Raw genomic sequence first — 72,089 nt, forward strand, 5'->3', positions numbered from 1 at the left:
AGCTGATGCACTGAATATATCTGGGAAGAGCACTGAAAACAATGAGGTGCTAAACAATGGGGTTATGTCTCCATAATCAGGTCCCACAGAACCTAGTTGGCTGTTTACATACTGAATACCCAAAGCAAGGTCAGCTCACAGAAGGCACTGGAAAATCAAGAGCAAAACAGAATATTGCAATAGATCAAATAGAGCTACCTGGACATAATGAACAGAGAAAGCAAAATTTCAGTACAGTAAACAGAACAGTAAAATTTCAGTTACAGACAGCTAATGATTAAATTCAAGATTGTTATTTATATTTATGTAAATGATTTTAAGAGATGTCCTATGCAGTTTTTCAAAGATAAACCAAAAAAAAATCCAGTGCCTACTGAGAGATTGATCAGAGTACTTTTTGTGAGTAACTAGTGGTTAGGTAGACATGACTGTAAGCAATAATCAGAGTTGTAAAAGCAAGATAGAAAACTGTGAGAGCATTGACACAATCTGTTGAGGAACATGAAGCGGAGGAGGAGAGAGTTATTGAGTTAGATATAATAGTGAGAGAGCTGATGCATTCAGTGTGTCCTAAAAATGTGGATGCCCCTGCATGATTTGTGGCCAAGTGCTGTTCAGAGAAGTATGGGATGGAGCTGATAGATTACTTTGCAGCAGGCCAGTCATTGCTGTATTTTAAAAAATGGTATTTATGGAGTCCTCATTGCAGGTGCCTGATCATTCTCTAAGTGAAAGATTTCTTCTCTTCCTTCATAAAATTTAAAACACTCCTTACTCAGGAAGTGTCTGCAGAACAGGTGTTATTTTTTGACTTGTGGAAGACAGAAGGGTGGCTTGCTGGCATAGCACTGTATGTATTTCTGATGCATAAGCAGGTGTATTAACCCATACTTTGTCTGTCCTGTCATTCAGTTTCCACAGCTAAGGCAGAATCTTACCATCGTTCTACAGCTTATGTTTAACCCACTTTCTGAATCCCTTGCTGATGCCCCTTGCTGAGGCAATGCCTCACCTGAGCCTTTCTCAGGCTATACTAAATTCATAAGTCAGAATGACTGTGCTTAGGTTGCTCTGATAACTGCTGAACTTCACGGAAAAACATCCATTAGCTTGAATGACTGCTGTTCTAAGCCTTTAATGAAAATGAAAGCCCACATTAAGAATAGAGGAGGCACGGTCGGCTTGGTATTTTCAGGCTTTCTGTATATTTAGTACTGTGCATCTTACTGCTCAGTACAACAAAGGAGTCTGCTGCTACATTTAGCGAATAACTACTGACCTCATTACATTTTGTACAATTTTTTGTTTCTTTAAGATCCCACAGCACTTAGTGAAATATTGATAAATTGACGTATCTCAGAGTAAACCCTTCCTTCAGAAACATGCTCTGTTGCAGGACAGACTCCATGTCAGTTGGCTGGGCATGGGTGGCCACCGTGCTGCCACCATGCATGGCAGCTGTCTCTGACCACTAATTACTTCTCCTACTCCAGCAACTCTTCAGCCACTCACAGGAATCACACAGCAATAGTTCCATGTAGCAAGTGGGTGGACATTAGTTCCATGTGAAACTGCAAAGGGAACATAAATCTTGTAGGTAGAATGTAATTGCTCAGAGTGGGATCTGGCTTGAGCTTTGTCGGCTAAAAGTTTCGTTTAGAGAAGATACAATTATGATTAAAGAGCGGAACCAATCTGAGCTTTTGTTTCAGATTTCAGATTTCAGATGGTTGGTTCACGAGCTCTGAGCACCATGATAGGGCATTAGTTCATTCGTCTGTCACCTTCATGAGTCCTATTTCATGTCATACTTTCTTGAACATATGCAGAGTTTGAGTATCACCAGAGTGAAAATCATTATTTGCTGTAAAACTATGCACATTTAAAGTGATTAAAACAATCTCTGCACCCAGTTCTACTAAAGTTCATTCTAATCTTCTGTTTTCTGTTACATACCTCCCAGAAAGCAGAAAAATCTTCAGAGAGACTTTAATACCACTAGCTCAGGGTCTTCTGTCAATTTTTAAATTTTCAGATTATTTTGTGTTAGCTTGATGAACAGATAGACGAGAGATGTTTTATGCATTATTTATGCTGTGCATGGATGGCTCAGTAAGATATATTCGTCTCAAAATGACAATAAGAAAAATCTTCTCTTTCAGATATATTAAAAAGTTCTATAGCTCCAGTTCTGAGGACAGGTATCTTGGATTTGTGGCATATTTTCTTCTGATTGCACTGCATTGAGAGTTGGGTTGCTCAGAAAAACAGCACAATGCCATGTGAAAATTGTGTATAAGAATTTTGTATTGAAACTGTGCCCCTATTTTATGAACAATGCTGAAGCCTTTAATTACTCTTACGAAGTTTGTGGTACACCTCCTATACATACTTTCAGGAAGACCACATCTTCTGGTGCTTATTAAAGCACAGACACAGGATCCAGGAAAGCTAGACTTAATTCAAAATGTGTGTGTATACAAAAGGCAACTGCAGCCTTTATGTTTGTGTTTCATAAAGTTGAGTGACTGATTTCACATCCTTGACATTTCTCTGGTATAAAATGTTGCACGTGTTTCTGAAAATGTAGTAAATGCTTTGAAGATTAAAACATAATCTCCTTGCTCCAAAATCTTACTGTTTAATTTAAGGCATGATGAAACACAAGTAACTGATAGTGAAGAGATATTTAGAACCCAGAAGATAGTGTTAGCGCTGGGAATTTGATGATTGCTTGTGTCGGTTAATGATTCCCAGTTGAAGATGGGGAAACTGATGCAAAGAGAGGGAAGGAGCAGACAAAAGCTGAAGTTAACTACAAAATTGCTTTAAACCCCTTGCAGTGTTCTCCGCCCCTTTCTGCTATCCTTGTTTAAAACCTTTCCATTAGCCGATCTAGTACAAGACAGCATTGTTTTTGTTTTTTTTCTGTGTGTAAGACAGCTAATGTTTCTAACAATTAATTATTTTTTACAAGAAATATATTATTTCTCAACAAAGTTGTGTATTAAACAATAGTTTCTTTGTCAGTACAGGTTGTTGGGTTTCTTTCCATCATAGGAGAATCAGTACCTTTAGATCTGGAAAGCTGTGTTGGGAAGGAGGAAAGAGGGAAAACAGGGAGAGTAGGGAGAGTTAAATTGTAGGTGATATGGCAGTGTTCTTTCACATCATCGTTATTTAATTGCTGTGACATTCAGTCCATGGAAAAAAAAATAAAAGATTAGATTGTGTGGGTTTTTACACCTGAAGGCATGAACAGAAATGTTTTTTGCTTTGCTTTGGTTTGGTGATTTATTTACTTTCTTATTTCTGAGCAAGAGAAAGGAGACAGATTGACAGCACCAGGCAAGAACAATGCTTTTCTTAACCAGACAATATATGTAACAGAGGAAGGGATTGTAGAAACATCCTTGAAAAAGGTCAAAAGCACAATGCAGGGAACTTTGTCATGGAATTACAGAGAAATTCACTCCTATGCCTTCCATGTTCCTGATCTCTCTATTTAGATTGCTAACAAGGGTGCTGAATGACTAAGGCTTGCACATTTCTGCCCATCTGTCTGCTAAAACATATTAACTCATGCAGCACAAGTCACCACACACTCAACAGATGGTAACAGCTCCCAATCACTTCTAATTTAACTCAGCTTTGGATTGATAACCGAGAGCTCCCAGGAAACTGAAAGAGAATCTTTTGTTTATTGAACAACTAAAAATACAAAGCCCTTTAATGTTACCAGTCTTCTGAAATGTTAATTATGTCATAGACTGTTTCCACCAAACTTTCCTTTTGTTGTTTGAGAAAATGAATGCACAGAACCAGATTCCACTGCACTGTTTGGGACTTGTAAGTATCGGTGAAATTTTATGGTGAATTCATTTGGGTACTTGGAGGAGTATTCCTGTGTTCCTGGGCATCAGAAGCCTGCTCTGGGCTATTTTCCACTTCCATCAACAATGCCTCCTATTGACCTTCGTAGCCATATGCAGGAGGGTTAGCATGTCCTGATCAGGTTTCTGTGTAAATTATGTACCAACCTCCTCAATATGGCTGAGATGAGAGGTGCCCATGAAGTGAAATCCAAACTTTTGTCTCTCCTCATGCAAAAAATGTCTTCTCAGATATAATTTTGGTGTACACATAAGCACTAAGTACAGTCAGGTACAGCTCTGGACATGGTTGTGCTTTTGGACCTGGTCTTGTGATGCAAGATCCTGGGATGTGTCATAGTGCTAACTGGAAATGAATTTGATATCCTTGGTAGAAATCAAAACACTTAAGTGAAATGACCTATGATTTATCTTGTGGTAAACAAGACAAGAATTAAGCCTCTATGTATAATATCTGTAATACCTATAATGTGTTAAAACTTAAGGATGAGAAAGTAGTGATTAGTGATTCCTTTTTTTTTTTCTTTTTTTCTTCTCTTTATTAAAATAAAAAAAAAGCTTTAATTGCTTAATTTGCAGCCTATTTCATCTCTTCTGTAAAAAGTACCTTATCACAGTGAATCAACTTCATGTTAATTCAAGAATCTTCAATGAAATTCTGCAGTATGTTTTATATAGAATATGAGAAAAAATTTCTCTAGACTTCTCAGGCAGACATATTGTATGAAAATTGTACCCTGTTTCAAAACATTTTTCTCCCTCCAAGAACTTTTACATAATTAAAATGGAAAGTAGAAAGATCATTCAAATGCCTCAAGTAGCCCCAGATATTAAACAGCTTATTATTAGGCTATTTCTATAAAAATATTATCTTTTAAGCATTTTAAGCAATATTATGCATTTGCTTTTTTCAGCCTGTCTTTCAGTGCTCCCATGGAGCCTTTCATGTGTTTTTTGATGCTCCCCTAGTTTTCCCCATGGCTTTTGATTTCTCCCAAACCTCACTGTGTACATTCTGGAGATTCCCAGCACCCTTCAGTTGGGTTTTGGTGCTGCTCCCCAATGCCCTTTTGGTGCACCTGAAGCTCCCAGTTACCTAGGGCATGCAGTACTGCAAACAGAGTAGTTGGGAATCTGGCCGCTCATACTCTAATTTATAAAGTAACCTCAAGACACTTAAATATTCAGGAAGCTTTGCCTCATGGAGTATCACATTCTGTATTTCCATAAGGAACTAAAGTTGCTATTTTTTCCTTCCTGTAACTGTTACAAGTGTCTGGATAATAATAATACTTGCCATCTGCTATAGCATGTGCATGTCAAAAGTAACTTGTTCATAGGTATCTTGCTAGAAAGAAAGGAAGGAGACAGTATTTGTCTGCTATTTTATAAATATATGTGTGCACATGTGTACGTATGAACAGTATTCATGAAAAAAAAAACAATTGATTAAAAAGAAAAAAAAAACTTCCAATTTTATCTTGTATATATGGATGTTTAGTTATAATACCGATGCTCTCTGTTTTCTCACTGCCATTTTCAGATATTCACCATGGGGGATAACAGAATAAATCTGTTGACTTCCTTGATCCACTAACTTCTGCAGGCATGCAAATTGAGGTAAAGCACAGAAAATTATTTCAGGAGAAGTTGTAGGATAAGACCTTAATATGACCTGGACAATTTGAAAGTAATTAACTTTAATCTCTTTTAATTCTTTAATTCTTTAATTCTTTTTTTTTTTTTTTTTTTTTTTTTTTTTTTCAATTGACTTTTTCCTAATCACCATATCTCTGCAGTGATTCTTGGCTTATCAAGCTTTGCTCAACATTTTTGTATTCAAATAGACTGCAATAAGTTAGTCTAAAATAGGAAAACAACAACAACAACAACAACAACAACAACAAAAAACACTCAAAGAATGAACCATAGTTTTTTTCAAGCCTCCTTGCTTCTGTTTGCCATTTGGTAAAGTACAAAATTAATGCACATGCTCAAGATCTGACATGCTTGTATGTCTTTGAATATAACATCATATCCTTGGGCATCTTTCTGTCCCACCCTGATGCGCTGTGGTTAATCAGTCACTCAAAAAATAGCATCCAATTACTTAAGGTGTGAAGTTCTGGGTATATGCTATTGATGTGGGAATGAGTAGCAGACATTTTCTTTTCTGGAAGTTAGGCTACATGATACAGTGGTTTCAAATCACAAGAATCTATAAGAGGAGATGCACTGCTCATCTCTCTGATCTGGATCTTAGCTGGAGCTGTATTTGGAACATCTCTGATTGTAAGAGATGATTCTATGAAAACATTATTATCTTTCATCTCTGATTTTAAGAGATGTTCTGTGAAATACATACATATATATTAATTCCAGCCCTGCTGAGTGTCCCAGCCTCAGGCCAGTGCCTCATCATGTGAGGCACTATATAGATATGCAGTAAAAGTAGCCCTGACCCCATTTCCTAGCAGAGAAGGAGTGCTTGACAGATGACTGCTCTCTTCATCTCAATTCATTTCTACTCCTGGGCCCTAAAGACAGTTACATATCACACAACAGTTCACCATGTTAACACTTCTCTTCCTTCCTGCCCTGGGTCACAGGCAGTTTATTAAAGTGCAATTTGAAGACAGTTTTGTGGGTCAACAATCGGGGGCAATTGCCAGAACTTTAGATTATAAGAAAAGTGCCCTTCTAGAGTACATTGTGTAGTAAATCAAGTAATTTCACATGAATGTGAGAGGAGAGGATGTCCAGACCTTGACTGGATGTAATGTGAACCTTCTATAAAATACTGACCAAAACGTGCTTATTTTTTCCCACTCCTGTGGGAAAAATACTCCTGTATATTTGATATTTTCTTTGACTAGCTTAATCTGTGTTGGGGCAGAGGGAGGGAGTCCTCTATCCCTAAGTGCTTTTGCAATCTCTGCCCAATTAGTTATCATTCTTTCTAGACAAGACTTTACCACACCACCCTGGGAATTGTTGCACATGTGATGGGTTTTTTAATTATTATGAAACAGCCACGAGGAAAGTACTGGCTTTTGGGTCCTGGTTTGACACCTTGGCTACTGCAACATGTTGATCCTCTGAAAAGTATTATCAGTGACAAATGACTGCCAATTATATAGTTGCTGTTCCTATATGCAAAACATAACTTGCACCCAAAATTTAGAATAACCAACCAACCAAATAAATATTAATAAAAAAATATATCTTTATTTGAATTGGGCTGGAAGAACAACTTCCAGCACTGTAGAACTAACTGGATCTGCTTTTCTGAAATAAATCATAAATTCTCAAGTGACTTGAATGCAAATATGTACATTTATCTTGCTTAACTTTAAACCTACTGGCTTGGGGCAAGTGTTTGGGAAGTATGACTGCACAGATTTTGACAACAGTTGTAGCTTGATTTGCATGTACACCACACTAAGAAAGAGAACCTTAGAAATTCAGTTTAATACAATTTATGCCTTACTTTAAATTTCACTCCTTAAAGGAAAAACATGTTTCATAATGGACTGTTTCTAAACAGAACAGGAAAAAAAAAAAAAAAAGAAAAGAAAACATACTTTTTATACTTATTATAAATTGGCCTGCCAAGTGGTGAATCATTTGTAGAGTGGAAGGTTAAACATACAAAATGTAAAATAGCATCTCTAAAATGTTAGGAACAGCAAGATTCAAATACTGACTAATGCTTCTGATTGTAGCTAGAGCTTGAAATGAAAAATGTTAAAGAATTGATGAAACTGTTTGACCCCACCAAGCTTGTAAACAATACACATTTTATGTTTAAATATGTCACCACTTCACCTTATGGTATTAAGAAAGTTTGGCAAGGTGTCTGTAAATGTGAGTGTATTTGGCTTGGCTCTCCCTCCTTAGTAGTCAGTGGCACAATTACTTTCAACTAAGAATGAAGCACAACAGCTGCTAAATTAAATTGTTTATTCATCTCACTTGCACTCCCTGAGCCTCCATGTTAGATAGTCTTTTTTAGAGGAGTACATCTTTACTGCACTGACCGGATAAAGTGGTTCTTACTACAACATTTGTCTGTTGTCTGTAAAGTTACAGCCCTAATATCATCTGGACTAATTCATCAAACCTCTGAGGCTACTATATGAATTTTGTCACTCTTTCTGGCTAGTGTTGAACTACTCAAAGAGATGGTGTTGCAAATTTTCTTTCATGGTGTAGTTAAATATGATGGCTGTGTGTAATGACTGCCTTTTTGCTTAACAAAGCAAGAACTACCAGAACTCTAAGAATGATTTTCTAGAATTTTGCCTGCATTAAGGCTATCTGAGCCTGAACTGCAATAATTTATACTTACTGTGGATCATCATAAAGGGACATTTCCTTATATATATCACATCAGCCTACATGAGCTGGAAGGATTTGAAAAAAGCAACCATGATGGTTCAAAGACATCATTGTGTTATAGGATTGCTAGTGCACAGGAAGTTTGTTAACTGACTTAATCCCTTTTAAAGCTCCCTTACCTTCTACTTTCCTTTCATCTTCTATCTTAGAGAAGTTCCTGGGTTCCTGCCTTAATTTATCTTACATACAAATTTCAATGTATTGGAAGAGAACTTGGGTACTGCTCAAGGCACATACAGCAGTAGTCCAATACAGCTTTTATCAGATGTGCCATGCATTAGCTCTCTTTCAGAGAAGAAACACCCTAGCCATGTTGCAAGATACAGCCATCATAGGAAGAAATATGGCAGTTCTTACCGTCACACAAAGGAGACAAAAAACTACTTTATTTTACAGTGAGAAATACAGACATGGTTGTGTTTTATGACAGTAGAACAAACAGAGCTTCAAAGAGCTTGGAAAAAAGGACTCAAAAAAAGGACTCAAATGATAAATAAACACGGGGCAGGTAGATTGACCTTTCTTGATAGGAAAATGAAAAAACAAAACAAAACAAAACAAAAAAAAGTTCAGGAAATTTTGCAGGAGATGGTTCACTGATCAGCATATAAAAGGGTCATAGCATCATCTGAGAAGGAAGTTTTGCTGGATTTTTGAAAAGGTTTCAGATATAACCTACTAAATGAGGCATATTAGGCACTGCAGGAGCAGTTCGAATTTGCTATGGCCTGTGCAGTTACTTTTTGATGGATAAATAGAGATATGTGGGCCAACATGAGTGTGGGCAGTGGAGATCTGTCTAGAAAAGCAGCTGAGGTTGGTTGGTTGTTTATTTCCAAGACTGACAAACCTATAAATGCACTTGAAAAAGTACTCAAAATGAGAAATATTTGCACACCTGTCTCAGCTGTTTTTGTAAATATTTATTAAACTTACTTTACACAATATAGGGTTAGTGAAATCAAACTGTAAGGTGGAACATGCCTGTCAAGGTCTGTAATGCTGAATCTGAAAAAGACATTGGTGAATTGAAATGACCCCAAGCATTATAAAACATTTCTTTCAAGAACGACAGCTGATTTCAAAACAGTAATGGCTTCGCACGTGGATCCCCAATGTACAAGAGGACTGCCAAAAGAAATGCTATCTAAATTAGAAAATCAGCCAGCAGAAACACCGGTGAGGAGGCAGGACCCTGGCCATATGCCGGACTGGAGCTGAGTCACTTGGGCCTTGCCACAATGTCAGTGATTACAAAGAGCAGAAGTAAGCAGTTCTGTGTCTGATGCATGGCTTAAATTTGGAAATCCAGTCCCCCCGCCTGCCTGCTTGCTCTGTTTCATCTGGAGTATCAAAGAACAGTATTCTGCATGTAATTGCATCTTGTATATGCTTCCCTGTGACTCAGTGTTTGTGGCAGGTCTATTTTCAAGATTTCGGCGTAGTCTTTTGGCACTGCAGGAATGCTGGTCCAATGACAGATTCTCACAGCACATGGCAAAAAGAGTCTCTATTTCCAGAACAAGAAACATGTGTTGGTACAGGAGAAGGTGGCTTTGGGTAACCCTGCAGATTTTGGAATCCAGGCAAAAATAAAATTCACGCTTGTTCTTAACTGTCAATGTTTTGCAACAGTTATGACATTATCTGTTCAGAGAATTCAGGTGACATTCATTTGGAATATGGAATTTGAATTCAATTTTCATTCCCTTGCACAGACTATGTACATTGGAGTTCACTGTTTATTTCATTCCCTCCTCCAGACTGGAGCTATTCAGGAACGTAACACAAAAAATGCTATCTGACACTAATGACCTTACTTGTAGCATGCAAAACAAAAGCAGAACAGTAAAATAAATGAAGGCGATGGGGGTGGCAGTGAGGAAGATGACTATCAGAGATTTGACATAAAGGTGACCTGTTTGCTCCTCTGACTACTGTAGAGCTAATTAAACACAGCATCTCTGGAAATAAAGTGCTGCAGAGAGAGTAAGTAGTCAGTTGCTATCACTGCATATGTCACTTGGGATTATGATTATACCCATTGCTAAAAGGCAGTTGAATAAGCAAATGTTGTTTTGCAGGAAGTAGGAAAAAAATTCCATCTACTGTACTGTACACCCAGACATGAAATGTATAATTCTGGTAATGAGCACTGGAAGTACGAGCTATGTTTTAAGCCATTTGAGTTATATTTTAAGCATCCCTTCCCCCACTCCGGTTAAAGAGAAGGGGAAATGATTTTATGTAACAAATGTTTTTTGTTGGTACAAGTATATCTCAGACTTTATGCCAAAAACTGCCTCAGTTCTATAAAGCTTTTGTGTTTTATTTTTATTATTATTATTTTTTAATGCTATGGTGTCGTTTCAAGATTTTCCCTTAGCGGCAAGGTTACCTTTAGTCCTAGCACCCAGTCTGGAGAATGCCCTATGGAGAATTCCTGCAGGGAATAGATTTGAATCACAGAAGACTTAAATTCATCTTTGCCTTTATATTTATGACATTCACACAATCTTTCCTAGGATCTGAAAAGGCCTGTTTGCTACCCAAACCTTCATATCTGTGAATCACAGCCTATGAAACAATGAGCCATGTTTCAATCTCATCCAAGCTCATATTCAGGGGGCATCTGTGGATTTTGAGGAGGCACTGGGTGTCTCCGAGCTTTCCCAGTCCCTGCTGGGGGACTGCCACTCTGCATGGGCCCAGATAACCAGGTGGCAGCTGTGGCCTTGAACAGCCCCTGCTGGGCCTTTCCCCCTTCCAAAGGGCCCCAGTGCCCCGTGCTTTGCCACATTCCTGCTACAGGATGGGGTTACGAGGCTCCAAGCAGTGCTCAAGAGCTGTACCAGTGGCACAGAGAGAGCTGCCCTGCTGTGCTGTGCCAAAGGGTAAAAGCTGCAGGTTTCTTGCAAAGCATTACAAAGGCCTTCCTCCTTGCTTCCCCATATGGACACAGCAAGATCAGTCCCCTTAATCCCCATGCTTGAGGTGGGGTGAGCAAAGCAGATGGACTAAGCTTGTCCTGCTGCTGTTGCTGATATGGTGGGTCTGTGGTCCGTAGGGTCAGGAGAAGGCAGTGTGACTTTTGAGAAGTCTGGGACAAATTGGCCTGCCACAGTGGACACATCGTGTGTGGGCACAGCTTGCCTTGCTCTGCAAGGAGTGTAATGTTTTATCATGCTTCCCCTGAGCTAGCTCATTGCGGTGAAATTGAAGCCTGTTTCCCTCTTCTAAACTCTCTCTGATTCTTCAACGATTTTCAGCACCCTCCTGGGTCCTCTTCAAATATGTATCTAAATCAAACAATCTCTTACCTCTTTGTTGTTCTATTCCTCTTGCATCAGTTTTGCTCGATGGCTTTCCCCTTTCAGCCCCCCGTGCTGCTGTGCCTTCCTCGTGTGCCTGTTACTGTGGCCAGGGACAGTTCAGAGACCATCGGTGGTACTGCAGTATGTGGGCAGCAGACATGCAGGAAAGAAGATCAAGGGGTTTGCGAGCTGCAGATCTGCTGGATAACTAACTGTATTTCACACGTGAAGCACAAAGACTTAAATTCCCTTTTATCCATTTTCTTGCTCTTGATTCAGGAAATGGAATAGGGAGGAGAAGGCCACTTCTTTCCTCATCTTTGGGACAATTTGTGGTTTTCTCCTTGTCCGGCTAATGTGAGGGTTAGATTTGCTACTTGAAAGGTTACTTCTGGCTTAACTAGAACACTGTGTACTCCTGCCACAGGCACCTTCTGAAGTGGATGTTTAGTAAAGCCTATGCCAGACAAACTCCATATGCTAAGACGTTTTTTCCAAAGGCTATTTTAGCAGCGTATGCTTTCTTTAGCTACTGTAGTGCAATAAAAAGACTAGCTGTGACTCAAGTCTGAGGTCGGCAGTGCCACATCTTCCCGCTTCTGTCAGTGGAGGGAGCTGAAGTATGCACAGGAATTGGGAAGGGAATATATTTTTTCCATTTCTCACAGAAGAGGAGAATCTTGATTTATGCCATTCATCCTTAAATACTGTCCATATGCAGGAAAGCACATTGCTTAATTTTGTGTTGTTCTTTTTGTCATCCAAACTAAAAAATAAAGTAAACAATAAACCTGGAAATTAGGGAATGCTTGTAACTGCTACATTTTCCTGCTTTTTAAGCTGTAAGATAATTCTAAATTGAAATTAGAAAAGTCATTTGAAATCATTTTTTAAAATAAATGGCAATATATAGAGATATATATATGGTAGTGATTTTTTTCATGCAAAACTCTTTTAATTCATAGTAGCATCAGGAAGAAAATACGCTCCTCCTCATTTAAAACTTAGAGTTTTTGGCTGCAGTAAGAATTGAGGTGCTAGGCTCTACACTTTGCTCGTATGCCCTTTCTGCCACATGCACATCAGGCTACTTTATTCTTGGTGCATGGTGTCTGCAAGCAGATGTCTGACCACATGGTGCAGGCAGAAATTTTTGTACTTAGTTTGATGAAGGGTCAGGTCACATATGAAGAAACTACTAGCTGCATTTTGCAAAGAGATGAGAGACTGTTGACAGACCTTCTCTTGGGTAGGGGTACATTTTCTGTGGGTATCCTGTACTAACTAACCTCTTTGGCAGTTAGTGGAATAGATCCACTAGTGAGAGATGGATGGGACTCCGAGTGTCATTGCTTTGACTGCTCAGAGAATTTTGGTCTAAGGTGTTATCTTAATTTTTTTCAGAAGCATTCCTGGACTCCTTTCTCACTGGTTATTCTAATATATCTTTTTAAAACTTTTGCCATTTTACATTAACAGTGGTGTGAATTTATTAATGCTGCCGTATTATATGTAGAAACTCACAAGGTACTTAATTGCTGTTGAATATATTCATATGCAAATACCAAATTTTTGAAGCAGTTGAAGCTCTGCTGAGGAGGTAGATCAGCTTCTATTATACCACACAACAGATTTCTTTTATATTTAGATTTTCTCTCCAAGAAGAGAGCAAAACTTTTTTTTTTTTTTTTCTTCCTACTACATACTAGCTGAAAATTACTTAACTATGAAAATGCGCTACTCTTTTTGGGTTGTCAAAATTAGATATTTTCTAATGAGGAATTAATAGGTCTGTTGTCTATTTTATTAGCAAATGCATACCCAGGGAAGTTGGTTTAAAGGAAAAAAGAAAAAAAAAAAAAGCTTGGGTGTTTTATTTGATGTATATGTGGGTGAAGTAGAAAGAGGTAGAAATTGGTGTTTAACCACTTGGGCTCATTCTTCCAAAGCCTGCTGCCATGGACTGTAGACTGGCAGCTCCTGGTTGATCAAAGGAGCCTTGCCCCCATGTCTCTCACAGTGTCCCTGTGATGCACTGGCAATGCAGTGTTTTGGCCTGCACCACCTTCTCCGTGACACAAACACAGCAGTGCGGCACTGTCTGGACCTGTCCGGGATATCCCTGTGTGTGGCAATCGTGGGCAGAAAGTGGCAGTGCCCTGCTCTGCCCCCAGCTTTTGTCTTGTTGGCATGGCCCTGGGGCTGGAGGTGGTGTCTCTGCTGTTTGTCTCTGCCATGTTGTATGACCAGACATGCTGTCCACCTGTAACTTCCATCATGTGTTTTGGTACATGACAATGTCTCTGTTGTACTGCACAATGATGCAAGCTCAGTGGAGAACTTTTTAAGAGTAATGCATTAATTTTAAGAAAATAAGAAAACAAAACAAAGAAAAAAACTGGCACACTTAAATGGCTGTCTGTCGAGAATGAGGTTGTATTTTTCTTTATTCTAAAAACTTTTGTAAACTGTGGAGGGGGACTTGTGTGTTATTGAAGTTCTCTTTGATGTTTACAGAATAAAAATAAAACAGCAGGAGGCATTGAGTTTGAAAGGTACAACTTCTAGGCTGTCATCAGGCTGGAAGGGTAATTTTAGTTTTATTTCCTTCATTTAACCAGTATTTCTTGGTGACAGACTTGCATTGCTGTGTCTGAGTAGTGCTGGGCTGACCTTTGAGCTGTATCCAGACTAGTGGCAGAATCTGCATGGTTTAACCCTGTTTGTAATTCTGAAGGATCTTTTCTTTTCCATTCTAGATTTTTGCTTTGAGATGCATAGTATGTTGTGGGTTCTTTGCATGTATAGGATTACAATTGCTTTAAAATCTTTTGAGTAATTTGAAAAAAGAAATTATTATTATTTTGTCTAAGGATGGCAAAGAGTTAATATTTCTGTAAGAAAAGGAAATTTCCAAAGTGTCTTTACCGTAAGTGAATGGTAGAGAGATTCATTAATACGGATTGAAAGCCTCCATCTGATATGTAGCAAAAAATCTCATTATGGGTCAGTTTTACAAGCTACTAAAAGTTTGAAAATCAGAATGATTTTAGAAGTAAAGCTATCGGCGTAAGTAGATGTGTCAGCTCTTGCAGGGGATGTGATTGCAGATGTATGTAGGAGGAACACTAAATCCTCGTCCAGAGAGGAATTCTTTTAAGCCTTTCTGCAAACAAGATGAAACAAATAAGGTAATACATTTGTTTCAGCATTCATCACGTTTGGCTTAACTAAAAGCAGTGCTTTAAGACAGTATTATAATACATCCCAGCATTAGATTATATGCCATCAGAAGTAGAAATGGGTGGGAAAATGCCCTTCCCATCCCATGAGATCTGAGCTCTGAAAACTTTTCCTGTTCAGGAGCAGAATTAATTTTTGATTTGTCAAAATGGGAGCGCTTTTTCTTTTGTCTTTTTGTTTATTTCAAATTCCAGTGTCAACATCGAGTGCAGAAACAGCACCACAAAAGCCCTGGTTATGGCTCTTAGAGTTGGGACATTGGGGATTCAGCTATTAAATTCCTGTCTGAGTCCTGCAGAGCCTGGGGGTTTTGGAGTACATCACAAATTCAGGGTGTGAGTCCAACTGCTAGATTGTGAAGGCTCGCTTCAACCATGTGGTTTTTTTGCTTGCTTTTGAAAGACCTCTTTTTCTTTCTGGATACTACTGCTTGTGAGACAAACACACCATCCTGGGGGGCTGTGCTTCATGAAGAACTGTGTGCTCATCTGTAATGGATGTCTGCAACTGCACATTGTACAAAGCTCAACGTGGCATCTTGCTGGGTATCTCCAGTGGCTCACCACATACCCAGCAAGACTTGGAAGCTTTGCTGCAATGGTGTGAATGTCCCTTCTACTTTGGAAGCTTTCATCAAATACAGAAAAGAGAAAAAAAAAAGCATAAATTTGGGGGACAAGGAGAAGAGATTTGTTTACAACCTGAATAATCACAAAGCATCAGAACAGAGAAAACTTTATATTGGAAATACTACGGAGGTTCCATGTTCGAGTAATTCCTGATACTCTTCTTTACATCATACTTTATGGTGTGAATACGTTTTCCATGATGCCCTGTGCCTCCCAAGTAAAGCTGTGAAATAATATGTACAGGGGTTGGAACCTAAGTTACTCTATTACATTATTAGCTCCTGTCTTTGCTCTTTAAGCCAAAAAAACTTTTGTATAAATTGAAGTCTGACTTTGCCATAGTTTGATGCTTTCCATGAGCAGTCAACTTCTTTATTTTGTTTTTCCAAACGAGAACAGTTTAGGTGAAGAATATTGAGTTTTGTTGGCCATCAAACAAGGAAGAGTAGGAGATGTTAGTGTCTCAAGAGAAAAACTCCTATGTTTTAGAAGGAAATGGAAAGAAAGATGTGCTAAAGACACTTCTGATATATTTGAATTTTCTGTGATGAGGAGAAGCTAAACAAAATGGAGCTTTGACATAACTGATATACCAAAGACTTGGAAACAAAAGTACCTAATAAACACTGTTGAAGTAGCAGCTCACTGCTACTCAGGTAAGTGTGTGTATGAGACATAAGCCTAAATGAACCAAAATGGAAACATACTGTAAATTTCTTCCTCTTCATCTTCCTTTGGAGTATCTTTAGATAGTGGAGACATAGCTGGATTCCAAGATTCAATGTCTGTTAATGCCTATGTACAGCAGGGAAAATACACAATTTAGGAAGGGCTAATTAACCAGGCTGGACCTTTTGGGCAATGACAAAATTCTGTTTTGCTGCTGCAGGACACCAGACCCAGTTGTTGCTGTTATTACAGTTTTTGCTCTTGTTTTCTTCATGCTTAGGAGTAAAGATTGTGTACCATTCTAGGAGCAGTCTGAGAATGGGATGTAGGAGCAGGACTGAGCAGCCAGTGAAGCAGTAATGAGAAAAAATCCAGCGTGCAGAAGTACTGCTTCTGTTCATAGAGAGAGGATTATGACAAGTAAGGTGTATGTGCTGCATGACTGAAGATCAATATGAATTCCATCTCCTTACAGATGTATTGATCTTGAGCACATACATCACTCATTGTAATCTCCCTGCTGTAACTGGCAAACAAAACTATTAAAAACTGGGGTGGCAGGATTGTGAGTTTAGAGATTAAAGAAGAAAAATGTTAAGAAGTGCTCAATTCTGATCTTTGGGGTGTGAAAAGGACAAGGTTGTCTGCTATTGTGACCAGGTTGAATATAACAGCTAAGCGACTCATTGATTTCAAGCACCTACCCTGTAAAATATTTTGGTTTATATCATATAATCTTCCTTTCCATTAACCAGAACTGAATCACTTTATAAGCAGCTTGAGTTTAGTGTATCAGTCAAAGATTGATTGTGTCTAGAAACTTAATCGTGTGGAATACTAAGCTGCGATAATTGTCTATGGTTGGGGGGACTCTTTGCAAGTTTTTGAAAGTTGAGAGATAGTAAGGAAAATACTGTAGGCATTGCTATGAATTTCTATGTGTTTTTTTTTTCTCTCTCTCTTTTTCTTTTTTTTTTTTTGGAAAGTGACTTTCAGTAAAGAGCAAAGATTTGAAATTCTTTATAGGACTAGTCTTGCCTCTTCAGAAAGGTTAGTAATAGCAGTAGGAAGAATTGACCATGTATAAATCAGTGAAAATCCAGGAATAAAACCAAATGACATCTCTGGCTTTTGAGTTAATTGTTCTATAGTACAGTTCACGTGGATGAATACAAGCAGTTAAATACCTGTGGTGAAAACACATGAAAAAACATAATCTTTTATAGAATGCAAGATTTATTATAGTTTTAAATCTTTTATTTCTCAGACCAAGCTAACCTTGTCCAAAGAAGTGGCTTCCAAAGAAAAGCTGCAGGCATGTTCACTGACTGTTAGAGTGCACAGGAGGAAAGGATGTGTTGGCCAGGGCACTAATGCAGGACTTGAGTAATATGCTTCTTTATCTGTGTGCACAGTTATTGTTATCCCCATTTCACAGAAGGGAGCCAGATGATGGAATTATGTCAGTGCAGTATTTAATGAGGCGATGAATGCAAGGACTGACATGCGGATGGTACTGGGAAGGGTCAACAGCTTGTTTTGCATAGGAAGCTTAGTGGTATTTCGTATTGATATGGAGGAGACGTATGCATCATTCCTGTTGAGCAGCATGAGCAGTGTCTAGATGCTGTTCACATTTTCTTTCCTCTTAATCCCTCCCCATATTTTCTTAGATGTATATGTACTGGTCTCCAGAGAGAGTGTCTTTCTGTACTGTGTTGACCCCATGTCTTGCTACAAGTGAATTATTCAGTATGTGAACTTTACATTTGGGGAACCAGTCATACAAGGAGGAACTATTGCACTTGAATATTCACCAAACAAATGTGCTGAGAGCACAGCCTCACAGCTCCAAGAACTTTGAAGTTTGTGACTTTGAGTTAGCTGATGCTGGATGATGCTTGTGTAAACAGACGGAGGATAAAACAGGAGCATTGTTTACAAAGATTTAAAATTTAAAGGCTCTGGTTCTGGTGTATGGGGCCTGTCCCAGAGCTTCTCAGCATTTTGTGAAAAATGGAATATTGCTAGTCAAAAATGAGGGCTGGGATGTCACCTGACTGGCGAGGATGGGCAAGTAGGGAAGAGTGATACTGGCTGTGACTGCTGAAGTGTCCCCTGTCACCTTGACTATCTTGAACCCGCAGATGGTCCAGCTTCAGGACTTAAGCAGTGCAGCTAAAACCACAGTCTATGCAGAAGTCCTGAGTTTGGTACAAGGCTTTTCACAGGCTTTGCTGAAATCTCCATGTGAATGATGCACTGCAAAATTCTGTTTAATGATTCTACCGTGGGCAAAAGGAAAGTAGAGAGAATAGAGAAAATAAGGGATGTCAGGAAGTATAACTCACAAGACCTCTGCAGTGTTGTTTTCTGGCTCTTTGGAGATGAAGTCTTTTGTTCATGTCTCAGCATTTATTCCCAAAGCAAGGTGCAGGGAGACTAGTCAAGTAACTTTCCAGTGTCAATGAATTGGTAGTACACGTGTACATTAATTCTTTCAATTAGGAGGTCACTATTATTAGTTATACATATGTATTTAATTTGTCCATGCTCATAGAACATCATTTTCACATCTTTCATTAAGTACCTAGGTTAAGAAGCTTATCAGGAATATCAGAAGTCTGGCATGACCCTTGCTTTGATGACTTGTTAAGGATATCGCTAAAACAGTTTTGAGTGCTTTTCTCTGTGTGTTGCTGAACAAAATAGATGGAAGCTCAAGTGGATGTGTGAAACTTACAAGATTTCTGTGTCAAACCTTCTGCACGATCTGCTCATTCATGTACAATGCACTCGGTGCAAAAAGAATATATTCAAAATGTGATTGACTTTTACGGTGAAAGAATTGCTTGAGAAATGAATTCGACAGCATGTTTGTGAAACATTTTTTTTCATCTGCAGTCATAATTTCAGAAAGGAAGGTCAGTTTTGCTAAACATTCACATCTTGGGCTCGATTTTCTGTAGACATTCATCTATTGTGTTTTTTGTTTTTTTTTTTTTCTCCATAGTAAATTAATAGTTTTGGATTCCAATACTATTGATTACAACTTACACTGGCTTCCAGAATTGTGTTAATAAGCTCTTCACCAGTGCCATGCCTCTGTCCTTTCAAGCTTTCTCTTCTATTAAGAGGTCAGTCCAAGAAGAGCAATGGAGTGTACTAGAGATACTCGTGTAGTTCCTTGCTATTACTTGGGAAATAGGTAGGTGAGCTGGTCTGAAATGATGAGAACTGATGGCAGGTCACCTTCTTGTGGTGTCTGTTGATTGTGTGCTCTCCATCTGTAGCAGATAGGAGGTCGCTTGCATTCAACAAAATGGCATTTCTGAAAGAGCTGTTTCCTGAGTGCCTTGGTGATCACACCCCAGCTGCTCCTGGCCAGCGCAGTACTTCCTTAAGTGTTCAAGGATACTAGGCTGGCACACCAATAAAGATCTAAAATATGAAGTAAATACCCACCTGTGAATCAACGCTACCTTACATGAGAAGAGTGCAGTACAGCTTTTCTGATGGTAGGCAGCACTTCATGTGAAGGCTGTTGGAGCAGGAGGAACAACTGACTGGAATTTACGTATTTTGTGGAGGAAGCTTTCTTCCTTGATGGCAGCCCTGTAATCAGGATGGTGTCATTTATGGGAAAGTAAGAAGCAGCAGGCGTTTCCTAATTGGCTTATAGGTAACTGGAGTAGAAAACAATTAAGCAAGGACAGGTATAATAACAGCCATCCATCAAAACTAATGGTTCTGTAGGCTTGAGAGCTCTGGGTGTCCTCATTAGTCCCTTTACTTAAATTTAAAGGACTACTGAAGAACTCTCTTGAAGCAGAGACTACATTTTAAATATTTCTTAGTAAGATGTCAGTGAACTGCTTGTAATGCACTGCATATCGCCTGGTCAGAGGTTACTTTTAATTTCTAGTGGTCAGAATCAGGCAGAGTGGGAGGTATGAACTGCAATTTGGATTGTTAGCCTGCTGCTGGGAGGTTACACGGACTGCAGTAGAGCTGAAGGAGGTAATCACTTGCAGCAACCCATGAGAGAAGCACGAGGCAACACTGCGCTGTGACATACAGGGAACACACAGGCTTGTGCCTCTTACTGGAGAACTGGAGAGGCAGAGGAGATGGGACTGCTGGGCAGCGTGATGGAAAAGGAGACAGAGGAGAGAACGTGGGAGTGGACAGGGACTTCACCTGGACCAGAGGACAAATTCTACCTCTGCGGCAAATCTGGCTCCTCTGCGTCTCTTACACACAGTCCAAGGACAGAAACCTGACATGTTTGTAAGCAAGCAGAACAATTTCTAGTGCTTGAAGTACCCTTCTTCCACTGGGAAGTTAATTTGTTAAAATGCAACAAAATAAGGTCAATTGTTCAAAAACTGAGCATGGAGACTTGCTTGCAGGATTGCTTTCATATTTGCCAGGAAGATTAAAACAGCTTTCAGAAACAGGCAGAATCGAAGTATATTAACTTAATTGCATGTTATGTAGATTAATAAAGTCTAATGCTTGGAGGTTGTAAGTAAATCTAGTTTATTATGACTGTTAATCAGAATTAAAAAGTTATGAAGGAATTTAAAAGCTCTGAGGAAATTTCAATGCCATAAGGATTCTTCTACTCATACAGCCCTTTGGTATAAACTTACTGCCAATATATCAACTTGTCAAAAAAATGTAAATGAGGACTGTATTGGTATTGCAGTGTACTTTTGATGTTAAATTCATACAGGTTGCTGCTTGAGGACTCTCATTAGGACAGTGACTATGCCAGCAATAAGATGTATCCATAGATATATGAGATTGCTTCAGTGATCCTGAACTCATCCTTGTATGTATCAGAGCACAGGGAACAGTGACCAAAAGATATTTGGGATGTGTTTTGTTTTATTGTTTCTTAATTCACAGCACTTTTTCTCCTAAAGATAGCCCATGGCTTCTTCAGATTTGACATAAGGACAAGTTATGGCCTAATAATTAAATATGGAATTCAGTTATAGGCTGAGAAAATGTTAAAACTTTCCATAGCTATGGGGGAAGACAGTTTTTTTCAAGTCTAGCACATGCAGTATGATTTTTTATGTTGAGAGATTCTGTTCATGTCTAAATCTGCAGGAAAAAGTTTTATTTATCTCTATTTATTTATTTATTTATTTTGAACAGGTCATTAGAAAATCCATCCTGAGGGTTCAGGAGCCAAAAGCAGTTTAGAAGTTCCACTGATAATTGAATGCAGTATAATCTCTTTTTATACTCTTTTTTTTTTTTTTTTTTTTTTTTTAATTGCTTCTGTGCTCTGATAGTTGGTAGTGATCTGTTAGGAATTAAAGGATCAACTAGATTTGTCATTAATTCGCTAACTTTGGTGCAATTCTGCCTAAGGGTAAATTATCACTGGGTGTTTAAACACATAATTTCTAAATAGTCTCTCTTAGCAAGTCTGTAAAATCTGTTAAAATAATGCAGAGGTAAGTGATGCTTGTTTTGTGCTGAAAGTGCAGAAGTAGTCTCTTGAGTTCCCCACCCCTTGCTAGTTTTGTTCCTACCGTGTGTACAGTAAATTTCATAAAATATTAACCCATTGTAAATATTTAATATATAATATATTTGCATTATATAAGTTAGCTCTCCAACATATGAAGTGCTCGAATAGATAGTTACATAAATATTTAAAATTGACAAATATATAAATATTTAAATGGCCAATATAAATATTTTAAATGTAGGTACAAGGCCATATTCTCCTTTTGTTTTTCTCGGAGTCGAGTGAGTATAATTGCTGACAGAATTCTACTCTGCAATTCCAAAGTAATGGCCTCAGCCAAAGTGAGTAAGGTATGCTTTCACTCATTTCAGTGAACTTCGATTAGGTCAGTACATACAAGTTTCAGTATCAGATAAGTACAAATATTATATTATACTTTTATATGTTTAATACAAATAGGCAAATATTAGGAGGAGACAGGGCAAGTGCTAGATTAAATTTAAAAATTAATTAGCTTTAGCTGAATTCATTTAACTTTATGGGCAATACAGATGAGACTCAGATGAGGGAATTAGTTTGTTTTCCCTAATAGGAAGCGGGAGGAGAGTTCTTTCAAGTTTCGTAGAAGCAATACTTCTACCAAAGCAATCAATCTTTCAGCTTGTGTTTGCACTAGGCAGTAACTTTCTCCTGGTGATTTTTACAGTTCATACTTTAAATGCTAAAGGTGATAAACTAGGTTAAAGCACATTATGTGCAATAAGGTACTAGATTAAAAAAAGTAGTGGAAGACACTTTTGGTAAACCTGGTCGTTGTGATTTCGCCCGGCAGGCAGCTAAGTGCTACACAACTACTTCCTTACTCTCCCCAGGTGGGATGGGGGAGAGAATTGGAAAGGAAAAAGTGTGAGAATGATGGGTTGAGATAAGGACAGTTCACATGGGATAGCAAAAGCTGTGCACACAGACAAAGCAAAACAAGGAATTAGTTTGCTGCTTCCTGTACACAGGCAGGTACTCAGCCACTTCCAGGAAAGAGGGGCTCATCACACATAATGGTTTCTTGGGTATAGAAAAGCCTCTCAAGAAAATTTAACTCTATCCCAGCCAAAACCATGACACTGGCATAGGCTGATATTCTGTATGCCTATGTTAAACATGCAGAACAAGCTGAAGTCCAGTAGAAACCCTTGGACAATTAACAGTTTGAACGCTTTAGCAACTGCACTTAAAATAGTTGCTAGTTGCTCTTCCTAGAGCAAACAGTAAGTTCAGTGTGGAGAACTCAAGATGATAAACTTGCACAGTGATATAGTCATTTGTAATCCCCATCCTTGGTGGTTATTGAATTATTTTTCTTCCTTTTGCCATTTTAATGATTTTTTTTTTCCAAATGACAAGGTACAGAAAGAATTAAGTTATTATTAGTCTGAGGCTCGTTTGAGCTATAAACTGTCAAGTAGTTGAAAATTGGGAAGTTTCTGCTTGACTTGTCTGAAGATACCCTTTATTAATGTCTAAATTCCTTTTCACTGTTGAAGAACAAATCAAATCAACTCTGAAAGACTTAAGTCATAATTTATAATTTTAAATAAAGACAGGGCATTCAGCTCTTGGAGGAGATGGAGGGAGACAATATGATAGCATAAGTTAACTTGTATCTGTGTTGGTACTTTGGCTACTTTCATGATGCAAATGTGTTATTTTATATGCTGTGATGGAACTACTGCTGTGTGGGTAGTGGTCAGTATGTAGTCACATAGGACTTATGCAACCAGACAGCCTTAGTGGTCTACTAGAGGACAATCTGGAATATGTACCATATTTTCCACTTTGATAAAAATAAAATGCGCATATTTAGTCAAATTTGACAACACATGGACTTTGAAACTTTTGATCTCCTGAGCAGTTTGGCCTTGATCTCCTGCAGCATGGTATGTGCTAGTAAATGTTCATGAGGAACAGTGAAGTTCCAAAGTAAAGTCTATGATTTATTCAGTACCAAGATAAGTATATCTAAAAGCAGTATCAAATCGGTTTGGTGCACATACATGTATGACTAAGTTATATGGATTACACACCTTAGTGTGAATGTTACTGTGATTTATGTGGACACTTCATGATGGACTGAAATAATTTGAATGATCACTGAATCCAGAATATTCCAAGTTGGAAGAGACCCACAATGGTCATCGAGTCCAACTCCTGGGTCTGCAAAGGACCACCCAAAAATCAGATGATTATTTTGTTTCATTTATATTCCAGAGTAGGACTGGAAATAAAGTGGTAGGGGAGAGTAATTAAGATTCATCTTAAAATGTGATGTGGTCCAAGGAATGTCAGGTCAAACCAAATCAAGCTTACTGCACAAATTTACCCTTCTGTTTGCAACTTGTACGCAAGTCTCTTTGGGCATGCTTGAATGTATATAAGCAGAAATGGCCTGATGACTCCCCCAGTAAATAACAATTGTGCATAATGGCTCATTGCAAGTGTTCAGTGTGTGGAAGTTAAAGATGGATTGATTAATTTCGGTGGAGATTTTTATTGCCTATTTGAGTAAGCACAAATGTTGATATGTCTTAGGAGGGGCCTACTTTGAATTCTTAACTGCATAGGACACCTTGACTTTTTTTTTTTTTTTTTTTTTCCCCCCCGGAGACTTGCTTCCATGTGCTTAGAATTTGTTATTTTCATAGCTCTTCTGCCCACAAAATTAATTGACTGGAAAATTCATAGTTGGTGAGAACCAGGGGGACACAACAATAAATGTAGTTAATTTACTTTTATTTTTAGGCAAGAACACTTGTTTTAAATCATCCCTGGGCCATAATAAAGTGGTTAGTAGGTAGAGAAGGTTTAATTTAATATACTACAGTGCACAAGACTTCCTCCCTGTGAATTATATGTGGAAACTTATAAAGTGTTTTGTTCCAACTCTCTCATGCTCTTAATCTCAGTTGTTCCAGCAGGTTAGCTTGTGTTGATGGGGATGTGGAGAAACTGGGCTTAAATCTACATAGGTATCCATGGCTTATTTAGGCTTCAGTCAGGTGTGGTTAGAGTGTAATACATAATATTTCCTCTGGTTTAGTTAAAAAGCTGCTGGTTAGAACATGCTTTTGGGTTAGGAAATAAAAAAGAAAAGAAAAAAAAAAAAAAAAGAGGAGAGGAAAGAAGAAGAGAGAGACTTTTATTCCTATGGTACCTGGCTTTTTAGTGGGGTAGATAACAGGCTCTTTGCACCTGTTCCAAGTTTATTTCATTAAAGCAGCAAGCGATGACCATTTTTAATATAAGGGCCTTTACAGATGCTTGAGTTTTCCTTGTATTATTTGAGAGGATCCTGAACATTGTGATAGCAACAAGTGCAGGACCTCCTCTTAGAGATATAAGCATACAGTGTTCATAAGCAAATTTTATTCCAATGTACATCCACTGTATGCTTATACAGTGCTGGCATGGATCCACTGGCTTTGTTTGATCTCCTTCCAATCTGAAATATGATAGAATTTTATTTTTTCTTCCTACACCACTGTTGGATGCTGGATGCTGTTTGATTTTGCAGGTGTTAATTCTATAGCGAAGACTACTATACTGTGCTTTATTACTACTTTATTATGCAAGAGTGAATAATATAATCTATTTTTGGGGAGGATGAAGGGAAGCTTGATGATAAAGCGAGTAGCTGCCAATGTAAACCATCAGGACTGGAGAGATGCTTTTTAATTACAACTTGCTTGGTGGGAGTTTGTTAAAGCTGGTTACATTTTTTCCTTGTGAGTATTAGTATTATTTTATTTGTAAGTTAAATGGGTTGCATCTTATTTTAAACTCTCTTCAATGGTAGCAGATACTACTGAGCAAATGGGATAGGACTCAGCTTAGTGAGATGGTGCCAAATAAACGTTGTGTCATAGTCTCCACAGAAATTATCCGGACTCTTAAACTTTAAATCATGCCTCAATAGCAAACTGAGCCCCCTCAGAACTATACTTCAAATTAGCCTGAGACTGTATTGGTGGATAAACTGTTTCCCCCAGCTAGGGAAGTATTTCAAGTTGAAAGAGTTGCTGTTTCACAGGGGTTGACAAGTATTTATAGGACTACCATTTAAGCTCCCAGATATTGTCCTGTGAGCCAAGATGCACTTTTTAAATCCAGATTCTGAGAAGGTGCACTGAATGGCCCAATCTTCATTCCATTTTTTAGTCCCTTACCTTAAGTGTAAATTGGTTACTCAAAACTATGTATTATAAGAGCTCCCTTTTTATTTGGGAGTGCTTGTCAGACCTTGTTTGTTTGGGGCATAAAACGTATTTTATCTGATTCTGTTTAGCTTTCAACAAAATAAAAATACTTTTGTTACCCTAGTGAAAGACCAGATAGTTGAGCAGCATGAAAGATAAATGAAACCTGTACCTTCAGTACAGATTTGCATATACTTTTAAATGGAAAAAGAATAAGTAAAAAATGAGGGAGTCCCTTTACTGCAATGGAGCTCCATGTTTCTTAGCCAATGGAAAATATCTGCCAAATTATATGTTCCAGTCAAATCACTCTCATTCTCAGAGTGCTGCTCTACAGAGGTGTGTGTTCAGAGGTTGAAGATGTGGTTATCACTTAGAAAAATGATGCTTCAGAAGCTGAATTTATTGCTAAATGCTTCAGAGTCCTTTGAGAAAGGATCTTATGTTATACCATCTACACAAAATAGTGTGTGCCTTTGGGAGGAATGCTATGGTGTTGATGGTAAGGCAATAAAAACTGCTTGTGGGGGAATCCAGGCACAGGAAAAATTCAGCTGTCTTGGAAACAGCTAGATGAGATGACTTCAGATTTCTCTTTAGCCCATTCCTAAACAAACCAATTCTTCTTCCACTTCAGAGAGCTATCAATAAATTTTTCACCCAAATGAAAAGATGAAGAATAAGGTGCCTGTGGCCATATCTGCCAGTACAGATCTTCAGGAAAGCAGAGCAGTGCATCAGATGTTACTGTCATAGTGTTGCAAAGATGTCCACAGACTTAGCACAGAATTTGAAGCATTGCCAGCATCTTTGGGGTGAAAGTAAAAGAGACACAAGCCTTTGTTTTTAAACATGTACAGCATTTTGTTGTATTTATATATGGTATGTACTGTGGTTTATTTAAAGGGAGCGAGTAAAATTAGATTTCTAAAAATAAAAATAAAAAAAATTCCTCTAGCAGTGTATACGTTGTACCTGAGGTACATGTACATGGTCCTAGGTCAGTAGTGAGTTGGCACAAACAAGTCTGCCTTGCTACGGCATACTACAAGACCAAAATATAGGTGTACTATAGGATCCTGTAAGGCAGAATTCTGAACATTTTTTTGTTGTTGTTGCGCAAACTATGCAGTGAAATGAGTACTTAACATCTAGGTACTCTCAGGAGCTTCTGTGGTTCTCTAACTTCTACATGCTTTAGAAACCTTCAAGGAATATGGCTTAGTAGCTTCTCATTTTCCTACTAATAATATGCCTTCTTGCTTTTCCTGATGCCTGATCTCTCTTTTGAATGTCTAATAAGGACACTTGAGAGACCTGAAGGAAACTTGCTGGAATAGGTAAGAAGGGAAAGAAGATGCTTGTGTATATAGCTGAGGTCAGACACTCTGGCCTTTGCTCCTTTGGCTACTATCTGCATGTTGTTTTCTGCAGTGCATCTCTTAGTTTGTGCAGCTCCTGTTTCCAGCTGAACTGGAAGCCAAACTTGCATGCTTTTGTCAAGGCAAATGAGAAATGCCTGCTTTTTCTGTAGCTTAATGAGGTTAACTAGACCTGCTTAGAAAATGAGGGAGAAGATTCATCAGCTTCACGGAACATCCTTAGTGTGTGATGTGTATTTGCGTCACTTGGAAGAACAGTTCTGGTTTGCTCCCTCTTATGTTTTTCCTCTCTTGTGCTGTATAAGGACATAGAAACCAGGATGCAGAATTGCTTAGCTTAGTAGGAGGAATAGAACTGTGCTTGTTTAGTCTGATGCACGTCCATAGTAACATGAATGTTATGTTAATTACCAGTCCCTTCAGGGTCATTAGTTCTGGAATTGCAACCACCTATATCGATACTGAATTTATTTAACTCCCTTTGTAGAGATGGGCATGAAAAGGAAACATTGTAATGTCAGTAGCAAAGGATAAAACAGAATTTTATTGATCATGGAACAGACCAGATCATCTCTGCTGGATTTATGAAATCTCCTTCAAGTGGGAAAAGATGTTCTGAATATCACTTGCACCTGGGAGCTCTTCCTCCCTAAAGCAAGAGGGCTGCATTTAGGAGGAAATTATTGGGATTTACTGCTGAGTGCAGTCCTAGTGGAATGAAATACAATGAACAGAAACATAACCCTGTGTAAGGTCTCAGTAATGAAGGCTGTTGTCTTACTGACAGTCTGGAGTATCTGTATGTAGATCACGAAACTTGGTTTTAAGAAGCTGAACTCAGCTGAACTCAGTATGTGTCTGCAAGGACCATTTTCAGCTGTAGAAGAAGGTCTGTAGGAAAGGTGTTGCCAGTCCAGGCATCCTAACACTGCTGCAGTAATTGTACTGGAAAGGTGCAGGATATTGGCCGAAAGACTTTTTCTGTTTACAAGTGGCTTCTCTTCAGAAGATAAAAGTGAGGTCAAAGGCTTTGATGAAGCTGTGTCTATATTTAGGGCTTTCACTTTATGGCTACTAGCAGCCACGGGATTGCCTACTCCTGTGCCTCCCTTCCCCTTCCTCCCTTAAGTTCATCCTCCACAAAAAGTATGTTGGCAGAGATTTGTAGAAAAGGTCAAGCTTATAACGGGTCTTTAGCTTCCTGCTGCGTTCATGTCTATCACGGGCAGATGCTCAGAAGGAGAAATGGCACAGGAACAGCAATAGACAGCTGACTGTCACCGGCCATTGATGAACAATAGTTCAAGGGTCTCATAGCTGCTTCCTATCAAGAAGAAATTACTGGATGGATGAACACTGTTATGTGAGAAGTTGTTAATTTTATATGGGAGGGAACGGGGGGAAGATGGACAGTGTTATAAATTGCATGTTGTATATACACCTACCAAAAATAACGTATATGTGGGAGAGCTTGTCTCGTTTACATGGTTAGTCAGCTGCTATACATGTACAGTGGGCATTTAAAAGTCAGTGGGGCTAAGTTCTTTGTGGAATCAGAGTGGATTTAAAAACACGGAAGGAGAGGAATGTTTAAGTCTGTATATCATAAAGTTCTCAAGAACTATGATTCTCGAAAAGTTGTTTGCTTTTTACATTTCTGAAGTCGTCAGGATGATATTTCAGCTGAGAGGCTTGGAATTCAGCATCAATCAGGACCTTGAGATTTTTTTATTCTTTTAAAAATAGTGATGCATACTGAAAGCTGTCAATGTTTTTAGGCTTTGTTGAATCAGTTTTAGGATCTGTGGCTTGTTTATCTTCTTATAACTGTTGATTGGCAGCTTTGCACCCAGAATGAAATGAACACACTTAACGTTTGCCACAACTTCTTTAGATCACAGTATAGTAACACCTTTAATTTCTCTCTCTAGGGGAGAGGGAAGGAACAGATCTGCAAAGTGCATCTGTAATTCATTGTTATTGTCATACAGAAGGGTTGAAAAGACAGATACCCTATTGGCAGAGGGTTGAAGGAGTGGGTAGCTCTGAATTTTCTGCCTTTTAGGTTATAGCTTTGGAAACCTGCACAGGATTCCAAATAGGAAAAGTGTGTAAAGGATTTTTAACTTTTAACCTCAGATAACTGGATTTATTTATTTTCTGGAACAAACTTCTATTTGCACTGAAAAGTTGAATGCTTTGCATTGTGCTTTCATTTGAGAACAAAACATTTTGATTTCAAAATAACTGTCATCTTGATGTTTTCTATGCCCTTGTTCTTTGTTATGGCCTGACTAGTCTTTATCTTTTATGTTCCATCATGACTCCTTTTGCTGAGCAATCATGGTGGAGCACAGAAGTCTTCGCATGCTGTTGTGAATGTCGTGGTTCAGAAACCAGGCTATTGAATCATAGCTTGAGGCTCTCACATTTAGGCTGCTGCACTAACGCTTCCAAGTATATGTGCTTTGATCTCCCTGTCCTGGTTTTAATCAAATGCTGACTTCTTCCATGGATGCAGATACATTTTGCTTCTTTTTGGTGGAAAGTAAGCCCTAGATGAAATATTTTTTCTTAGAAAAACAATACTTTAAAAGGAAGATTTTCCTTTAACTTGAATTTTAATGTTATATTCTCCATTTCATATACCAAGTCATGATGTGACTTTCTGCATATGGCTTTCCTTTTTCATTCTTCTGCTTATCTCTTCTGCCTCTGAGAGGAGGGAATATGAAAGACCTTTAGAGATTACATTACATTACAGAAAACACAATTCTGACTCTGAAAATAATGCTTTTGTCCAGTGAATATTTTAGGTTTTAATTTTAGTGCCTTAGGAAGAGCCTGTCCTTGTATTCCTTTTTTTGAAATGTTTAATATAGTTGCAACAAGTAGCTTTATAAAGGGATTTGGAGCTCTGTCTGTGGGAGTACTAACAAAGCATCATTTTACTGAGGCTTGACCCATTGGCGTAGTGTTACTAAAGATGCACTCATACAAAGGCAGATTTCATGGCTGCGTAAGCTTTATGTTCTTAGCAAATTAGTCAAAAACCTGACTATTAGATTTGTTTCTTTCACTACAGTGAGTGCTTGGTATCTGAAATGCCAGCTGTTAGTGAAATTTGACTTACAAGATTCAGCATAAATCAGCTGAATAGTTCACAACTAAAAAAATCTTATATATATATATGGATAAATCAGCTTTGGATTGCAAATACTTCTGTTTGAGTAAAACATTTACTTTGCATATTCTGCAGTTGCTGGTTTTATGAAGATTTCTGGTATTCAGGGAGAATTTTTAGTGGGTTGAAGAAGCTACAATGGTAAGTGGCAAATGCCAGTAGGCTGAAGTGGGGAAGAACAACATTGCTCTTTTAAAGATGGATGTTTTTTTCCTTTAGAGAGGATTACGCAGCATGACTAACATATCCTATACAAGAGGAGTGGGACACTTCCTAAATTGCTCGTTATGTGATCAGGTCCAGCATCCCTACAAAATGTGTTGGCTGAGACAGTTCTTATTTGCAGGAGCTCTTAAATTCCTAGGAGGTCAGAAAAGTAACTGAATTATCAGACAATCTTGCTATATTTTAGGACTTTGCTATGTTTTCTGTAGAGCTTTGCAGGCATGGCTTGTATTTGAAATCAAATATAAAACTGCTTTGAAAGGGATCTTTTATTTGACAGGAGCTGAATAAATTCAAAAGTATAAACTACAGAGATAACTTAATGTGCTTACATTTTATTTAACAAGACCCATTTTTTCAGCAACTGACATGAGACCTGATGCGAAATGAGCTATCTTCAGAGTCAAGTTTCCCACCAGCTCACATGCCAAATCCTTCATAAAACTACAAGCTGTATTCAGTGACTATCATTGACTCACTGTCATTTTGATTGTACCACTTCATTTTGATGTCCTGCTATGGTACTTCCAAAAGAGAAGGTGGACTATAAAATATATGACAACTGGGTGTACTTTTCATTTGGACCTCTTCACACTCCAACCAGTGCTAGCAACCATTATCAAGATTTCTTTATAGTTCTCTTTAACAGGCATGTTTTTATTTGCCAACTAGCTTTAACTCTGTGCTAGACATCTGGCTGAAGATGAGTTGTTAGAGAAAGTTTCTGACAATGGCCCAGGTGTTTCTGAAAATGAGGTTAGGAAAAAAAATATTACTTTATTAAACAATGAAAAACTCTAATGTACTATAACACAACTGTACTTTGTAAGGGAAAGAAAGTAGTTGAGGAAGGTCTAGATATACATCTTCTTAACTTCTCTAAAGTTCTTCTAAAAGACTTTCAAGCCAAAAGTAACTGAAAGGACAATTCCTCTAAGCAAAGCAATCTGTGATCATGTAAATAAACAGTGTCTCATAGTGCATACTACTCCCTGTGGCATTATAACAACAATCTTCACAATGAATGGCGCTATTTTATGTATAAGGAAAATGAAAAAAAAAACCTATACAACTCATAGTTTAAGGAAATTACACACTTTGAAATTAAAAGAGAGAGAGAGAGAGATTTGCTTTGGAAAGTTGAAAATTAAGCTATCAATAAAATTGGATTATTGACTTGTCTTACATTTATCACTTTCTGTCTTTCTGTGTTAAGAATTAAAATGAAGTTAAGAATGGAAGAGGGAAAATGTAGAAACATAAACCAAAATAAGAAAAGGCTGGAATTGGAAAAAATAACAACTTTTTCTTCTCACAATCTTTGGCTCTTTAGTCCATTACAGTTTGTCTGAAAACTATCTACAGCTCTCAGTCAACTCTACATTATTTTCACCAGGGATCTTTTAATCAGAGAACACTAAGTGCTTCCACTGGATTGGGCCCTGAGGTTCTGTTCCATGTGCTTTCCATTAATATGAGTTGAAAATTGTTTTCAGGTATCAGTGTGACAACAGTTACTGATAGTGTCTTGTTTTATGCACTATTTTGGGGAAAGTCTTTCAAAATGAAAGTCTTTCCTGAAGAGATGGGTAGATGCCCTGGTACCTTGCCATTCGTTGCCAGGGCATGTTAAGTGCAGCAGTATTTTCTTCATGAGAGTGCTGCAGATTGGTGTAGTGACAATGCTTGGAGACAAGGAAGTGTCATTTCCCTGAAAAAGCAATCGTTTGCCAACACCTATAGTTTCTTTAATTATCCGTGATAATTTAAGTAGTCTAGCCAGCACGCACAAGGAATTCATGTATTTAAGGAATGATGTAAATTAAGTAATGAAACATTCTCTTAGGGTGTTTACAATTCCTATTCCAAATAATTGATTTCAGGTAGCCTGATATGAAAATATAGGGATAAATCTTATTGACAATTTTGTGTAACTACTTGAACTCTCCTGTGGGAGGCTGGTTTATTGGTTTCCTCACACTCATTTACTTTGATGCAGGATAGGACTTCTTCAGTGGATGAGCCTATTCCCTTTGAAAACGGAACTTGCATAGACTTCAGTGATGCAGGGTCAAGGCTTTCTGTTTTATGTTTGTTACTTACTGAGGGGCACTTAAATGCTTCTTACGAGGCAACCTGTTGATGAATTCTATAAATGTACATTTTGTTCTGAGTGCTGAAGCACCTGTATTTCAACTGGCCTCTGTGTTACCCATGCTACATCAGTCAGAATTTCCCAACTGACTCACCCCATCTAGCATGTGCAGAGGCTCATGTTCACTAAGTGGAGAAAGTTGGTTCAGGTGGAAGGTGAGAAGATGTAAAGCAATGCAGCAATGTATCCTCAGAATGACCATGTTGGTTTTGACATAGTATTTGCTATTCCAGATTCAGGTAGTATTTTTTTGATTTAGTTTCAAGACACATTACGGAACATTTGTCTCCTAATTGGTGGACAACTGCTTAAAGCGGTGATTTAATCATTTTTGCAGAATAATAAGTATGCCACAGAAATCCATACTTTTAACACTTTGTTGCATGGAAGCTGGTTGCAACTGCCTTAGGTGCTATATTTTGCATACCACTTTAATAATAAGAAGTAGTAACATCTTTTTGCAACTTCACTACTTGGTAATCATCTTGGTTCATAACCTGACTCTTCACCAGTTTAACTTCATCCCATCTTGTACCGTCCTAACTACAGCTGACACAGAAGAATATATTCCTATTTTGCCTGTAACTGATGTGTTTGAAGTCCACTGTTGGGTCTATACAATGTGTTTCCTTTCACACTATGCTAAAATTACAACTAAACAGGTCAGCCTCTAATATTCTTTCCCCCTTCCATACTGCCATGTGTACAAACAAAACTAACAGGATCTGTGGAGCTCCCCCCTGCCCCCTTTTTTCTTCTTGAGTGATTCTGGAGACAAACACCTGGGGAGCTCAGGGGGAGAGCTCTGATCTGATTCCTCTCAAATGCACTGCTTCAAATACTGAATTTTCCTGTCCTCTTTAAGGTATGTTCTTCCAGACTGGGAATTATGCTACTTCCGATCAGCCATACTAATAATAAATACGTTTGCAGTAAACTGGAGACTGCTGGGGGAAGGAATGAGGGAGTTACAGTAGAGATTAACTTACTAACTACATATTTCATGAACAAAGTAAAGGATAAATTTGTGTAAATTATTTGCTGCAGTGGGTTGGTTTTCAGTTGCACTGGCAACAACACAGTTTGTTCTGATACCACTTCTTAGTTCATTTAGAAACACCTACACTATTTAGAAAGCTGTAGCTGTCAGCCAGTGTATGACTACTTTGAAAAGGGTATCTTGAATTTCTCACATAGAACATTGGATTATCAAAGAAGGAGGAAAGAGGAAAAGAAACATGTTTGTCATTTGTTGTTGTGAACATAACTCTTATGTCATAATTTGGGAAAGAAGTTAAATTGTTAATTTTATGAAATTTTGGGTGGTTATGAAGGTATGCTAATACTTTTAAGCCCAAAAAGAGTAGTGAAATATTGCCATGTATCTGTACATTAAAATGTAATTTTTGAAATTACACGATAATATGAAGAGATGCTTTAAATTCAAACATCAAAGCCTTCTGCACACTTGTGCATTAATCTCTGCTTTGATTGCTGCCGATAGATAGTTTATTTTCTCTCCTCAGGAGATCAGTGTGAATTTCCAATGGAGTAAACTTTGAGATCTTCTGAAGGCATCGTTAAGCCATTCTCTTTTCCAATGGGTTTGGGTCGGGAATTGCTCAACAGCAAAGAAACAGTGAAGTTCTTCAGTTATGGGGGAAAAAAATTGATTTCCCCTTAGGAGGATATTACTTTCAGACTCTGACTTTAAGATTCAGTGTTACTGGCTTTGGTCCATGTATGCACTTATGTTTAAATATTTTGTAGGTGCTTGAACCAAAGCACACATACTCAGGAATTCCTTGGGAAAATGAAAAAAAGAACAAAACACATTGTCAGTCTAGTGTCAGGACTACTCCATCTTACTTTGACTGCTGATTTTTTTCCCCAATGTATTTTCATCATGTGCAATCAGATCATGTGTGTTGTTTTTGGTGGTGGGGAACAGCAGGCATATGAATCTGTAATTTCTTTTGATTGCATCCACTAATAAGAATTTTGTTATAGCTTGTATTCTAATCTTTTTTTTCAATTATGTATAGATTGATTTTACAGTGTTTGACAGAGTTCATTTAAATGTATGTGTATTATTGGGCATTTCTAAAAAAAAAAAATATATGTATTTTTTATTGAGAATTAATTTTACTAGAACCTAGGCTTCCACAGAGAGAAGAGAAGAAAAGCTGGCTGTTTGTTCTCTAGGCCACCGTTATCAGAGGGGAGTAAAATAACAAGTGATTGGACAAAATAGTGGTGCAACCTCAGGAGAAAAACATGTGCCTGCTTAAAAAAAAATTATGCATGCTTCCTCTGTTGGCTTAAACCGTTATCAAGAGGCATCTGAAACAAGGTGAAATTTGTCATTTCTCTTGGACTACAACCAAGGAGAACTAATTATCAGGAAAAGTTTTCCCCTGTGGACTGCAATATCAGTCTTCAGGTCAGAATAAATGATAATGAGGAAGTATGGTTATTAAGTCTAATGCATGGTTTCTAGAGAATAAATACAAAAGGTCATTCAATAGGGTATTATCATACAGAAGCTTTCAAGCTTGCAGATTTTGATTTGGTTAATAAGAGATGCTGAATATTTAACAAACTGGTATCATATATTCTTCCCTTATCACTTGCGAATCATTAAATGAGAAAATATAACTCCCAAGAAGCTTTAACTTGGGAAGGGAAACTTAAAAATCTACTTCTGTGAAAAACACAAGTAACAAATAACACTAAAAAGTCTCAAAATCTAATTAAAATATTTTGCTGATGGTGCCTGTTGGTAAAGAGTGCTGTATGCAGGGAATGTGTGTAGAGAATGAGCCTGGGTTGCTGCAGGCTCTGTAGAGGTTGTGCTGTAGGTGGCCCCATGCTGGAGAAGGCTGCTGCCTTTTTTTTCTAGTGCCTTCTTTGTTTCTACTGATCCTGTACACCTCAAGTCAGCAGGGGCCAGCAGAATCTCTGGCCTGTGAAAGTAGGTACTCTGTGACATCAGGTGGCAAATATGCTAGGAAAAGAGTAGTTCTTATGGAAGAGAGGGAAAGAAGAGAAAATAGAAAAATGATAGATGCATCGAGCTGCCTATCCACTCCATGCACCTCAAGGCTGGCCAAAATATCCTTTTGTTCTCCATGTATTTTTTAAACCTTTGTCTAAAAAGTATTTGAAACTTTGTGATGAGGTTTTACATGCTCCATGAGCATCGGATGCTTTTCTAGTACTGTTAAATGCCTACTTTTAAACCTCCTTCTTGCAGCATAAGTGACATCTGACCAGAAAGACCAGACTGTTACCCTACTTAGAAAATTTCTTTGTATATTGGGAATAGGATTATCTCTTTTTTTCAGGTCTTTCCTCACATGCCAGCAGGCATTCCTTATCTAAAGATTCATCTGATTGCCCAATGAGCACTCTACAGTTTTCTACCTATTTTTGGAGGGGTCCTGCTGTTTTGTAGAAAGGCATATCTTGAACTGAAAATAAACCTCAGAGATAAAAGAATTTTAATAAATTTTAGCCACGTGCTCTTGAGCACCTTGGGAAAATTTGAATTTTACAGAACCCAAACCACTTCTTTTCTCATGCTCTGTTGAATTTTCTTGGTCCTCAGTATGTAGGCAGAAGAGTGGAAAATAAATTACCTATTGTAATTCATTGATAGATTTTTATTTATTTTATTGTTTATGGATCAATGCTTAACATATCAAAAGCATTTTTATTTCCACTGTTTTTTTCCCTTCACACTACAACCACTTAATTTGACCACCACTGGTTGCATCACAGTTCCCTGGGACTTTCAAGAGGTGTTGGGGAAGAGAGATATAAATCTTTTTATTTATTTCAGGGAGAAATTATTGTCCTCTAGACTTGCAACTCAAATACAGTGTCAGGGATTGCTCTAACTGTTGGATCTATTTTCTCTGTTCGTGATTCATTTTTAATTTCTGAATTTGTACCTTTGAAAAATAGATTAATTATAACTGTGGATGTTTTTAAATTATGACTGAAATGTGAATGCTTTATTGAATTTAAAAAATTTACCTGCAATGCCAAAATGTCATTTTCAAAAAGCTCAGATAGCTTAGTCTAGGATGTGTACACAATGATGTGTGCTTTACTGTTTTTTGATCTAAATAGAAAAACTTGTTTAAAAAGGAATAGACACAAATAAAACCACACTAAACTTATTTCACTCATAGTTTTTCATTTTCCAAAGCACCAAATAAGAAACAAGCTAGGAATGCAGGATTAATTTAAACCTTAGGTGCTCAACTTAAATTTAGGGAATCAGTTTAATTCTTGGACTTTCCCAGGAGCTTTGATATGATTTGGGGAAATCAGTTTTTATGCCTCTGTTTCATGACTTAAAATGGCCATATTCCCATAGACTGATTTAATGAAATGTTTCATCTTCTTTCAGAATAAAATTTTCTTTCAGGGTGTTCTCAGAGTACCTCTTGTAATAAGCTTTTTCCCCAATAACTTTTTTTTTTCCACTGCTTGGAATAAAACATAGCCAATGTTAGGTTCTTTAGCTGGAATCTCCTGGATCATGGCATGCAGGTGTATAACAATTATTAGCTTTTTATTACTTCAAAGCACAAGATGAATGATTTGAGAAATATGTAAAAGGAACGTGACTGATGTAAGCCTAGGGATGTCTTGTTGGTGTGGGGCAAATAATTTTAATTCTGTTTCACATTCAGAAGCTTTGAGCTATATGAACCCTTCCCTGAAATCCCTGGCTGGTACCAGAAATACACACTCCTATGGAGAAAGATAGAATTGGAAAGACAAGTCTTATTACTGCAGTACTTTACTCTTCTATTTTTTTTTTTTCACAGTTTTCACTAAATACATGTAGTGGAATTTAAATAGTTGTTGTCCTTGTTGTCCTTCCATCTAAGTGTTTTTTGCTTTAGTTTGTATAAGTGGGTATGTGAATATAGGTGAATGTTGTTGTTAAGCTGTTAAGGTAAGCTTCTGACTTTAACCATAAATTCTGAAGCTGAGAAAATCCCTGCAAATGGTACAGTGAAAGCAGTCAAAACTGTAATACCCTGCTAGCTGGAACATCAGCAGAGTCTTGCATTTGCTACAGTCTGTTGGAACAGTACACATAGTGTTAAAATATATACACTACAGTGACTTTTTTGCTTCAGGTCTCTCCAGATGAGAGTTCACTCATGGTTCACTTTTTGGTCTAGTTATCTTTTTTGCTGTCAAACTTTAATATTGTTGAGAAATATGAGAATATGCCACTGCCAAATCCAGTCCTGATGTTGGTACTTCATTTGAACTCCAGCATTTTTTGTAAATGCAAATTCTTGGCAGGCATGACTGGCACTGAGTGAGTGTAAATCCTGTTTGCTTTTTTTTGTTTGCTGTAGTGATAAGAAAATGATAAAATAGAATCCCAGTTTGGGTATAAGATTTATATTACCTTTAATGGAAGTGGTGCTAAATCCCTGAGGAGTTCAAGGTGTTGTTTTTTTTTGTTTGTTTGTTTGTTTGTTTGTTTGTTTTTGTTGTTGTTGTTTTCTCCCATTCCCATCAGCGAAATCCTGAGTGGATGAAAATAGTCCGGTGTCTGTGCTCCACATTGTGCACAAGAGAAAATGTGGTGTTTGGTGTATCTTTTAGGTGGGGAACGACTCTAATACAGTTTTTGCTGGTAGGTCTGTGTGATGCATCTTGGTAAAAGATGGGGCAACACTGATTTCCTACAACAGGAAAAAATTGAAAATGCTTAAGGGAAAGGCACTCATGCCAGCGGTCACTGTCTGCCCCTTCATGTCAGCGTACAAATACAGATAATATAAAGCTTTTTAACAGCTTCATAAGTGATAGCTAAGTGCAAGCTGAAGTTGTACAGTGACCAGTTGTCATTTGGGACAATCTGTTAGAACTGAAGAATTGTCTTATAACAGTTTGGGCCTCTGCTCAATGAATCCGAATGAATGAATGAAATGAATCAATACCACCCATTTAAAAATTAAAGCATCAGTTTGTTCTCTGTTTTGCAAGAAAGGAGAAAGAGGGTAGTGAGGGGGGAAAGAGCACTTCTATTCCTTTGTAATTGTTTCCTGTTGGTCCCAGCACTTGTAAGTGCTTTTAAAACTAGACTAGTGCTTTCATTCAGTTCTGTTTATTCTTTACAAACAAACAAACAAACAAGTTGGGTGTGTCTGATATATTATTTTCCCTCATTGAACCGTCTCTTTCTAATATATTCCTACAAGACTGTTGTTAATAGCTAGTAAGATTCCTTAAATGAATTTCCTGCAAACACAGCCATTAAAGTCAAGGAAATTACCAGTCAAGCAGCCGTAAAAGTGAAGCCAAAATCAATTTGCATCACTTAGTACCCAGATGTCAAAACCCCTGTACATTTACAAATAAAGGCTCTCCACATCAAACTGCTTCTCAATTTCATCATACAGCTAACTGAAACAAGTGCAAACTCTCCTCAGAACCTGATAAAACCCCCACAACCTTATCTTTGTACTCAAAAAATTAAGATTAATTAAAAGGTGGAACCTCCTGATAGGACAAAATTGTGCAAAACTAGAGCAAAATATGAAAACTCCTGAAAAATGGGTTTTATTAAAATTAAATCTCTTAAGTGAACTGTGGTGTTGATTTGCCAGCTAGCTTTTGCCTTCTTAAAATGCTAAATCTGACAGTTCATATGTGAAAATTAATTTTTTTTTCCTCAGGAAAACAAATTTTCTACCAAGCTGTAGAGGTAGTCTTGTGCACCAGAGCAATAACGTTCACTTCTTTTGCAGCTCAGCACTTGCAAGTTGATTGAAGCATTATTTATTAGTTGCCTGAGATTGAAATGCAAACCATTAGAGCAAATAAGCTCATAATTAAAAGAATGGAAACTGTTGTGGGTGGTTTCTTGAAAGAGGAGGGTTTTTGAAAGAGGAGGAAACTAGCATACATCTGGGATTTTTCTGTGCAGCTGTATTGGATGCATTAGAAAATGGATATCAGCCAACAAAACCCTCAGGAAGATTGCAAGTTTTCATTGATTAAAAGCAAGAAGTTGGTGTTATTTTTAGGGTCTTCTAAATACAAAATGAGATTGACCTCTTAAGTTCTACAAAATATTGTTTTCTACAGTTTGGTTTAAAAACAGTGATCAGTCTGAATGTTTTTGAGAGTTTCATGGCATCTAAATGAATTTTCCATGCCAAATTGCTGAATTTAATGGAGTTTAATTGCAACAAATTGTGAATATGTAACTGAAAGAAATCATGCCACTGAATCGATACATAATATGTATGCTTTACTACTTGTAAATATAAAAGCATACATAGTAAAGGATACAATTAGTTAAGAGCTCAGGCTGTTCCTATGCTTATATCTCATAACCACAACACACTTTCTTGTGCCTCAATCAAAAGCTTCTAATGGAAAGAAGACCAAGTCCCTCCTGCCCCCATCTCACCAAAACCAAAAGAACATGAAACGTGGTTCTTGTAGGTTCCTGTGATGTCCTGGGATCGGGGTGTAATTATTCCAAGGAAGCTGCTTTTTTCCTTTTTGAAATTGTTTTATTTTGGATTACTCTAAACATTTGAGTTAAGTATTTGCTTTTTTGAAACACTGATTATTGCCACATCACAAAGTCTTGGTTTAGTTCAGAACAAAATTTCAGTTTGTATGACTTCTGATGACATGGGATTTTGCCACCTTCATTCCCTTTCTGTTTGTAGCTTTTGTACTGGTAGAAGCTAATGTACAGTATGAATTAACAAGAGTCAGTGTGAAGTAGCTGCTATAACATGTCCTCTCACTGGTTACTGTCTACAAGGTAGATGTTATTTCTTGCAAAGGCATTATAGCAATACATGCTTAATTTAAATCTTTGGTTATCATTTGGGTAACTCCTTGGATAATGATAGATGGATTGTAAATTTAAGTGTGATATTGTTTAGATAACAAAATCTGAATGCATTATGAACACTTGAAGGCATTGTAACATCTTATTTTTGTCCCCAAATGTAAAAATTAAAAATAAGTGCTCACAGTTGGATTTACCCAATTTAGTGTTAATTCATGAGTTTCTACAAAGCCTATGTGCTTGCCATGATGAGCTCTACCCTGGCAAATTCAGTTTGATCTAAGATCTGGGTAGCCTTTTTAAGCTGTGCTGTGCTCTCCACAGAGCTGTCTACACAGGTTTAGTGAGGGAACTTGTAAGGAATATTTCTCACATGCGGCAAATGTATGGAGAATGGCTCTATCCTTAGTAAAACAGGTTTTCAACATTTTGCCATCATATGTTCAAGCAAGGCCTGAACACTCATTTGGTAAGCAGTACTGTGAGAAGGAAAGCAGAATTATTTAAATAATTAAAGAAAATGAAGTTGGTATTTCTACTTCTATTTCTGCTTAGTGATTGCTTTAGAATCATACTAAAGTACTTTTTATTGTTTTTTTTTTTTTTTTTCCTTAATTTGTTTTCTATTTCTTATTATATTTCAAACTGAAGAAATTTAAGAGCAAGTTGCCCTCGAATGTAATGTTATCATGTATGATTTTCAGACTGAAACTATCTTCTTTGAATCTACAGGCATGAGACTGATGGCATATTACAAGATTAAAATTTATCATTTGGAAAAAGGCTTGATTTTTTTTGTAGATACCATAAAAATCTTAAATAGTATGCTGCCTTCAAAATACAGTAATCTAACGTATAAAAATGCAGGAAACTATACCAAAAGATTTCTGATATATAACAACATAAATACCTGATTTGTTTGACACTTCGTAGACCACAGAGCACTTTGATAAGGAAGGTAAGAAGTGTTACATAGGGAGAAACCCTTATTTATTTAAAACATATCAGATTTACTCAAAGATAATGCCGGTATATGTGCTAATGTTTGTTGGGTCCTGGAGTACTGTGTACTGTGGTTATCATCAGGAACTGAACATTAAGATCCTCAGGTAATTGCAGCTGGTACTGTATCTGTATTTACTGGTAAAAGCAGTATCACAGTTCTGTACTCAGCAGAGTGACTAATAGTGTTTTTTAAATGCCTCCCACCACAAAACAGTATGTCATTACAGAGCTTTCTAAATATATCTCATCATGCATTTATCTCTTCCTACCCTGATTGACTCCTACTCTTCTGAGACATATTTAAATGTCATTTTATCTTTCAGTTGCAAAAATGCTGGTGGTTTATCCTAGAATGAAAATGGCAACGAACAATATTTTGAAAATAAAAGGTAAAAGAAAAGAACCATCACTTTGTTTTGCTTATGTATAGGCAAGTGATTAATTCCAGTATTATCGGTAATTAGTTTTTGTTTGTTTTTTGTTTTTTTAAAAGGCACTTACTTTCACGTTGATGGGGGGGAGGGGTTTAGGGAATAATGGCAGACTGTCTTGTAAATTCATGTTTTAAATTGTCAAGGTAATGCATTGCTGCACTTGAAACAATTGCTACACCAGTGTTTCTTCACTGTAACTGGAAAAAGTATTTAATGTCTTCAGAAAGGAAGAAACTGAGTACACCATTATGCCTTAACAACAGAAATCTTCAATCACAGATGGCTATGCCTGTTGAGTGTTGTTTTAAGCTATAATTGGATATTTATGTAAGTATGCTTTGTCGAGTATGTGTAATTAAGCTATCTTGATGTATATGCTAATGTAATGGGTTGGTCCAAGGCTCAAAGATGTCAAAAGTAATGGTTAAACAGGACTTAGTGTAGTAACAGAATCAGTTTTTTTTATCTAGACAAAACCCAAACAGACTCATCTGCTGTCTCCAGTTATTGCTGTTTACAGTAAAGCTTACAAAATCAGAGGAAGACAAATTTAAAGGAAGAAATGCCACAGAAAGTTCATCTGTTTTACTTTTGATCTGCAAGCCTTGATATGTTTAGGAGTGAGAAATAAATAAATTAAAAAAAAAAAAAAAGAACACTACCACAGCTAGTAGCTTCATTATTATAATGAGGTGTAAGAGTACTGCAGGAGTTTCTGGTTGAAGCAAGTTAGGGTTAGGGTTAGGGGTCAGGGTTAGGGTTCGATCTACGGTGCTAGGTTTAGGGTTAGGGTTAGGTTTTGGGTTAGGTTTAGCATAGCAAGCAGAACCTTGAAAACTGGTCTGGTTTTCTCTCCTCTGTTCTGAGGAATATTCTTTGTTCACTGTGGTAGAGCAAAACAAAACTGGCTGTGAGCTCAGGTTGTTCTCGCTCCTTGAGGAGAAGCAAACTCCAGCTGTAGAAATAAGTTTGCTGTGGTCTTATGCTTTTGCTGTGATCTGCGAGGAATGTTTTCCCTTGAGATAAGATATTTTGGTGTCCAGATTTGACATGAGTGCTGGGAATTTTTTTTGGTCAGCTGTGATGTGGCCTGCCTTATAGCTTTTTATCACAAGGGTTTGCTCTCTTACTCTGTTCAATTCACCACTGCTGCTGCACCAGTAGAGAGCAGAAAGCCTCCATTCATGTGGTAGCAAAAGAGAAAAGCAGTGATGTTGGAAGAGCTGCTACTTGTGTTCAAACCAAGTTGAATTAGTTCTTATGTTATCATCTTAAAAAAGTTGATGACTTTCTCACAACCATAATAACTGTCTAATATTCTTGTCTAATATTCCTATTATGGTAACTTCAGAAAATGATTATGGTTGTTAATTAACAACAATCTTAGCATGACTTTCATGGACTTGCCCTGAAAATTGAGCCTTGGCCAACATAGGCCATAGTCATTTCCATTGTACAGTTAAGAACAAAGAATCCTTTTCCTTTTATCATCCATCTGGTATGAGGAGAAATGTAAAAAATCCTGCATTCCAAGTTTAAATTGGAAGAAGGCTTTTTTGAGTGTTTGCATATTTTTATATACAAATCATACTCTCTTTGAACAGGAGCCATCTGCTGGCATAAGACTTTTAATAATATGTGTATTTGATATTCTTTTCGCATGCCTTCCTCCTTCAGCAAAACAGATCAGAAAGTATTTGATTCAGTTATTGGGTGCCTGATCTGCTGTGCCTATTGGTTTGAGATGACAAGTATTCCTGTCACTTAGATATTTCCCTCCAGGGAATATTTGTAAGTGGTATTTTTTTCTAACTCTTACAAATATTATGATAAAAATAAATGTTCAAGCGTCATTAATTTACATGGCGTCTGCATATAGCCGGACAATCATTTAGGCTTTAGAAATGGCTGTTTTTGAGTGTTTAGAAAACTGACCACTCCAGCTGGTTTTAAACTTTAGAAATGAACTTTGCTAAATTTGCTCATTAGCAGCCTACTTTGTGCTAATGGTAGAATCTTGCACAGCATTAATCATCATCATTCACTATAGAAAGCTGTTAGTCTTCAACAATATGTTCAAAATTAGCTGCAAGTATATGATGTTTTAGAGCTAATGCTGTATAAATAATTAGCACTGATGGCTGTGGTCATGGAGTTGATCAGGCTTATGAGCTCATTGGGAGAAGCTGTAAAGCACAGTGTGCTTTTCTACAGTTTTCCTCACTTTTCCTACAAATGTTCCCTTCCCAAAATGGAGGGATGGGGGGAGATTCTGCATGGAAACTTGTGGTCACTTTGTGTGCTGTTGTGTGACCCTTTGTGTAACTTGCTTTGTGCCTTCCTGGATGAGCATTATCATTTTGAAGTCTGATGCAGTTTTTGTGATCCAGCTGTCAGCAGGGCTTGTTATCCTGCTGGGGGGGAAATCCAGCACAGAGCAATGTGGGGTGGGTTCAGATATGTATGGTGTGTGAAAGTGCCAGGGTATAATGGAGGTGGGAAGAGCCTTGAGCTCTCAGATATATGTGGATTTGGAGGGAAAAAAGGGGAGAAAACTAACAAAAAGAGGGTTTTGTTTCTAATAAATGCTGATCTGTAGGAGCCACACTGCCTTGGCTTCATTTGGAATTTAAGGCTTATGAAGAATAACAGATCAAGCAAAGAACAAAATTTGTGTAGAAGGACAGCTTTGAAAATGTTATCCAGCAGGGATAGAGCTTTTTGTTTGTTTGGTTAGATGATTTTGGTGTCTCTTTTAGCAACTTAATGTGTTCTAGCTCCAGTAATTTTAAGTAGCATAGATGGAAGAACATCTCTTGGCACAACTTTAGGAAATAGTTGAGGCCTTGCATTCAGAATTGTCTGTAATTTTGTCATTAAATGCTTTTCAGAAAGATGAGAACTAAGATCCACTTCTGGCATTAATTTATCTATTAAGATAGCAGCTTTGCAGGTGAGGTGATGATCATCACCTCCGTATCTACTGAGCAGGATCAGGTTCCCTAAGAGAGTGGTGGCTACCTTACCCACAAATGCGTTCTCCACTGTAGCCTGCAAGTAAACAGAAGCCTTTGCTTTTGGCTGTGGTTAATTTACCTAATCCCCAGAGAAAAGCAGGATTATGTAGTTTCTGTATGTGTCTCAGTGCAAGGTTTTGCTGGCTGATCAGAACTGCTTTCCCCAGAGCCTTGTTTTCCCTAGGAATTGCATAAGGATGATAATATCTTTCTGAATTCTGTTCTGAATCAGGTGCTTAATAATTAAGTGCTTGAAGTTCAGGTTTTCCAAGTCTTTTGCTGGCTCTTGTCTGGAAACTTGAGCTCTGGTGATGTCAAGTTGCTGAGCAACTGGGGCAGGCAGTGAATTCGGAAAATACCAGTGTTTTCACCCATAACTACTCCCATGCCTTTAAAAATTCTGACATATAGATTAACTTTTCCTTTCCATGCCTTGTAAGTTTAAAATGTTAAAATTAACTGCATCTATTTTCCCTCAAAATGAAGAGATAACATGTACCATTTTTATTGCCATCATATTTAAATAAAGTCGTCAGGCAGAACATCAGTTGCAGCTATAATCCTTGACCTTTGGTATTTTAGGTACCTTACCTTCTGTGTCTATCAATCCACAAGGAAATTTGAACAGTGGTCCCAGCTTGCCTGAACTGTTCAGTGATTCTCTTCAGTTACCTTTCTTAGAGTTTTTATTACCTGTGGTCTTTATTGTCCTTTTATCCAATAGGGGCGCATTTAATTTTTAATTTTTATTTTTTGTATCGTAATGGTTACTTGTAGCAGGTTTTTCTATTTGGTCAGTCCTCTGTCTATGCCATGCTATGTTTTCTCTGCTAGCACCTCATTCTACACCTTATCTGAAGCTGTTGGAAAGATCACAGTCACCTTCAAAGAAAGGTCATATTAGGTACTCTGTTTGAGTCTATCGAATTAACATTGAGTTGTCTCTAATGCTGTTCTGTGCCTTTGGCACTTGCAGCAATTATACCAATGCAAAAAATCAAACTGAAAATACAGTTAAATGAAACTGGAAAGCTTACACTCACCTCACACAAATATAAATGAATGCAGTATGTGCAGGGCAGTGGGGAATTAAGTTCTTGACCTTTTACAATATTGGGAATAATAAATGTGGAAGCCAAGTTAACAAGTGAGATGGAAAGCTGTTAAAGTGGTTCAAAATTCAAGCACTATATGGTTTGGGTGTAATGAGTAGTTCAAAACGGAAAGCGGTGGTGACTGATGCCTGGTATTAGAGGTCAAAGGAGCAGAATTTCTTGTAATTATCATGCATGCATGCAGTTCTTCAGTAACGGTAGCAAATGGCATAATATTCAGTTGAATGTCATTCTGCAGGGTTTGGCTCAAAAATACTCAGTTCATATCCTTTAGAGATGAGTTGGTTACCAAGCATTTACTTTAGTTTAAAAGAAAATATTTTACTATTTAAAAATCACAAGCCACTGCTATCTTGAACTGCCATTTGCTGTCCTCTTTAAAAATCAGTACAGCAACAACAAAATCTTTCCATTAATCACTTTCTATCTATCTTGATTCTAGTGAAACATCTGTATGTTGTGGTATAAGATATGTTTTACTTCTGCATAGATACAGCTCTATAAATACCTAGCAATGAATGCCTTAGATGCGGATAATTGGTGGTTGCCTGGTGAATTCAGCCATTATGTTTATCATAATATTGTGCGCAGTCAAAACTGTTTATTGAAATGTTGATTCATTTTAAGGTAACTTCTGTCAGGCAAAGTATTTCACAAAATTCATTTCAATCTTCCATTCTTTCTTGTTGGCATGTATATCTATATCCAGATATTTGTATTTAGATATAAATATGTATATCAATCTAAAATATATGAAACCTTTATGAGCATTTTCCTATTCCAGCTGCTGAACAAACAACAGCAAGCTCAAGTTAGTCTGTTACTATAATAACATGGAAAACTGATTTAAATGGTATTTAAGAGCTTCAGTGTCAAACTCTAGCATGCATTTAGGTAGTGAGAGGATCTTCCCTGGTAGGTGAGATACACTGTTGAGGCACAGTTTTTTTTCCTCATTCTGGATTTTTGTTATTTCGTGCAGTGAGCTTCAGTTCTAGGTGCAGTGAATTGAAACAAACCCCTGGATGTTTGCTTTTTGCTTTGTTATTCTAGGGATATCAGAGTTCTTATTAAGAGGTGACTTTTCTGCTTAGCCGTGGTAATATATTCTTAAGTTGGTGGTGTTGATTTAGATCAGTGCAAAATAATATTTGCATACATGCTTAAAAAAAAAAAAAGGCAAAAAACACATATCCCCATTAGACAGACAGACTGGATGTATTCATACTGACAAAGCTGCTAATTACAGATCACCGAGTCCTACTGATGCCAGAGCATCTGTATTTTTTTTTAAAGTATGCATTAACTCTTTTCTGATATTTCACTCAGATAACTTACTGTGTTAAAAAGTTTTCACTCTTGCTACTTAAAATTGTGATGTATGTTAGTAAATGGATGAGTAAAATTTTTCCAGGTGATGGGCGGGGTTCTTACTCTGTATACAGGCTTCAAATTGTTTGGGATTTCAAATTCATTAAAGGGTTGATCTTTTTATTTGCATTTCTTCAAAGTCCATGGGAAATGAGTGATCTCTTCTTTCATATTATCTATTTGTAAGGGATTGCATCATGAAAACCTCCTGTGTAACTTTGTCACAAGTCATTCCTCAGTCACAGTAGTGACTGAGCCTTCATAGCATGTGTGACCAGCCTGTGTGCAGCTTCCCTGAAGGAGGTGCTCTGGATGGGGAGCCCTGGCCTGGAGGAGGAAAGAGGGAAAAGCTAGTATTGATGAGATCTTAGTGTCCATTTAGTACTCCGATCTCCTTCCCTTATTTTGCATCACACAAGACATAAAAGTACTTGCTGCATCTGCACCATGGCATCTGTTGCTTTCTTGTTGTGCTTTTAACTGAGGATCCATTAGCTTATCAGTTCTTATATCAGCTAGCTGGGGACAGGTAGATGGTTATGAATTACTCGGTGTTGTTTATGTCCATTCAGCTCAGGCTTAATCTGATATATCAGACTAATGTATGGGTAATGAGTGGAGGGAAACAATAACTTTGGATATTGTGAAAAATATTGCTTTCCTGGAACATGTGTTTCTTACCATGCCTTGTGTAATACACGAATGGAAACAGGATGCAAGTAAGGAAGAGAAAAACACTGGATAGATTCATTAGTTCACAAGAAAGTTTCCATCTCTAGAAGAATATGAAGGCAGACCATACACCACTTCTGCCAGCTAGTAGAAGACTTTAGCATATGTCAATAGTTATTTGGGTGCTGAGATGTCACAGCAATTAGCAACATAAACTGAGGCAGTGTTTGTTACTGTAGTGGCTCTCACCGCTCCTGTGCTGGACATCATTGTCTTGAAGCCAGTAGGCACGCTGTACTGGTGCCTCAGCTGCTCGGGTTCTGTCTTTTGTCTGAAACCTCTGGTAAGGAAGGTGCTAAGTTGTTCATGCAAGGCTATGAACTGAATTAGCTGAGGCATCTAACAAGCTCTGTGCAAAACTGTCAAAAGAGAGTACAGATAGCAGAGGCTGGTGTTTTGCATTATTTTGATGTCTGCTGTATTAATTTCTTTGAGGCAGATGTCCTCTTGATTTTCTCTTGTAGACTTGCTGTTTCAGCCTGTTTCAAGAGAACACAGCCCCAGTGAGTCTTGGTACTTATAAGTTTACTGGACTGTCTGTTGTGGTCTGTATTTGTTTGATGGATGTCTTGCTTTACACTTCAGATTAGCTTGTTTAATAAAGATGGTAACATTTTAGTCTTGGTGTATGTGTTTGCATTTTGTCTTTTTTGTCTAATTCTTACTGGTTCACCTTTCTTTTGCGAAATGACCTTCTGAAAATCTGGGAGGATATCAAATAACTGAGACTCTATTTAGTTTCCTCTTATATATTTAGAAATATTCATTTATATGTTTCTTGGTAAGCTGCTGTTTACTCAGAATATTAGATGCTTTATTACTGGAGAAGCATGCCAGACGCTCATAACAAAAAATTACTTAAATGAATGGTCTGTGTGGGAATGTGACTGTGCTAATTTAAAGTTTAGATGCATTTGCTTGCACCTAATGTTCTCTGAATGTATATGCTGTAACAACTACTGGGAATATAAAAGCTGCTAAACATAAATTTGGCCAATTATTTCTGCAAAACATGATATTTCTAACAGAAAAGATGATGTTTATTATTTTGCTGATAATTGTACCTTTAGTCTGTAGAAAGAAGGGAAAAGAGAATCTCATAACAGATCTAAGACCTTTCAGACCAGTGTTCAGCACAAGCCAATTTCATCCAATCCAATTACAGACTCAGAAAAGTCACTGATGTGTACACGATGCTTTTACCTCGCACTCTGAGTCTAATTGGAAAGGTGCAGCTACTGCACTTTCAGAAGGTAGTAAAACACTGTACCTATTTGACATCTTGATTTCATCTTAATGTGAGAGGCAGTCTGAAGATTTCTCACTTGTCTTTTCAAGTCTCAGATGTTCTTTATCAAGATTAAAACAGCATTTTTCAGCACATACAAATATCTAGTGGTCTCTTGTGTCTTTTCTTTCCTCCTTAGAATCTTTCCTCTTTTGATGATCAGTTTCTTCAAAACTTGGACTAGAGTCTTTGAAAGGTTCATCAAAGCTTGAAAAGCTTCTCTGTTAACCTGGAATGCTTAAGAATGTAAAATAATGTAAGAAACTTGTGCTATAATGTGATCTGCAAATGAAAGCAGTTGGAAGGTGATGGGTTGGAAGCTGCTTAACACTTAATGAAGCAGCTGAAAACATTGTCAAAGAAAAGGAATATTTTTATATTAAGTATGCAAAGGCTTTCTAGGTATTTTGCTGCACTGTGTATAGAATTGGGATTAAAGTGGGTTCACAATCTTCCACTTTCTTTAGAAGTTCAATGCAACATTCAAGAGAATTCAAGAGAATTTTAAAAATATTTCAGTTGTACTTCAGGTGAAATTATTATTTCCATGCAAAGTAAAATGTTTTTTTTGTTGTTGTTGTTGTTTTTTCCAAAAATGGTAAACTATTATATAATAGTAATAGTATAATACTTATAATAGTAATGTGGAAGGTTAGAGTGAAGGATTTTTTTTCTTAAAAACATTAAGAAATATTTTATATTTATCTGATATTGGCATCAGAAACTGATATCTGAAAATCAAAATCAGAATCATAATCAGAAATCTGATATTGGCATCAGAAAATAAATTCGAAGACTTTAGGACACAAAACAATTGTCACAAAAGTGCTAGAGCAAATACGGAGACATTTAAGTCATAAGATACATGTTTGAACTTTTAAGCTCATTCTGCTCTAAATGGGGAGGGGAGAATAAACACTGACATATGAATCATCTGATTAGAATTATTACTAAATGCTTTAGAGCTTAAATCTGTTACAAGAAAGCCTGTCTTCACTGGATGTCAAGGTGATTTATAAAGGAATTAGTATTGTTACACTAATTTGACAAACTGGGAGGTCAGCATTTAAAAAGGTTGTTAGCTTATATGAGCATGTGCCAACCTTTCCATGGGGGAAGAGTTGGTTAGCCTGTAAACCTCATTTTTTTTCTCATGAAGATAGCATCTGGCAAATGGTTTCAAGAGTGAACATGAGTGAGTTAGCTGGGACAAACAAAGGAAATGCATTATGCACAGAAAGGAGAGTGCAAGGCTTCAGGAAAGTAGGTTTGCATTATGGAAGAGGAATGCTCTAGGTGAGTCCAGAGGGTTTCAGAATTTGGGTTTGATTTTATGTGGGGATTTTCTTTGAAGACTGCTAGCAGATAAACTCACAGTAGTGTGAACGAAGTAGTACTGAAGTATTTTTCAAGAATATGGAAGGGTTGGAAAGTCAGTACTACATGGGAATTTCATGTTTGTTTTTAGAGGCTTAAAGGTTCTAGTGGGAAGAGTAGGGCTGGGTTTTAGAGAGAATTCCTGCAGGAGCTGCAGTGGCAGCTGCATGATGGTGAGTGTGTACTGCCAAGCCTGAATATGGGACTCTTCTGCAGCATCTTTGTTGTGCTGGTAGCTGAAGTTGGTGCCGTGCACAGGTGTTGCTCTGAAGATAGAGAACAACACTGCTGTTGAACTGGGATCAGGATTTCAGCATAGATCATAGTCCAACAAAATGCCTTTTTTTTTTTTTTTTTTTTTTTTTTTTTTAAGAGAGAAAAGGAAATAACAATGTAATTTTCAGTGACTTTGAAACCTAAATATGGAGACCGCCCTGAACTTACTGGGTAAAATAAATAGCTGTAACTGACATCAACAAATTTGGTTGGAATCCTAAATGCTAAACATTCCTGTACTGCTATTATTTTATTTCATTTGTTCAGAACTTGCCATATGCATGCTGTTTTATTTCTGACCTTGATTTTCTTCCAAAACTAGTCTTATCTCTGGAGGAGACAACACATCTTTCCCTGTGGAATATTTTTTTTTTTCAAATAGTAACTGGAAATAAATAATAATAAAAAAAAACTTCTAGTTTTTTTTTTAGAAAAAAAATCTAGTATGTGGAAAAGAAATTAAAACATAGGAAGCAGTAAGAGAGTCACCACAGCCTGAGTTTATAGCTCTTTTTTTTTTTTTCAAATCTTTGTCCTATGAAGTTAGTCAAACAATTTTTTTTTTTTAGCTGAAAATGGACAAGAGGGGAAAAGAACCTTCCAAAAATAATCTTCCCAACCTCTGTGATGTCTTAATTTTTTGAACAGTGTGACCATTTCACTGAGAGGAGTATGCTATTTTAGTGCTGAAAATTAAATATTCTGGCCTTGCACTTTGTTGTTATGTAAAATTGGAAAGTTTTGTAAAAAAAAAAATATATATATATAGATATATATATATAAATTTGAGATTCTCATATAAGCAGCCAAAATATATATATATGTATATTGTCTAACATCCTTGGCCTTTGTTTTGCATACTGCATCATTATGAGGTATAGGCAGACAAACTAAGAAAAAAATAATGGTTTCAGCTGTTCCAGGACTGAACATACCTTAACAACAAGGTTACACAAAGACTGTCAGCACCATTGCAAAAAAAAAAAAAAAAAAAAAAAAAGTTAAAAACTGGTCAAGCTTTAACACCTGGAAAAACAAAATGAATAATGACCAGCCATAACTATTTTTTTCTTCCTTACTGAAAGCCAAGTCTTTCTGTTTTTTTGTGTTGAACTTGTATATATTTAACTCCTCTGTTACCAGGAAGCTCACAAAACTAGAGAACTACAAAATACTGTGCAAGAAAATTTTAAGTAGGTTACAAGTAGGTTACTCCTTGAGTTGATTAAGTGCCGGAACTTGTAATCATACTGTGTAATCATACTATTTTATGTCTTTAAGAGGGCATATGTGATTTGGGTAATCCTGAAAATTTGAGATGCAAAGTTGTGATGGTGTTACAAATGAAAATATAAGTGCAGCTTCTGTCCCACTATTCATAATCCTGTGGCAAAGGTCACTATGTAACAGCAATACTTTTAATACCTAACTTTAATTAAATAAAATACTTATTAATAAATATTATTAAATTAATTAATAGAATGCTTTAATACCTAACCACTTTTTGTGGTTAGGAATAGATTTTCTGGTTTTGTTACTGTTGTTGTTGTTTGTTTGTTTTTCTCCATTCTAAATGGGGGAAAAAAATCAACATAACCTAATAAAGTAACAACAACGAAAAAATAGTGGTCAACAAAGATATCCCTTAAGGTAGTTCACAGTCATTAGAGGAGGTTTGAGTTATGTCTGACTTTTCTTCATCTTTTATTACTGTGGATTAGAATACAATCACAGTACTGTGTGGCAGTGAAGAAGTACTCCATACCTGGAATAACTTTTTGATGGTCCCATTTTCTGTTAGTTTACAGCCTTCTGTGAATAGACTTCAGATGAGAAATGTTAGAATATTCTTCTTTGTGCATTCAGTAGTTTAACAAGGCAGCTGTTCGGATTGGAGGGTGTTTTGAACAATGAATGCTGCTCAGTAACAAAATAGGCTCTAGACGTAGAAAATTCTTCTGTGAAAGCTTAAATGACATTTAAAAGAACAATAAAAAGAATTGCTTCAGAAGAAAAAAATGGCCATGCTCTGACATTTCTCATTTAAGGGTACATTTTGAAGCAGTGGCAATTCTACTTGAGACAGGTGTGACATTGGATCACCTTGAGAATGAAATTTGGAGTTGTGTTGTCTGGAATTATTCATTTATTGATTCAGGTTAAAAAAGTCTAAACCTTGGTAGTTCTTGCTAGCTTAGAAATCCCAAATGGCAGCTAATAAAAAAAAAAAAAAGACATACCAGAGGAAGGCCATAAGTGAGGTGGCAGCTGTTGTTCCTGAAGAGATGTTATTTCTATAGTAAATTATTTGCACTGTTGATGAGCCTTAGAAGTGATATAGGAAACTAATCCAAACTGTACAAGATGTTTTCTGTAGTATGTGTAACATTATATTGGTTTGGATGAGTCTGATCCATGGTCAATGATTATTTCCAAGCACTGTTTGATGCTAGTGTTTCAAAGCTGCCCTTGTGTTGTTTTTTTTTTTTTTTTGTTGTTTTGTTTTGTTTTGTTTTGTTTTGTTTCCTGGCTTCTCTCTTTTGGTACATATAAAACAAAAATATGTAATACAAACGGTTGAAACATCTGAAACATCTGCTGTGGTTGGACAGCACTACTTTGTTATTCTGCAGTTATTCTAGACAGCATGTAGTATTATTACCTGTGTAGTTCTGTAAGTAGTGGAAGCAAGTCTTTCTCATATTATAATTCTTCTTTCATGCAAGTAAATTGCTAATTTGTATTTAAGATTTTTTCATATCATGAGCAATCTCTGTCTGTAAAACTTATTTTCCTTATCTCTCTTTCATGGTACAAAGACTCCGAGGTGTAAACAATGTGAAGCAGTTCCTTTGAAATACACTCAATATCTGGAAGTGTTTTAAGTCATTAAGTCTTAGTCTGTAAGCAATCAGCATTCGTGTCCTGTGGGAGGAGGGAGAAAAGCTCCTTCAGTGCAGTATTGGTTTTATTACAGAAGTGTGGATGAAATACAAGCTTTTCCAACTGCTCTCAGGCATACTGATGTTTTGCAGGTGCTTAAGTTCAGATGAAGGAAGCTGATACACCCTGAAGACTTTTTTAAACAAACAAACAAAACACAACTTTTTGCAGTTTTGGTTTCATCTCGTGTATCCAAAATGCTTAGTGTTCATATAGTACAATTGAGTTAGATCCTCAATGGTGTTATTTACTGTTCTGAGCATATTTATCAAAATAACTGGAGGAAGATCGGGAAGGTGGGATAACATCTGTGACAATACTGCACAGTATCAGCTCTCATTTTCCTATTGAAAACTTAAAATAAAATCTTTTCCTTATTGATCCTTATAAAAGCATTCATCTGTTTCATTCTCTGTGCAACCCCCTGCACTTTGATTTACACAGTGGTAATCGAGAATTACTACTGAAATTAAAACCACTGTGATTGAAATCATAGAAAAGCTTCTTGGTTGGAAACGAGCAATTCATGTAATAGTGCCAGCAGATGCTGCCGGAAATGAAGATTTACCACCAGCATGCTTACTGAGGCATTTAAGAGACTCTAGACCCGCTTGTAGCTTGTTTTTTCTCAGATCGTGAATTTCAAGATAAACAGGTGACATGTTTAAAGATACTGTGTAAACACTTCTCATGTCATGGGTGGCATACTAAGTGTTAAATGATAATCCATATGGAAATATTAGATGCAGTAGCGTGCAAATAAAGAGGTATCTTGTAAGTCACTCAACTTCTTTTTAGCCAACCATACTTTACAAAATTCTGTTATATTGTCAGCCATTCACCAATGAAGAAAAATTCCTTTTTCTCACCTCATAAGTGGCAAATAATCTCAAATGTACTGATCTTGCTTTTGCTAGCAACAAGATTGGAACCATAAATCCTTTTCCTCCTCCAGTCTGTGCTCTTGAAGCTTGGTCCTGCTCCACTGGAAGGGCCAGAGCAGTGCAATACTGGTGATTTGCATCCATGAGCACAGTGCCAAGACCACCTGCTCATCACCTAGGCAAGAAGTGTTTAGCTAATGCCCGTTTGGTAGGATAGAGCAGCAGCAGACTCTTTTTACAACCTTAAAGTGTGAGTGCTTCTAACAGGAACAAGAGGCAGGAAAAAGTGCTTATAATCATAATCAAAAGGAAGATGGGTTGAACGAACTAACAGGAGAGTATCTATGAACATTGACTATGTGAATTATAAACTGTAGTTCCTGCCTACATGTGGATTTCCAATTGAAAATTGGAAAATTCTGAAAATTCTTAAATATTACCCTTTAACTTCCTTTTAAAAGGTAAAAGAAACAATTTTGGAATGGAATAATCATGCTACATCAGGTGATAATGTGGCATAGATGGTCTGTGTATGAAAGATGCATTAGATAATTAAGCTTGCATTTAATGTGAGTTGTTTTTGAGACAGCAGTGTGGAAAATGAGCAGCTGTAAAATAGCAAATACAGAAACATAAGATCAAAGAGACATGAGAGTGTGTGTGTGTGGAGGTGGGGGATCAGAAATGGGTATCTTTGTATTCTCTCTATCTGACAATACCCTGAAGACTTGGCTCCAGCCTAGATAAATGGGAGTTTATAGATATGTTTAAGAAAGCAAAGAAGTTTGTTTATAAAGTTATGGAAGCGTGTTAATAGCTTGTATGCTCTTTAAAAGTAAAACCAACCTCTAACTATCTATCTTTTTTGTTTTAATAACAAAGTACTCAGCACAATGGATTGCTATATGGTAAAACAAAGCATTGACAGTACTTGCTTCTGCTTGCCTGTCACACCTTGTAGAGTGAATCAATAGGAAAAAAAAAAACTGACATAGTTTAAATGCATTATAAATAAAGCTGTCTTGGAGGAATACATAATGTTTCATGGAAATATAATCATTAGTATTCAGTATCATCAATCATTTTACTTAATCTGGGTTTAGCAAAAAGTTGGTATGAACATTTTATGCACTGTATTGAGGGTGAAAAAGGAACTTGAAAACATCTTTGACTTAAATCACAAACAATACAGAAAATGGGAGTGTTTGGCAGAAGGGCTGTACCCAGAGAATTGTGGTCAATGGCTCTAGGTCCAATGGAGTCTGGTGATGAGTGGTGTCCCTCAGGGGTCTGTCTTGGGACTGGTGCTATTTAATATCTCTATCTATTTAATATCTTTATCTATTTAATATATCTATCAATGACATAGACAATGGGATCAAGTGCACCCTCAGCAAATTTGCAGATGACACCGAGCTGAGTAGCACAGTTGATAGATGAGAAGGCTCTGTGGAGACCTCATTGTGGCCTTCAAGTAATGAAAGTGGGGCTTATGTAGAGTGACTTTTTATGTAGGCTGATAGTAATAGACAAAGGGGGAACTGCTTTTAACTAAAAGAGAGGAGATTTAAATTGGATGTTAGAAGCAAATTCTTCACTCATAGTGTGGTGAGGCACTAGAACATGTTGCCTAGTGAGGTTCTGGGTGCCCCATCCCTTGAGGTGTTCAAGGCCAGGCTGGATAGGGCCCTGGGAAGCCTGATCTGATGGGTGGCATCCCTGCCCATGGCAGCGGGCTGAAACTGGATGGCCTTTAAGGTCCCCTCCAACCCAAGCCATTCTGTGTGCTGACCCTGTAAGGGTAATTCTATCACGATCCTAATTAACTATGACTGACTTGTTCCAGACCCCGAAATTAATTTCAGTTGGAGATTCACCTTCAGTCAAACCTTTATTTTATTGTTCTTAGGTCAGATTACAAAATACCCTGTATGCAACAAGGCAACTTCAAATCAAATGAATGCAAACGTTGGCCAAGTTGACACTGGTTATCGCTTCACGTAATATCATAGGGTTTGTAGGTGATCTCCTTAGCTGATGAATCCAACTCTTCCTCATCTCAGCAGGCATTTATGATCCAATATCTGTTGTATTCTCTTGCTAACACTGATGTCTTTTCCTCAATAATATATTTAGTATTTTATTCTGTTTTTTTAGTAATTTATTCATTTTTCCATCTGTCACCAGGAAATCTTTATCATCTTAGTCTGTAGACTAAGTTAAATTCATTTACTTTAATAAGTCCTAGGTAACTTCTTTTGAATGTTTCTGATAAGGGTTGACTTGTCTGATTTTAGGCTCTTCTCTGCTTGGTTCTTCTGAAGACCAGCTATGCCCTTTTATTTACGACTTTATTTCTGCAAATATTAATGCAGAAACATGGACTGGCTACTCACTTTACTGCAATTCTTACTGTATTTCTAATTATGCCCAATGGGAACTTTAATGGTCATAAATTAAAGTCGAAATACTACGTAAAAAATACTTTTTATAGGACAATGATACAATGATTGTTTTTTATTCTGAACAATGCCCAAAGTATCATGGTCAAAATTCTAGCAGAGAAAATAAAATAAAGCAAATATTTAATGTGTATGTCAGTTGTTTTTTTTCTTTTTCAAAATTCTCCTTAGTTCTTTTTCTTTGATCCAGGGTTGTTACAGAGGTAACATGAAATAAACATGGTGGTAGCTCTGACTGTGCATTTCCTTCATCCTTTTCTCTGTCTATTTTAGTCTCAAACTCCCTGCAAAAGTGTTATGTGGTGTAATGTAATAGCTGATCAGAAGAACTGCTCAGATTCTTTGATCGAAGAAATACCTCTAGCTGTGAGAGAAACAAGAAATGAAATGCTGTAAATAATCAAGCCCTTTGAGGAGCTGAATCTTTTTTGAAGAAAAAAGCACATTAGGTCATTATTTGTTTCATGATTCTGCAGCCATTCCTAAATATGTTAAATATAATAGCTAAACAAACCAATGAAATGTTATAGTAGATTCAAGTGTTTTACTGAATGACAGTGCAAAACATTCAAATGTATAGTTACATTCTTAAACTACTAATAAATATATGTTCTGAGAATCACTCTAACTTCCAAACAATCAGAAACGAAAAACAAAAACAACAAAACCCTCTATCCATTTGTCACATGCAAATGTAATATAAACAATTTTGGTTTTCTTGATCTTCTTGTAATTGCAGCTAGGTGTCTTCTCTTTTATCTGCAGATTCTGCCTGCTGTTACTCCTTTCTCTTGTTTCTGGTGTTCCTTAAGAAGCAAAGTTCAGAACTCTGAAGCTTAGAAAGGAGGCAATGTCAGCAGCTTCTGTGAGACAGTATAATCTTTCAGGAAAGAAACGTTCACACTTCTTCCAAAGATTGCTGAAAATGTCTTTGTTCAGTTCCCTGTTTTTCCTAGTGTGGTAGAAAACTTTAATGGGTTGATGGGATGAGAATCGAAGCAGGACATTTTATTTCTATTCCCAATTCTCTTTGGCTTTTGTTTGTTTATAAGTATGTGCTTTCTATTGCCTTTTATTTTATTTTTTAATCAAATAAACATTGCAGAATGCTAATACTTGAGAAAAATAAAGAAAAAATTAACCTTCTATATTAATACAAAAAGAGGGACAAATTGCCATTTAAGACAAGAGCTCTTTGATAAATTAGATAGTGTAAATGACAGGCTATTTCAAAATATTTGAAACTTCATTTTGAGGAATGAAAACTTGTAGTTCTAGCTTGGAAATATAAATTTAGATTTCCATGTTGGTGTTTATGCAAATGTCCTGTCTCAGCTTAAGAAGCTGGTGAAATCTTGTATTTGAAACTTGTAAATGTCTGTGTATAGTCTGTTGAAATCTAAATACTGCTGCAATGTGTATGCAAAATAAAGTTCATCTTCATTAGCCATCTAAAATACCCTGTTTTACTAAAAACATTTGTTAAAACTGGGTTGACAGATTATTTGTCATCTTTTTTTATTTTTTGCCTTTGTGTATTCCCCTGAAACTGAAGTAAAGTTTTGATTTGTAATGTTGTAAATATTCAAGGTCATGCAAACTGAGTGAATTGCTGCAATGTAAATGTTCCTGAGCTGTGTGGAAGGCTGTGGGTTTGCAGTGTGCCTTTGCAGCATTGCCTCATCTGGCCCCCTGCGTGTTACTTTCTGCTTATTTTTGCAGTGGATAGTTGTTGCATCACTGACAATGTCATGTCCTGTTCTTGTTTCATACTCCGTCAAGGCAATGACATTAATTTGTGTCCATTTGAATAATATTCTTTGTCACATGGAAAGAGATCTTGTGACAGCCATGAGCTTTGTTTAGTAAAAAACACTTTTAAGAAATGGCAGTTTTGAGAGGCTTCATTTCACAAGAAAGAATGAGTAACTAAACAGTTCAAACTCATGAATTTTTATTTCAATTTGACCATTTGTCAATGTGCTAGGTATATGATAGATGTAATTCCCTTTCCATGTGCAATCTAAATGTTCCTTCAATACGGTGATCAAATTTTCTCTTAATTTCTGATTGCTGAACACTGACTTTGAGTATTCTCAAGCTCTTCAAACCACCTTTGTTCTTATCATGGGAGTCTTGTTCATGCCTGTTGTTTTGGGTTTTTGCTTTGATGCCTCAAATCAAGGGCGTAAGTTTCCAAACACCTCCATGCACCCCAGCACCCGCCATTTTAAGTAGACCCCCAGCAGTGCCATGCCAGGACCTCCTCTGGTTGGCTGGGGGGGGTGCTGGCGGCCATTTTGTCGGTTGCTGAGGTGCTGGGGATGGGCACATCCCTTTCACCACAGAGAGCATCTTGCAGCTTCTCACCACCCAAATCCTGCCAGTTGTGCCCAATATTGGGACAAAACAGAGAATGCATCTGTGAAGATACCACTGCAAGAGGTTTTTTTTTTTCAGATTAATAAAGATGCATGAAGAGGAGGTCATGTGGTTAAACCGTAAGTGAGGCTAATGGGACTTCTCAGACTGAGATTGCTGGTGTAGTACAGGTCAGAGCTCTTCTTGCAAATTAGGTAAAAGACTGCAATATTGTGCAAAGCTGCATGATTCTAAGAACTGAAAGAAAACAAAATCACCACCAAAAAATTAAACCCCAAAACAAAATCACCACCAATTAAACCCCCAATGGTCCTGCGCTTAGGCACTAAAATTTCAGCCTGAAGCTGAAATACCAGAGAGGAATAAAAAGATCTTTTAAAGCTGTTCAAGGTTAGCAGGGTATCTGTCCATGTAAATCCTGCCGCAGGAATTATCAACTCTATGTATTTTTTTGACATAAGTGTTAATGACATAAGCCTTAAGTAGTCACTTTTCTGGGCATCCCTTTTAATGAAAAATGAGCCTAGAGTAGAATTGAAATAGAGATGGGCAAGAACCATGACCAGTTTTCTCTTACATGGAGAAACATTTGTTTCTCTAATGTAGACGAACAATGGATGACAGTAAATTTATTTAGTTTACTCAAATAGCTGTGTTGTAAGCAGTACACTTAAAAACAACAACCAAAACAACCTTGCTTATTTAAACTAGGAATAAACTAGGAATTGACATTGGCACAGATAGAAAGAAATTTATTTTTTTTTTCTCTGGGTATTATGAAATACACTCAGGAGACAACTAACCACAATGAGAACTTTGAACCTGTTTAAGAAATTGTAACTTCATTCCAGACTCTGTAGTAGAGAAGCATAATGTTAAAAGTAATTGTTTATGTGCGAAGTGAAATGATAAAATAATACAGATTTTCTTTTTGTACAAGGGCTTAATACCGAGGCTACAACTGTCATGAAGTCCCAGCTATATGAAGGGAGACTGGAAGTTCAAATGGTGTTAGTGCATACTTCTCTTCTTGGTTTCCAGTTTCAAGTTCAAAGTGACTACTTAAAGTGAGTAACACTATCAGAATTTCAAAGATGGATTAAGATTCTTCTAAGGTAGTTCTTATTCAAAATGAATATCTAATATCTCTTGATATATGAGTTAAGTGCCTTGAAATTAACCAGGTTTTGTTTAGGTGTTCTCACTTTTTTTTTTTTTTTTTTAAATTGGTGTTCTATCAGTTAGAATCAAGCTTATTAATGAGAACGATTTTAGGCCTTGTCTCTTTCTCTTTTGCTATTTTGAGCCTAAAATTAAGTCAGATTACTATTTATGAGTATCACTTGTGCTTGCTAGTAGAAAATCATCATTTCCTTTTGAATACAGTGAGAAGATCGGTAAGTTACAGTTTTCCTTAGAAGTTAAAGAGGAGGTCAGGTAGGGTGATTCTGCAGATGTGACGATGGCTTTCACTCTTATATGTAAATCTCAAGGCTAGGTAAAGTCTTCCATAACCTCTTTTAAATTAGATATGTAATAAAGAATGAACTTAAAGGAGCTGGTGTGCTTCCCCACTGTTTCTTCATTCATTAACAGTCCTGAACCATACAAATCTCCATCAGTTGAAAGTAAAAATATTATATGCGACATTACACAATTTATTGTCATGTTTCACAGCCAGGGAATATCTATATGTGCTTTTAGGTATGCTCTGTGTGATCATGTGCCTTGCTTAATGTTCTTGAGAGTATTCCATGGACAGAGCTGCATTGCTTGGGCAGCTAACTTAGGTATTTTTGTATACAGTCTTTTTTGCTGTTCAGTTTGAAGGAAACTAGTAGAATAATTCTGCTAAATCTGCATTTGTAAACAAGAGGTCCATACTGCAGCTTTCTGGCAGTCTCTAAATGGTATTAGTTTCAAAGTGACATTGTGGCCAAACAGCCAAATGTTATCACTGTATCAGAAATTAATATAGTGATATTAATCTGTTACCTAATTATCAATGGATTTCAGGCAGGAAGCAACTGCATAGCCTCAAGCACCATCCTTTTACATTTAAAAGTATTTGTAATTGGAAAGATGAAGGGATTAATAAATAGACTAGGAGACGTTCTGTTTTCAAAGCATATGAAAATATTTCTCATGATCTGGCACTGGAAGCCCCTGAGGAGAATTAGTCACTGCTGAATAAACCAGTATGTAAAGTTTTACAGAATGTTTTGATCATGTCTATGACACTTCAGTTTGTCCTCAGCAAACAATTCTTAGAAGTTGTCCTACCACTTTTGCCATCTTATTTCTTCCAACATTTTGTAAATATCAGCTACTCCAAACTGTACAAGAGAACCTGTCTATCCATCACTGTTTTCAGTTTAGATGTCAAAATGTGATTAAAACCTTTTACGTTAGGCAAACTTTTCAAAATGCTGCATATAGTGGGACTCAGTTTAATATTTTAATTGCAGCACACATTATAAAAACGTATTAGGCCTTCTCCAACTCACTTTCAAGACAACGCTTAATGCATCATATTGCACATATAGCATTTGGGGGCTGCAAATTAAAAAAAAAAAATAGAAAAAAAATCCATGTATTCTTGAATGTTCATGTTTAGTGTTATATTTGAAGGCCTTCTTTTACAGATCAGGACCTATAAAACAGCATCAGCAAACTTTCATGGAAAAAAAGCAGTTGATCTCAAATTTCTGCTGCTTCTTTTGCTTATGAGGAGAAACAGGTGGCAAAATGTAGTCTGTAGGTTGTCAGGCTGTGTTAGTGGTCTTGGTGAAGACAGGTTTCTTCCTGGATGCCATACTGTATGTTTTTTTCCTCTCTTCTGTGGTTTGGATGTGCCTTCCAAGCCTCATTGTATCAATGATTCTGAGTGAGGTGTGCCAGGCCTGTGTTTCAACATTGAAGCCCTAGTAGTCTGCAAATCCTCATTTACTGAAGAAATATTGGGACACAGAAGGAAAAAAGGCTTTGGAGCATCTGATAAAAATAAGTGATTCCCTGTTAGTATCATTGCATAAGGTTGGGAGCAGTGAGGGGTAAACTGGTAACTTTGTAATAAGTTTATTTTCACTCTTTTTTAACCCTGATATTTTTTCTATCTGTTAAACCAAATGGATCTCACTTGGATCTCAATTTTTTGTCTTTTCTGGGTTGTAAGGTTAGAGAGAGCTCAGCAGCTATGTGAAAACTATAGGCTTTGAAGCCTAGAGCAGCATTGTATCTGCGAAGTGTTGAGTCTGTGCACTCATTACCTGTTCTAAAATGTAATTGCTGACTTCAGATGAACATCAGGGAAATAATTTAATTATCTTAAGTGAATCCACTGGCCTGTCTTTCAAATCATATGATTTCTACCAGTGGTTCCTTTCTTCAGATTTCAGCTCCATATGAAGAACGTGTGTTTTGACTCTTCCTGATCCTTTTCCTGTTTTTTTATAAAGGTTTTGCTCACTACATGTTGAACCTGGAGAACTTCTTCCTCACTGTACTACAGCTATCTGCAGACAGTTTTAGTGCTATTTACCTTTGAAAATTTAAATTATACTTAATGGAATGGATGCTAATAATCCTGTGTTTTCTGACCAGTGATATTTTCTGTAAAGTCACATGAACTATAAATTAGCTAGGTGTAATGCTTTTACTTTGTATGCAAATACACTCTTCAACCTTTACAAGTAAGTATACTTCTAGATGTGACTGTTACACCTCTGATAAATGAACAATTGAACAATGATAAATAATGAATACAAGAGCCTAGGCCAATCTTTCTCTGGCCCTTTCCAGAACACTAAAGGAGAAATCTCATTAGCTAAACCTAGCAGGAGCTCTCTTGTAGTTAACTAATGATCCTTCACATAGTCTCACTCCTCTGGGCCATTTGGAAGGTCAGGAGCAAAGGGTGAAAAACATGATGAGTTCAATACACAAAGCACAGCTGGAATCTGGCACAAGTTTACTAGTGGAAGCACAACCTACTTTCTACATAAATAACATTGTTTCTACTTCTGTTGTACCTCTATAGTTTTTCTTACCACTTTTGAAAATTTTATTACACGAGAGAATGCAGAGAACAATGACTAAGTGGCAGCTCCCTCTAGTTCACCGTAGTGTGATGAAGTTTGAACATGTCTCTGATTCTAACAACTTGGAGAAAAGTGCCTTACTCATTACTTGTCCATCTTGTGCTTGTGAATCTCTCTTTTCCTGTGTTGTGTGTGAAGAATGCCAATTCTCAAGTATGTGCAGCTTTAAATTAGGCTCAGGTGATGCTGCTGAGCTATTGTCAATGCATACTGTTTTTCTTACCAGCAGATAGATGTAATTGGTTCAAGGTGCTCAGTTTTTATCCTGTTAAGGGCAGCAAATCTCACCAAAGGAATTTTCCAAGAGTTTAATGGAAGTATGGTAAAGATTTGTTTTTAAATATATGGAATGCATTTAACAAAACACTGTGTTATTCTTTATAATATATATATTCTTTGTATAGAAAATACATCTTGTACAACAATATGAAATCTACCTTTTTCATTAGCTTTTTTTTTTTTTCATAGAAGTATACATCAGAGGAAGGAATGTTGATAAAGCTTTTTTGGGGGTGAAAATGTGGCCATTAAAAAGAAGGGGAAACAAAGCAAAGTTAACTGACTGAAGTCTTTATTCTGTATTCTAAATAGCTTCTTTAAGCACGAAGCCTTTCGTACAAAAATTTTAAGGTGAAAACAATATGATGGAATCATGTGGAAAATAACTCATGCTTGCTTAAGTTTTGTTTTCTTGCTAAGTTGAGTTTTTTTGAAAATCTGAAGCTTATAATGACATGATAGAAAAAAAAAAGGAAAGAAAAAGAGAGCGTTTATTGGCAGTAACTTTTGTCTTAATGTGTGCATTTTTCAATTTGCAGTGCTACAATTCAGTGCTTTATTTCCCAGTGTCTTTAATATTTCTTAGATTCACTACAGAGCTAAGCGCTAGGAAAAGTGATGACTGAGACAAGGTTTCTAAGTGTTTCAGAAGGGATGATAGAAAAGGTTTTGACCTGTGCTAGGTGACAAAGTGAAAAGCAAGTGAATTGTGTCAGGAAGATAGTGGAACATACACATAAATATAACAGAGGAGTCAGATGAGTGGACTGAGTAGTGGCAGTCTCTTTGGTTTGAAATCTAGTGGGGAAAATGTGTAAATTTAGTAGTGGATAGAAAGTTGTTATAGGACATAAGGGGAAAGGCCAAGTTCCTTTTTATTTTTTTCAGTGACATTATGGCTAAGCAAAATATTCTTTGGGTTCCTAGAGTTTTTAAGGTTTATGAGGATATATATATTATATATATATATATATATACATATAAAATATATAATTATATATATATATTTATAATTATATATATTATATATTATTTTATATATTACTTATATTAGAATAGGTATTATATATAATTATATTATTACATTTTATAATATATCTAAATATTATATTATTAATGTTATGTATAGTTATGTAATATATAATGTTATGATAATATTTAATATATTTAATTATACACACATATATATTGTTGGTTATAAAAACAGAAGGGAGGATTCATCAGACTCTTAGGTAAAAGGAATAATACTTGGATGTTGATTCAATGAACAGGAAGCAAAGTTATAGACAATGAAAGGACGGTATTTGGGACAAATGAAAACAAAATTTGGAGCTGAAAAGAGTAGTATCAGAACCACAGACACAGAACAAAGGATGCTACCCAGAATAGGGACTTTGTAGACATTCTATTAAACTTTAAAACATTAGTGAAAGTCGTGGTGTATCCAACAACTGATAAGACAGACAAATGACAGCCAGCAAAGTGAGCTGAGAGGTGAATCTTTGTGATAACCAAAAGACAGCTATATTCAAGGCTAGCAACAAAAAGCCCCTGAGGAAAAAGAGACTAAAGGGAAATTTATGGTCAGTCATGGAGCATTGATATCCCCCATTTCTGGGAAAATGTGTGAAAGTTATAAAATAAAAAAGTTAATGATAGAAGTTACATACTAAAAAAATGAGGCATTTAGAGAAGGACTTTTGAAAACAAAGAGAAGAGTCCAGTTGGACTTCTTGCAAGGAAAGAATAAATAAGTAGTAGACTACTAGCAGAAGGGTGAAGAAAGTTGACAAGAAAGTTTCAAATTTAGAGCCTTCAGAAGAAGAATCCAAATGCTGTAATTAAGTAAATAAAATAATAATAATATAATACCAACTTGTTCTTCATGTTTTCCACATTCCTGTATAAAATCCTTCTAGTATGCAAAATTGAGGCATTCTAAATTTTTTTTTTTCAAGTTTGGAAATCAGATGTACTTAATTACTGTGAGGAGTTGACTGGGGTGTGGGGGCAGTAGATAGTGGAGCTGTTCTAATGATTAGACCATGGGAAAGTTTTGTCAAAATGCTTAAGAGATTGCATCTTGCAAAAGAATATATTTAAGGAATTTTTAGTTTTGTATGTGGTGCAGTGAGCTTTTAAAGGCTAAAAGTACTTCACCTTTGCTTTGGTTGCCATGGGTATTCTTCTTCCAGCAGTTTGAGCTCTTCAGGTTGAGGAGAGTTTAGAGAAAATACTCAAGAAGGCTTTAAAAGTTTAGCTATCACTAGATGCATTATATTCTGCTTTGTTGTTGTTGTTGTTCTGTGTCTGCTGGGGACATTTTAGTGCCATATAAAGGGCTAAGGATAATCTCTTTCCTGTAAAATTACTTTTATTATTTCTTACCTGCTTTTGTAGTAAGTTCAATCATTTGTCAGAAGTAATTGTGATTATTTTTGGTTGATGTTATTTCCCTGATGACTGTATTGAGAATTTTGTATTGACTATTGGAAGGTTTAAAACACAATTCTATATAGATTCAGTCTCAGGATGTTTGGAAATAGACTATATAACCAAATAGTGAATTGGTGATGTCAGAAATGAATAGATAAAGATTTATTTATTTCAGGACTCTTTGATCTATCTAAATCCGTGAACGAATTTTTTTTTTTTAATCAAACCAGAGGTAATTATAGAACAGCAATGATTCAGCTAATTTTGATAGCAAATCATTTGTTGTTAAATCATTATGAGGATCTCTGAATCTTTGAATCTGTAAAGCTTTCAATAATAAATAGCAATTGCCTAAATGAATTTCTGTTTTTGTTATGATTATATCTGGAGTAAAGCAAACTTACTAGGGTACGCACATGTAGGAATTTCCCTACTGAGATGGAGCTAGCCAAATGGTTGTGGTAATAAATTAGAAAACTTGTAATATTTTCCTTTTTACCATTTGTATATGAAAAATATTCTTTGCTTTTCTACTTCTTTTTGTTTTCTTCATTCTTCATAATAATGTAGGGTCATATTTTTTGAAGACTAAATATTTTTCCTATTTCGGAGCTCTGTTGTTAAATGTTTAATCAGACTCTCTAAATCAGACTGATTTATGTCAGGAATAAGCACTAGTAGCTTTAAGTCACAAAGAAATAGTGTTGTAGGTTTTTAAGGTATGTTTAGGATGAAATAATATTCTAATTACTTGAGGTATTACAGTACAACTTGCTATTTACTTATTGATGATGTATCCAAAATTTCTTTCCACTCCAGAGTATATTCTTTTATCAATTACTTGAAGTCATGAATCTGGCTCTGTGATAGGTAGTATGCACTATAGATGTCTAAATATTTTATTAGCTCAGAGATTCATTTAAAGAGCATGGTTAGTTTTCATAATCTTTGAGTGGACTTAAACTTGGGACATTAGATGAAATGTGGGTGCAGATAAATTTTATATGAAAGCAGTATTCATTCTCCTCCATGTTACGCACAACTTTAATCAAAATTCAAAATTAATATTTTCTTGTTGTTTTATTTTGTTTTGTTTGTGCGCTTTTTTTTTTTTTCCCTATCTAAATGTGACTCTTGTTTCATTCTAAATAGTAGCATTGGACTGAGGTCTTGCATCTTGATAATATTCCTTTGATTCCAAGACCTATAAAAACAGGCCACATGTATGGTATATCCACTTCATGGAAGCATTTCTATTAAAGGGGATATCTGTTTCTAGCATGGAAAAAATAATCAGAACAGATTGTGAGGTCTGCTCTTCTGTTTTTAGAGGATAAGAGAGCAGATGGGTGCTGGGGTTTAACATTGGTAGGTAGCTGGGCACAAAACAGCCGCTCTTACTCCTGCTGCTTAGCAGAATGGTGTTAAAATACAATGAAAAAGCTCATGGGTTGAGATAAAGACAGGGAGATTGTTCATCAGTGGCTGTCATAGACAGACAGAACACACCATGACTGGGAGAGATTAATTTATTGCCAATTAATAACAGCATTGAGTAGTAAAAGCTAAAAACAAACTAATGCACCTTTTGCCCATCCACCTTATTCCAAAGTCAGAGCATTCTTCCATTCTACTAATTTCTGCATGTGTTAGGATGGATTAACTATACTTACTCCATTTCAGTTCACGAGCTTAGGCTGGAGTAGTTTTCTAGACATTTGGTTAAAAACAGTTTTGTTGCCATTTTTTTGATAAAAAGAAAACCGTACAGGCTTGTTCTCTTGAGTCCTAAAATCTGCAACAACTAATTTGGGGGAAGCTATGAAATACTGTTTACTGAATGTAAGGCTTATAAAACTTGCTGCTTTTCAAGACATTTCTTAGGACGTTACACAGTAGATATCATTATTACTTTCTTCTGTCATTGCTATGTTGTATTCCATGCTTCTTGTAACCCCATTCTGTCCCTGGGGATAGCCTGCTATTGCCTCTGTACTCTTGTTTTCCTAGTTACTTCTAGCTGTAAAGACTGACCAAATAAGCATTGAATGATGCGTTTTCTCATCATTCATCACTGAATGATGAGAAAAATCAGAGCTGTTGAGCTACAGGGTGTAAGGCCTAGATTGTATCTGAAACTTCCCAAGCCACATAAAAGGAGACATGTTTTATGACAATTTTGTTGCACACTTGAAAGGTTGTGTTTAGTTTTGAAAGGTGTAAAGGATGCTCAGTGAGAAATAAACTATTATTCTTTGTTACAGGTTTTAATGAATTCATACGGATTTAGCAAGATTATCCATACAAATGTAAACTGCAAAGTAAGATGTTAGTTTTCCTTCTGCAGAGGTAGTTTTCCTGGAATCTCATTTCTAACAAATCTTATGCTGTTTATACCTATAGTTTTTGATCTTCTGTCCATACACCAGCTGTCAGGAAAACACCAAGCCCAAAACTTACTAATTAGATATACAGCGCAAAGGACACAAGCTGTTTGGAAAGCTCAGCAGTCCTTCCAGGGTTCACAGCATTTGAACAGTACCAGATTTTCTTTCACTAATGATATACTGTATAGCTTGTTTGGCAGTGCAAAATTTATCATAAATATCTCTCTTGTTCAGTTCTGAAGTCAGGTTAACAAATGTAATTACAGTTACTTGTCATCAAAGGTCATATTTTTCAATATAGAAAGAAATGCAGTGCTTCTTAAATAGTTCCTTGATGAAAATTCCTATCAGCTACCGTTAAGAAGTAACTGTGATCATACTGTTTCAAAAGAGCTTTTCATCAAAGGTTAGAAATAATCTTTGGCATTCAAAAGACAGCAGTTTTTGCAAAGAAGACAAAGAGGCTGCATTATCTTTAGAATCTGTGTGCCAGATTATTATTTTTTTTTTTCTGACTCCCCAGAGAATCACAGAATCATTTAGATTGGTAAAGACCCTTAGGATCATCAAGTCCAGATGTTACTTAACATTGTTAAGTCCACCACTAAATCGTTTCTCTAAGCACTACATCCACACATCTCATAAATACCTCCAGGGATGACAACTCCATCACTTCCCTGGGCAGCCTGTTCCAGTGCCTAACCACCCTTTCTGTGAAGAAATTATTCCTGATAACCTGTCTAATCCTCCCCTGGTGCAGCCTGAGGCTGTTTCCTCATGTCCTGTCACTTATCACCTGAGACCAACTTGCAACAACCTCCTTTCAGGTGATTGTAGAAGACAACGAGGTCTCTCCTCAGCCCCCTTTTCTCCAGACTAAATAACCCCCTCGAACACTCCTTATATATTTTGTTTTCTAGTCTCTCCACCAGCGTTGTTGCTCTCCTCTGAACATGTTCCAGCAACTCCAGCAACTATCCTTCTGGTAATGAGGGGCCCAAAACTGAACACGGTGTTCAAGGTGCAGCCCCACTGGAGCTGAGTGCAAGGGGACAATCCCTGCCCTGGTCCTGCTGGCCACACTATTCATGATACAAGCCAGGATGCTGTTGGCCTTCTTGACCACCTGGGCACACTGCCGGCTCACATTCAGCGGGCTGTCAACAGAACCCCCGGCTCCTCTTCTGCTAGGCAACTTTACAGCCACTCTTCCTCAAGAACATACTGCTGTATGGGGTTGTTATGACTAAAGTGCAGCACCTGGCATCTTCTGAAAGGTTTATTGTCTCTGAAGAACTTCATGTGTTGTGGTGATTCTGAATAATGCTCTCATTTAATTATTCTGGTTGTGCTGTATAGATTCAATTCCAAAATCCAGATGAGTTAGTATGAATCCATCTGTTCGCTTTAGACTGGACCCCTCATGCATATTGGGAAGAATGACTTGTAATGACATACAAGGTACAACAACACAAGTAGAAGCCAGTTCTGCACAGCTTATAAGCCATCTGGTTTTGAGTAGACCAGTTAGGGCAGACATGACCAACCACTTTATTGCTTGTAAATTCTGCAGTGATAATTCAGATGTTTCTTAATATAATCTATTCTATTCTCTGCAGACATAACCTAACCTCAGTAGCCCTATTTAACATGCAGAGTTGATAAACTGTCAAAGCTGCCACAGGGTCACTCTCAGAATCTTCTGTTTATGATGTCATGTAGTTTTCTCTCAACCTCCAAGCCAACTGAATTTATTTCTAAATAGAGTATAAGCTTTACTATTTTGAATAAAGACTGCAGCAGTTGTTCTAAGTGAAAATATATGGAGAGACAAGCCAGAAAAACTCCAGAATGGGATGATTTGCAGATATTTTCTTCTTCATAATGTCCAATAATGTACTGCAATTTATCTTAAAAAGTAGAGGCTTATTTGTCAGCAGACTTCAACAAAATTGCCACTGCACAAATGATCTCTCCTAGTTGATGATATTCTAATTTTAATGGAAATATACCAATTCACTAGAAAGTTCCTTTAGTTATTTCATTTGCCTGGAGTGGAGGGTAACAAAACATAACAAAACCAATAATAAAAATGGACACCCTCCTCTCAGCAAATAGGACTGTCTGATTCTGAAGGATTTTCTGTTGTTAAACCATAAAAAAGGGAATTCAAAGTGTCTTGTTGCTAGTAGGTGTTTAAAGAGAGGGCAAAGGGAATCAAAGCACTTTGACATGTCTTTGAAAAGGCAATGCAGAAATGATCCAGACAATTAAATTTAGTTTAGACCGTCAAAAAGGAAACTGACTGAAATTTAAAGCTTTCAGCAAGAGTGAATCGTTTTTTGGTGGTTACATTATGATTTCTGAAATTTGGCTTTTGTCCTTGAACTTACAGAAGCTTTTCTGTTCACCAAAAATGTATATTCAAACTTGATCTACCTTCTTTATGAAATCTGGTTTGTGGCTATTACCAATATTATAAGCCAGTAACTGGATCTGAAAATTTTGCATGTTTTAGATGTTAAAGTTAGTCCCAACAGTCTGAGTTGGGAGGGTGATTACTTTCAATACTATGACACAATTGAAAGCAGATAAAATAGTGTTCATCTTTACTCCCCCATAATGGGAGTGGGTGGGGTGCAGCAAAAGTTCATGTGAAGTTCATGGACTTCATAGGGGACACAGTTACTCCCTGAGTAAAATGGGCTTGATAGGTAATATCTAAAAGCTGCTTACAATACAGTTAGAAATTAACCAAAATTTAAACAAGATACAAATGATTTAGATGGACCATTTTGTAATTCTGAAAACATTATACAAGATGCATCTTGAAATTATCGGTTTAAGTTGTCTTGTCAGCATTATTTGGAAAGAGAGCCAAGCCTAAGGGACAGCACTGATCTGAACATG

The sequence above is a fragment of the Anas acuta genome, chromosome 13 (assembly GCF_963932015.1).
Source record: "Anas acuta chromosome 13, bAnaAcu1.1, whole genome shotgun sequence".
In the NCBI taxonomy this organism is placed as follows: Eukaryota; Metazoa; Chordata; class Aves; order Anseriformes; family Anatidae; genus Anas; species Anas acuta.